The sequence below is a fragment of the Suncus etruscus genome, chromosome 2, assembly GCF_024139225.1.
Source record: "Suncus etruscus isolate mSunEtr1 chromosome 2, mSunEtr1.pri.cur, whole genome shotgun sequence".
NCBI classification, from domain to species: domain Eukaryota; kingdom Metazoa; phylum Chordata; class Mammalia; order Eulipotyphla; family Soricidae; genus Suncus; species Suncus etruscus.
The window spans coordinates 99,379,854-99,433,557 of record NC_064849.1 but is presented as its reverse complement, the minus strand read 5'-3'; the positions used below and the strand labels follow the sequence as shown (position 1 = coordinate 99,433,557).

Sequence of the window (53,704 nt, the reverse complement as noted above, 5' to 3'; positions counted from 1 at the left end):
CAGTCCAGTCTTTCCATTACCTCACACATTCTAAAATGCCTTGATAAGAGAACAATCTCCTTTTTTCCTGTGGTAAGAGATAAACTCTCTAACTTCCTCAACCTTCATTTAGGGCCTTTTACCTTAGAACTATTTTTCTTTACAAATCCCCCTTTTGTCTTCTGCACCCCCCTCAACTCCTAGCAGGATGGGACATCATGGTCACAAATGTGCCTTACTTGGCGGAGGGGGAGGGTCAGATTTAGTCAGTACGATTCTTTTTTTTTTTAGTCAGTATGTTTCTTACCTAAGTGTTCTTTCTCTTTTCCCCTAGGACAGTGGTCGGCAACCTGCGGATCTTGAGCCATATGTGGCTCTTACACTTTTGTAATTTGGCTCTTCTGTGTGCCGGGACTGCCACTCTAGGAGTCAGGACTCTGCTGCTAGCCTCTGTCAGTGCTAGGGCTCATGTGCAGCCCGGGTGGCCGACTCTAAGAGTGAAAGATGATTCGCAGTATCAACCTCAAACAAAGGTGTTCCCACAATGTTGCCATCCTTCCTTAAACCTCTTCCTTTGATATGTAAAAGCCCACTGAAATGTTCTTTTGTCTCTTTCTCTTGACCTGAAGTTTCCTGGTATTGGAATTGGTTTTAATAAAGAAAGAGGTGTTGTAGCTTTTTGGGCTCGAGGCAGAGAGTACAAGGTAAAAGGCCATGGACTCCATGATTATCCTTTCCTGGCTAGCTTGGTTTCTTTCCTGCTACCCTGCTTCTTCAGACCAGGTTGGGTGGGGTTTAGAAATACAGTGCCTGGAGTGATCTTAAAACACATATTTTATTTTGCACAAGAGTGGGCATCTTCCATGAAGGGATTCTCAACCCAGAGTTTTCTTTTCCGTGGATTCTCATGTTCAGAGTACTCATGATTAAAGTTGTGAGCTAATGCCCTTAAATGCTATTTTTCATATTGATTATGACTTTCTGCATAATATAAGTGCCAATCAGAATTTTTTTTGCAAGAGTGGAAATATTTCAATATCTCCTTCTCAGACACAGCTATCCCAGAATCAGATTCTTTTTTGAACACATCCATCTTATGTCTCACTGTAAAAACTACTTGTGAAACTTCCCTGCAGAGAAATATTAAGTTCATAGAGAAAATGAACAATGTCTGCCAAATACACAAGCTTAGCTACCATTCCTTGTCTAACTGAGGCTGTACAAAGTCAGAGTTCTGCTCGCACAGGAACTGCACTACTTCTTTCCTCTTGTCAACAACGCAAGAGAGCGTCCTTCCCTTTAACAGCCACTTCACTTCCACATGGAAAAGATGCTAGTAGTGGGCATCCATACTCTCACCCAGGGTGGCGAATAGCCTGGATTTGATCACAATTGTGAATTTCACAAATTATCTTTACTGTGTCATCTGTCACAGGGTTTAGTTCAGCAGGGAGTTTTTTTTTAATCCAGTCTATCATACAATGAGTAGATACAATGTACGGGTGTGCGACTTCTGTTTCTTTTGACTACACAAAAACACTGAACCATACACAGTGCATCATCTGTACATACATATCAGATTATTATTCTGAGTGAAATGAGTCAGAAGGAGAGGTATAGGCACAGAATAATCATTTGTGGTATATAAGAATAATGAATGGCAATATGGTAATAATATCTAGAGAAAATAGGGATGAGGGACAGGAGGACTAGTCCATGATAGGAAGCTTGCCATAAAAAGTGATGAAATCAGTTAGAATAGAGAAAGGTACATTATGACATTGATAGTTGGAACTTATCACTCTGGACAAGAACTGGATGCTGAAAATAGATAAGTGACATGCATGGTACCCTTTAATTAACAATATTGCAAACTACGGTGTCATAAAGGAAATTTTGCAAACCTCAGTGTCATAAAGGAAAAGAGAAAGAGAGAGAGAAAAAAGCAAAATGCCTGCCCCTGACATAGGCAGAGGAGGGTGAAGGGGAAGGAAACAAGTACATTGGTGGTAGGGAAAGTGCACTGGTGAAGGGTGGTGCACATTCTATGAGTGAAATGCAAGTATGAATAATTTTGTAATAAATATGCTTAAATAAAAATTATTTTAAAAATGTTTCAGGCACTCTATCATAATTCCCTTATGATATGATATTATATGCCTTTAACAAAGTGCCATTTTTGTTTTTGTGTATATTTTAGTTTGGTCTCTTGCAGCACACACTATAAAGTGTCAATAGATTTTTATTTTTCCTTTCAGTGAAATCACTACTTTTCTCTGGAACACTGTTCTTGCTTTTAAAGATTGTTAAAAGGTTTTTCTCTTTTACCTGTTTCATCTCCATATTGTAGGGTTTCAAATTTTCAGCATATTTTGATTATCAAGAGGAAACGTTTTGAAACGTTTTGCTTCCTTACTATCAGAAATCAAAGCATTTTTCCTTGAGAAGGGTGTTCACTATCCAGAATTAACAAACCATCAGTGGATTCAAAAACTGTATTTCATGGTGGATGTTACTTCACATCCAAATCAGCTTAATTATAAACTACAGGGGGAAGGAAACATATTTTTTTCAATGTTAGAAGAAGTTATTTCGTTTGAAAACATATTATCTATTTTTGCTCAAGATTTTGATAGAGAAACTTTGATTCACATTCCAAGCCTGTTGAAACATCGCCAAGAAAATAATTCTAATATTGACATTACCTATTTTAAAACAGCACTTTTTTTTAAAAATATATTTTTTATTTTTTTAATTTTTATTGTGACCAAAGTGCATTACAAATCTTTCACTGCATCATTTATGGTAAAAACAGCACTTTTAAATATGAGGGAAGCTTTTCTCAAGAGGTTTCAGGATTTCAGAAACAGCAAAGCGATGTTGGCCTTTGTTAAAAAACGTCTGGATGCTACTGTAACAGGATTAAATTTTTCTCCCTTTAAAATCGACATTGGCAACTTTGAAATGCAAATTCTGGGTTTAAAAAACAAAGAACTGTGGAGCTCGAAATTTGAACGTCTTTGTGCTAATTTAGAAAGATTGGAGAAACACAAATGTGAACTTAGTTCACAGCACAAGTGGTCTGCTTTGAAAGACCTGGAGAAGGAAGATATGTTGATTTTTAACACTTGGAATAGTATTCCTGACTCAAATAATCAACTAAAAAAGCTAGTGTTTGCTAGCTTTTGTTCTTTCCTTGTTTGGGTCTACATATTTATGCGAACAATCATTTTTTTTTTTTTTTGGTTTTTGGGTCACACCGGCAATGCTCAGGGGTTATTCCTGGCTCTACACTCAGAAATCACCCCCGGCAGGCTTGGGGGACCATATAGAATGCCGGGATTTGAACCAGCGACCTTTCGCATGTAAGGCAAATGCCTTACTGTTGTGCTATTTCTCTGGCCCCCGAGAACAATCTTTTTTTTTTTTTTTTTTTTTTTGGTTTTTGGGCCACACCCTGTGACGCTCAGGGGTTACTCCTGGCTATGCGCTCAGAAGTTGCTCCTGGCTTCTTGGGGGGACCATATGGGATGCCGGGGGATCGAACCGCGGTCCGTCCTAGGCTAGCGCAGGCAAGGCAGGCACCTTACCTCCAGCGCCACCGCCCGGCCCCATGAGAACAATCATTTTTAAGCATGAATCTTATCAAGAGTAAATTGAGAAATCACCTCATCGATGAGAACTTGGAAACGTGCCTAAAATAAAAAACAACAACATACAAACCTGACTTACTCAAACTATCCAAGAAAATGCAAGGCTAATGTTCATATTAGTGTTTGTGACTTGGTCAGTCATTGTTAGGATGTAATTTTTTTTCTACATTGTAAGGCAAATTTTACGGAATTTAACGTTATTGATAAATAATATCGTCCTAAAGTTTTTGTTTTATTAGTTGTGTTATTTGTATCTCCCGACCTATGTGGATACTTGCATGCAGAATATTCTCAATAAAAACTTATTGAAACTAAAACAATGTACCATCCTATGTATTTTCGGTTTTAAAAATGTGGCTCTTGGGGCCGGAGAGATAGCCTGGAGGTAAGGCATTTGCCTGTCATGCAGAAAGTTGGTGGTTCGAACCCCGGCATCCCATATGGTTCCCTGAGCCTGCAAGGAGCGATTTCTGAGCATAGAATCAGCAGTAACCCCTGAGCGCTGCCGGGTGTGACCCAAAAACCAAAAAAAAAAAAAAAAAGAAAAAGAAAAAAAGTGGCTTTCAAAATAAATTTTAATCGTGTTTTGGCGATATTTGGCTCAGTTGAAAAAAAAGGTTGCCGACCACTGCCCTAGGACAAGCTTAATCTTCACTCCTCTTTAAAGCATTCCTGGTCCGTATCAATCCAGGGTCAGCTCTGTATAGGAAATCTAAAGTTCCTTGTGCAGTCTATTCTCCCACCCCCAGCCAATGCAATCCCATTTTTCTGGACAGACTGATGGAGGGAAGCTACTGAAGATTCCTTGGCATTGACGAAGAGAAGATAGTGGTGGATCTTGGGAAAGGAGATCAGAAGTGGGTTCCTGGAGCAAAGCAGAGCAGCACATGGTGGGGTGGGCAGGAGGCCTAGGGAGTTGCTGTGTAGTACCTCACTTGCATGTAGTGATCCACTGCATCCTCAATGATATCTGGTTTCTTAGATCAAGAAAATTTTCACCTTCAGATGCTTTTGGACCTTAAGGTATAAGATGACACCCAGCTATTCACCCAAAACAAAGGTGTTCCCCCATCTTTCTCTTTCCTTTAAACCTCTCCCTTTGATATGTAAAAGTCTACCTGGATCATTCTACCCTCTCCCACCTGGTTGAATTTGTACTGGGAGAATAAAAAAAAGAGGCTGGCTTTGGCCTCAGAGACATCACAAGGTGAGAAGCCACTGACTCCATGACTCTCTCCTGACTGGCTTGTTTTATTAATTCTTTGCGGCTACACATCATCAGATGTGTTTTCCTGGAGTTATTTCACAACATGTGGGAATTTATTTTACATTAGGGCTTAAAAAAATAAAATAACTCCAAACCAAACCCCCTACAAACTAGGCGTGTTTTGCTGTCAAGCTGGGGGCAGGGGTGGTAGTATGGGATGTCCTCTGGGAACATGGGTGGAAAGAGGTTGACACTGGTGGTAGGATTAGTCCTGAAACATTGTATGTTTAAAATTCAACTATGAAGAACTTTGTAAATCACAATGATTTCAATAAAATAATAAAACCAGGGCTAGAGATATAGTTTGGAGTTTAAGGCACTTGCCTTTTATGCAGCTGACCCCAGTTCAACCCCTGGCATCCATTATGATCCCCTAAGATTGGTTAGGAGTGATCCCTAACCATAGAGAGAATAGGCCGGGAGAGAATAGGTTGGCAGTTAAAGGTTTTCCATCAGTGCTCGGACCCTTTTCTTCGTTAGCCAATTTTACAGGAAAAAGAATCTCATCATTGGGTCTCAGGGCCCAGGCAGCTCTGAGACCTTCTGATTACCCAGGATGTAAACTCAGTCTAATTAGACACGCCCAGGATGCCTAAGGACACTGTTGGCTCCAGTCAGCCTGCCTAATTGTTGAAGGGGTTCCCCTAACTACTTCTGGGTGTGCAAAGTTCAGGTTTCCCCAAATGGTGAAATTGTTCAGAGCCACCAATTAATTGAACAATGATAACCAACTCTGTGTTACTTTTTTTTTTTTTTTTTTTTCAGTTCAGGGAGTGATAACACGGAGCTGACTTGTACAAATCCTCTGTACCCTGAGCCCCACCAGGTGTGATTCCTGAGCACAAAGTCAGTAGTAAACCCTTTACACAGACAAGTCTGGCTCCCAAACTACAAAGCATTTTATCTTTCATCTTTTTCCAATTTTTGTGGGAGAGGTGAACTTCAAAGAGGTACACAGCTATCAAGTGATGTTCATCTCTGCATACACCTGGGAACAATCATCTAAAGGGAGTTTTTTTTCAGCATCTTAAGCTCCTTTGCACTCTTTCAGTGGGTAACATGACTTTGATCCCTTTTTAGTCTATTTCCCCCTCTTTTGGAGAGTCATACATAAGGACCTATACAATTTTCAGTTTGTAAAGAGTTGTCATCTAGCCTGGCCCAGCATATAGTAGCATGGGCCACAGCTTTTATACCGCAACTCAATATAAATAGGTACTGTAAGGTGAAATGTGATTTAGTTCTTTCATCAACTCTTGCAACTCATTTAAGCTTGTTCACTGACTCCTGCATGAAATGGAGAGAATAATCACAGGTTGAAAAGTGCTTATTAGGATGTAAAGTGCCAAAGGCACATAGTAGGTGCTTGTGATGTGTGTTGGGCAAACAGAATTTATCCGTTAGTTGGACAATCTTTTAGCTTTGTTTCTCCTTGCTTTATGGGTTTCTCCTGCCATCTGTGAATTTCCTCACTCATCCAAAGACTTCAGTGTAGGGATGAAGATGTGTGTGGTCAAAGGCTATTGAAAAAATCTTGAATTTTCTGGAATTAAATACTCTGACATAGGGCCGGAGTGATAGTACAGCGGTAGGGCGTTTGCCTTTGCATGCTTCCTACCTTGGACAGACCAGGTTCGATCCCTGGCAACCCATAAGGTCCCCAGAGCCTGCCAGGGGCGATTTCTGACAGCAGAAGCTCTAGGAGTAACCTCTGAGCACCGGTGAATATGCCCCCCCCCAAAAAAAAAACCCTAAAAAAAAACCCCTCAAAACCTTTGACTTTGATTTTCTTCCTTTCATTATTATTATTACTACCAAATACTGGAAGGGATACTCATGGAAAATGGGTCATAACTGTTGCTTTTACCAGAACAGGTTTCCCATAATACAAGAAACATGCACTGATGGCCAAGGTCGGCACTGGTCCTTCACATTTTACCGAGACTTTAATTTTTATTTTGGGTCATTTGAGAAAAGCCAGTACTTGATATTGCAAGGATGATGTGGAGAAAATATTTCATATTTTATGGATTAAGAGGGCATTTTGAGTATAGAGAAAATCCAACCACCCCAGTTCGGATTAAAGAAGTGGCTGTCTACCCCTTTGGAAATTTCATAAAGTGTTTCTTTACGCACAGAAAAGTGCTTCATAGATCATTTTATTTTTTTGTTATAAATCTTTATTTAAACACCATGATTACAAGCATGATTGTGACTGGGTTTCAGTCATAAACAGAATACGCTCCCCTTCACCAGTGCAACATTCCCAGACTTTCTTTCATCCCCTCCCAGGGGACGACCCAAAACACAGTGGCTTCCTCTCTTCCCTCCCTTCCTAGACATCTGTGCGGCCTCTTTAAGGACCTGGAAAGGCCCGCGTGGTCGGAGGCCACGCCCCGTCACGTGCCCGAGCACCAAGGGGCGGGGCCAGCGCCTCTAGGCCGCCGTCACTTCCGGTTCCCTGTCATTCGCGAACGAGCGAGCGGGCGAGGTTGCAAGCGGAGCGGCGGAGGCGGCGGCCGGAGAGGAGCGTGAGTGCGCGGGACCCGGGCCCGGCCCGATCCTCATCCCCATCCCGCAGCAACCTGATCTTCCCGCCGTCCGGCCCGGCCCAACCCGCCCCACCCCGCGAGCTTCCCTCGCCTCACACCCCTCAGTCCCGGGAAATGGCTGCCGGACCCGCTCCACCAGCCCGTCCCCGCGCGCCGCAGGCCCCGCCGGGGGGCGACTCGGGCCCGCGGGGTGATAGCCGGGCGGGCGGGCGGGCGTGCGGCCTCGAGACCATGTGGGCTGCGCCGCCCGGCCCGGCCCGGGAGGAAGCGCCTTGCGTTTGCGCGCGCGTGCGGGACTGCTCGGCGCCCCCGGACAGGCCGCTGCCTAGGGGATGGGGCCGGGCCGGGCTTCGGAGGGCGCGGGCGGGGACCCCCGCCTCCGCCCCCGGGGGAAGGGGACGCTTCGAGGGAAGAAAATGGCGCTGGGCGCTGCGTCCTCGCCCTCGCACGCCCCGCGCAGGCCGCCTGCGCCCCCGCCCCGGCACCGGGGGCGCCTCGGCCTTTGCCCGTCGGGGTCGGGCCAGCCCACCCACTCACCCGCCGCCGTCGAGGAGGAGGAGGAGGCCGAGGCGCTGCTTTCTAGGCCTTCCTGGGGCCCTTCCTAACCCTCCCCCCACCTGGTTTCTTTTGGGCCCCTTGGGGGGATCAGGGAGCCAAAGACAAAAATGGATGTAGGTTCCCCCCACACACGTCTTCGTCGCTCTTCCCAACGCCCCCCACTTTTCAGAGAGGCCATTCCTTGCGCCCCGATCCCCCCCCCCCCCATGGGTGGATTCGGATCCGATCCGATCGGAGCCTTTGGTTCCCCAAGGCCCCCCCAGGCGGCTGCTGGAACAGATGGTCCCCTAGATGCCCGGTTCTTCGGAAGGGTGAAATGGATCTCTGTTCCCTTTAATTGCCCTTTAAAAGACGCTTCCTGGTGTTACTAGTGAGCAATAAAGGCCACTAAATGGAGCCCAGAAAGGAAAGCAGGAGGTGGACGGTGCATCCGGCCTTGGGGATCCGGTGTAAAACGCGATGGATATCTAGGAGCCCCGTTTCACGGAGCCCCTTCTGAGATGGGGTCCTGGCTGGGCCCCCTCTTACCTTGACCTCCTTCTTGGGCACCTTCGGAAGCCTGTACCGCAGCTGGCTTTCTGACATTCTAGGTCTTGGGGAGGAAGAAAATGAAGTCTTTGAGGCGGCCACGTTTATTGGGGGTGTGTGGTCTGGGGGAATCCAAAAATGAGGTAGGCCCGAGCCCTAGATGGACAAGCCCAAGAGACTCGGTATTCCTTCCTAACCCGGTTTCAGGAATGCCCTGGATTGAGCTTGCCTTGAAACGTGGGGTTTGGGCTTAAAAAAAAAAACAAAAAACCAACAAGATTGTGTCACGTAAACGCCTGGGCCAGATGCTCAGGACACACTGGCTCAGGACACTCTTGGGATCCACAAAAGCTTTGGGCCCTGGTCCTCTCTTGAGTATTATTCAGACTTTTCACTCTGTTGCCGATTAGAAAGTCAGTGTGAAAATCAGTAATGAATTGAGTCTAACTGTGAACTCTGAGTTATTTTGCTAGCACAGCTAAAAGGCCAAAGAAAATAAAAAGCACAGGGAAGATATATGGTATTATAATGGCAAGATTAGGTAGAATTGGGCCCAGTGGGTGAAGTGAAAGACTGAGGCAAGCAGAAAGTAGTGCTGAGGGCACATAGGCTCTCCCTGGGTTTAACAGTGGTTGCTGACAGCTGCTGTAACCTTCCCTGCCCATGAAGATCTAACTCGCTAAAATGAAGTATAAAAAGATCCATTAGCTTGAGAAGGAGGTGGAGGATGTGAGACATGCGGGACACTTCGTAATTGCGGCTGAGGGGAACATTTCACTCCGCTTGTTATTTTCAATTTGGAAGAGCAAAGACTGAATGTAATTATTGCCAACTCATTGTAACCAGTTATCACACGTAGAGTGAGTGAACCGTGGAACTTGATTTGGGTTGGGGAAGAGTTAAAACTGAAGGGACTAGAGGTCACTTTGTAATTATTTACATAGTGTTTTTTTTTTTTTTTCTTTTTTCAGAATGCCTAAGTCAAAGGAACTTGTTTCTTCAAGCTCTTCTGGCAGTGACTCTGACAGTGAAGTGGACAAAAAGGTGACTATGAACTGCACCACGTCATTGCAGGGATCCCTAAGTCAGCTCTGTGGTTCACACTCACCGCTAAGGGCAGCCAAGCAGATCAGTGTCTTAACGTGAGAGCCAGCGATGCCCCCTGGACCTAGGGTGCTTCCACACTCCTGGGCCCTGCGTCAGACTTGCGCACAACTTCAGACTTTTAATAGTCTTCTGTTGAGGGATTTTTGGATTCCCAAAGCTAACTGCAGAACCATAGCCCTAGGAGAATAGCATTAGAATTAGGCCAAAGCTTAGAAATCTTCCTGTCTCGAGTCATAGTACAGAGCCAAAGGCACTAAGTCTTAGTCCAAGCACTACACGTGGTATCTCTGACAGTGATCCCTGAGCACTGCTTGGGTGTCCATCCCCCAGTCCCCCCAAAAAACCCCTTATAACTAATATGTGTGGCTTTTATTTGTTGTAGTTTGATTGCATTAGTTTAAACTCCTTGAATGCAGAGGTCAGTTTTGATGTCACTGATATTTATCCAGCCTATGGAATTGCTTAAAATATAGGCTTATTACATTTTAAGTTAAAATGTTATTTTCTTTGGGTTACCTCCCCTGATTTAGATTAGTGCTCAGCACATTGCCCATTCTGGGGCAAATAGGCTTTCCCTCTTCGTATTAAATGGCAGCTCTGCTATTAGTGGTACATTGTGCTTAACCAGGCACCTCATTGCACTTGGATTCCTTCTCCAAAGTAATTTCCTTTACCATGTAGAAGTGATGAGTGTCTTTTCCCCTTGGCAGAGTTTCCTGGAGACCGATATAGGGAAATGCAGACTGTTCACATGGATGATTGCATTAAGGCTCCACAGAGCATGCTTGGCAGTGCTCAGGGAATTGTGTGTGGTCCTTAGAGCCCTTAGAGCTGTCTTCCAGCCCCTCTTTAAAATTTTAATTTGCTTCTGCTGTAACATTTAAATAATTTAAACAATCTATTTTTAATTGTGCTAGGCATATATACAGCCTAAAAGGAATAGTTGGCATTGATGTCACAGTTGATTTTTGCTTAGTGATGTGTTATTTTTTGCTATTTTCCCCAGTAAGTATTTTATAAAGTAGTCTGCTTTTCTAGTTTCTGTACATACATACATTATATTTTACCAAACTGGATCTAATATAGTCAAGTAGCATTAAAAACTTAACAGCTTTTAGATGTATGGCAGCCCTCTACTGTTAGGGTTGGGAACTACAGGCTCTCATAGACTGATGGCTCATTTTGAGAATGAGGTCATATGGAAACCTTTTATAAGCTGCTTTTATTTGGTTTGGGATTTGGGGCCATACTGGGTGGTGCTGAGAGGGGAGCCAGGGAAGCAGAGCCTGTACCTTCTGAATGTAGAGCATGTCCTGAAGACCTTTGAGCAATCTTCCAGGTTCCGTAGTGCTTTGTTAAAGTGTTTAGATTTTGAGTGCTAATATCCAGTGATATTTTTTGTAATGAGACAGATCTTGAGTTGATGATCTCTAGCACCCATTACAAAGTAGCCAGCTTCGCTTGCTCATAAACCTTATATAGGCCAACGATTATAAGATAATCATATCCTAGAAGTAGAATGTTGGTATTGTTCTTAATTACTACGTTTCCTTTGTAAAAATAACTAATTAGTTTCAGCAGATCTGTGGTTTCCAAAATTAATTCAGAGGTGCAGTCGTCTTTTTTTTTTTTTTTTTTCCCTCTCCTTCCAAAGAAATCTTAAGTGGGATCCTGGCTTATAAGATAACTTTTAAAATCAGTGGAGTAATTTTTTAGGTTCTTTGGAAACACTAAAAATTGTGTGCGTGCTAGGTTAGTTTTATTGTTCTTTGGCAAGTGAAATGATTATTAATGACTTTCTGATGTAGTAATCTTTAATCTTTTAAAAAAAAAACGATTGATTGATTGATTGGTTTGGGGCCACATCCAGCAATGCTCAGGGGTTACTCCTGTCTCTGCACTTAGAAATTGCTCCTGGCAGGCTGGGGGACCATATGGGATGGAAATCAAACTCTCTCTCCTGGGTCAGCCACATGCAAGGCAAATGCCCTACTGCTTGCTGTGCTATCTCTCCTGCTCCAGTGATCTTTAATCTTAAAAAGTAATGGAATCTTTGAAATCTGACATGTGTTACATTATGTGGAAATTGTAACCAAATTCTTATTTTCCTTTCAAGTTAAAGAGGAAAAAGCAAGTTGCTCCAGAGAAACCTGTAAAAAAGCAAAAGACTGGTGAAACTTCCAGAGCCCTGGCCTCCTCTAAGCAGAGCAGCAGCAGCAGAGATGACAACATGTTTCAGGTACAGTGGGTTTCTGTTTCTGCCAGACAGGATATGAGTCCATCTGAAGAGCATTCAAGGACTGGTAATGTTTAATGATCTTCCATCTATGTTATAACCCTCTTAAGGATATTCATGAAATGTAAGAACAAGTTAGTAGGAAGGAAATTAATTTATATGTTGTTGAAGTGTAAGAAATCTGCTCTATTCAAATATTGTGAATTTACACTCAGGTACATATGTTCCATGGAGTGAGTGTGGGAGAACTGGGTTTCATACCTGGCACCACATAGTCCCCAGGACACCCCGTATGTGTGGAACCAGGAAGAGTCCTTAAACACTGTTTCTTAGTTTTTGATACGATACCAAACTAAAACAAATATAAACAAACTAAAACAAATAAAGCAAGTAAATGTGATGTGAGGTTATATACTTTTTTGTTTTGGGGCCACATTTAGCCTAGCTCATGGGTTACTCCTGATTCTACACTCTGGAATCACTCCTGGTGGTACTTGGATGGTCATAGGATGCCAGAGATCGAACCCACATTGGCTGTGTCGGAGCAAGTGCCCTGCTCACTCTACTCTCTGCAGCTTCAGCAGTGTGAATTGAAAAGATAGAAATAATTAGTTTTAAAAGATACTAAGGGGTGAGAGCCATAGGATAGTGGGTATGCAGCCAACCTGGATTCGAACCCTGACATCTATTTGGTCCCCCCATGAGTAATTCCTGAGCAGTAGCTGCTGGGTCGGGTGCCACCCCCTCACCCCCAGATATTAAGCTGTGGTTAAAAAGCAGTTTGGAGGAAGGGATATGAGATATTAGAGAGGATGTGGCAAGAAGTGGCTCTCTCTTTCTCTCTCTCTGCACTTTTCCTTTCGAGCACGCGGTCTCTCCCCCTCTCCCCCCCTTCTCTGCACTTTTCCTTTCGAGCACGCGCTCTCTCCCCATCTCTCCCCCTCTCCCCCCTCCCCCCTCCCCCCTCCCCCCCTCTCCCTCTCTCCTTCTCTCTCCCCCTCTCTCCCCCTCTCCCCCCCTCTCTCCCCCTCCCCCCCCTCTCCCCCTCTCCCTCCCTCTCCCCCTCTCTCCCCCTCTCCCCCTCTCCCTCTCTCCCCTCCCCCCCTCTCCCCCCTCTCTCCCCTTCTCCCCCCTCTCACTTCTCCCCCTCTTTCTCTCCTTCCCTCTTCCTTCCCTCCCTCCCTCCCTCCCTCCCTCCTCCCTCCCTCCCTCCCTCCCTCTTTTTTCTCATCCGAACTTGATAGTTTTTTTGTTTGTTTGTTTGTTTGTTTGTTTTTGGGTCACACCCAGCAGCGATCAGGGGCTACTCCTGGCTCTATGCTCAGAAATCACTCCTGGCAGGCTCTGGGGACCATATGGAATGCTGGGGTTCGAACCACCGACCTGCATTGCAAGGCAAACACCTTACCTCCATGCTATGTCTCTGGCCCTGAACTTGATAGTTTTAAAAGACAGGCCAGGATTAAGGTGAGAATGGAAAGAAATTGGATATTTTTACCCCTCCCCCATACTCCTGGCAGTGCTCACTCATGCAAGGCCAGCTATAAATCTGAGCTGGCTCCATGCAAGGCAAGTACCTTAAGCCCTCTGGATTATCTACCCCAGAAGGAATTTTTTTGTGACTGTAGTAATCTTCATTGAATATATTTTTTTTTAAAAATGCATGAAGAAAGGAAACTGACCCCAAGTCTTTCTGTTTAGGATTTTAATTCTCAGATTTGTTTAACTTAGGGAACTAGGGAAATAGAGTAATAGAAAACATAAATTGTAAGGAACTATTATAATTGTAAGGAACTATCTTTTCTTTGGATAGTAAATAGTTTATTGTATTTCCTGGTGGACTTGCTCTGTTCTAGATATGAATTGATGAGCCAGGTAAACATGGTTTGTGGTTTATGGAATTTACAGGTAGAAGATTGTACATTGAGAAAAATATTGTACATAGATAAAAAGATATATGAACACTTAAAGGCAGGGTAAGGGCTAGGAGGTGGAAGGTCAGGTACTATGAGAGGGATGCCTGGGAATCTTAAGGATGAGCTAGTTGAAGCTTACCAAGGAAGCCAGCTGCAGAAGATGTCTGAGGGGATATCTTCACAGTAGGGGCATTGTGCAGGAGATAAAGGCTCTTGTGATTAGAGCCTAAAAAGCATGTTAGGGTCTTCCTGTTGGGAGAATATTTTGGAGGAACTCTGAAGTTTAAGGTTCAGAGGGAACATTTTTAAGAGTCAAATGAAATGTCGAATATGCGAGAGGGGCTGGGAGATGACTCAGGATTGGGGCAAATATTTTGTATTTGGGACCTTGGGTTTGCTTCTGATACCTCATGGTTCCTACGTGCCTGCTGGTGAGACCCCGTGTCTGCCAGAGAGCATCTTTCCCTCTGGTGCCTTGTCTCCTGTGTAGGGAGAAAGTGTGCTTGGCAAACTTTTGTGGGAGGACTATCCCAGTGGTGATCAGGACTTACTCCTATTTCTGTGCTCCAGGATCACTCCTGGTAGGCTTTGGGAACCATATGTAATATGAACTCAGGTTGGTTGCAGCATAGCAAGTTCCCTCCCTATCTGCTTTGCTATCACACAGGTTCCTACTTTGAAATACTTGAGTGTTTAATAGAGACAGTGAAAGTGCATTTACTGTCTGCTCACATTGACCTGTTGCTGATAGAGTATCTGTAACATATCTTGCCCATCCTACTCTTAATTTTGCAGGATCCTTATAGAGAGAGCTGTTTGGTAATTGTTAAGGGCAATTTAGGCCTATATTTAGGGGATTGCTCTCCTATCAAGTCAAGTAGGCTCAGAGCGGGAGATAGCTGGGTAGACTTGGAATGAGCGCCTGTTACTCCGACCATAACCATCCCAGCACCTCCTGCTGAGCAGAGCAGCACTCACTGAACTACCAGGAATGACCCCCTCACCCCCAAGCCTCAAGAACACTGATTTTCAGCCCTTCAGAAGGAGTGTTTTTATTTTGTTAATTTTTGTTGGCTTGTTTTTGGATCATCAGGAGTCACTTCTAGCTCCGCACTCAGGAATTACACTCCTGGCCATGTTCAGGAAAATTAGTCCTTCATAAAGTTTTTTTTTTTTTTTTTTTTAAATATAAACAGGGCTGTATTTTCTGTGCTAGTCATCTACCAAGCAAGTGCCTTGGAGATTGTTTCCCATGGAATGAAGCTCTTTTTTTTTTTCTCTCCAGATAATGCTATAGTCCTTTAGGATGCAGTTTATTTGGTTTATTTTTTTATTTTTTATTTTGGGGGGGGGGGTTTGGGTCACACCCGGCAGCACTCATGGGTTACTCCTGGCTCTATGCTCAGAAATCGCTCCTGGCAGGCTCTGGGGACTATGGGATGCCAGGATTCAAACCACCGACCTTCTGCATGAAAGGCAAACGCCTTACCTCCAAGCTATTTCTCCGGCCCCCTATTTATTTTATTTTATCTATTTAATTTAAATTTTTTTTTTTGGTTTTTGGGTCACACCTGGTGACGCTCAGGGGTTACTCCTGACTGCGCTCAGTAATCGCTCCTGGTTTGGGGGACCATATGGGGCTCCGGGGGGATTGAACAATGGTCTGTCCTGGGGCAGCTGTGTGCAAGGCAAATGCCCTACTGCTGAGCCACTGCTCCCATCCCTGTTTGGTTTATTTTACCGAGGAGCACCCAGGGCTGGGGTGGTGGCTCAGACAGTGCCCCATTCTGGCACTGTCACATCCCACATAGTGCTTAGAAAAACAAGAACTCTGAAAGCTGCTAGACCAAAAGCAGTAAATCTGAAATATAAATTGAACTTCTTTGAGGATTGGCAAAACTGGATTTATTTTCCCTTTAAGTCTATAAATATCTATAGAGTGGAACTAGAGGAAGTAAGGAAGCAGTGTTACTTGAAATCTTTCTGATGGAAATAAGTGTTCTTTTTTGTGGAGAGTGGTGAGTGTACTTTACCAAGTAAAGTACCAAGTCCATGAAATTATTTTGAATTTAAAGGGAATAATTTGGTTTATTCATATCCTTTTAAACAGTTTTTTTTTGTGGAGAGTGGTGAGTGTACTTTACCAAGTAAAGTACAAGTCCATGAAATTATTTTGAATTTAAAGGGAATAATTTGGTTTATTCATATCCTTTTAAACAGTTTTCTGGGGAGCTGAAGAGGCAGTGCAGTGGGCAGGGTCCTTACCTGGGGCTTGCTGCTGAGCCAGATTTGATTCCTGGCACCCCATTTGTTTCTCTACCAGGAGAGAACCCTGAGTGCAGAGCCATGAGTACCTGAGCACTGCAGGGTGTGGCCCAGAAATAAAATAAAATGGGCCCGGAGAGATAGCACAGCGGTGTTTGCCTTGCAAGCAGCCGATCCAGGACCAAAGGTGGTTGGTTCGAATCCCGGTGTCCCATATGGTCCCCTGAGCCTGCCAGGAGCTATTTCTGAGCAGACAGCCAGGAGTAACCCCTGAGCACTGCCGGGTGTGGCCCAAAAACCAAAAAAAAAAAAAAAAAAAAAAAAAAAAAGAAATAAAATAAAATAATTTAAAAAAAGCTGATTTACTGGGAACTTAGTGTCATAGGAACAAGGCGATGTTAAGAAGATGATAAGAAAAGTTAACTTGAGTGTAGGTGGTGGGAATGTAGTAGCTACGACTATTCTTCACAGGTTAATAAAACAGGGGGCCAGAGTGATAGCACAGTGGGGAGGGTGTTTGGCATGCACAGGGCCAACATCTGTTTGATCTCTGGCATCTCTTGTGGTCCTTTGAGCCTGCTAGGAGTGATTCCTGAGTGCAGAGCCAGGAGTAACCCCTGAGCACTGCCAGGTGTGGCCCCAAAACAAAAAGGGAAACAGGAAAGGTTAAGATGGATGCTTTCTGGAAGAAGACTTAGTGTGGAGGTGGTTGATAAGCACAGGGAAAGGGAAAGAAAACCGGTAGAGGAATGGAAAGAAGAGAGCTTTAGAGACCTAAATATGTAACTGTCTATTAAGTTTGAACATGTCCTGGAAATAGGCCACGTTTCAGAAAAGCAACAAACTTATTTTAGAATGAAAAAGTAATGGAAATAAGACCTTAGATCAGAGAAAGCAGTTGAAGCAAGATATGAACCCTAATTGTTCACTTGGATGAGCGGGCACAATTGTGATGCTACTGTAGCAAAGTAATACCCAGTAAATGGGAAAGATGCTTGCTCAATAAATGAGGAGTCAGATTGTTAGAGAAATGGAGGCTGAGATGATATGTTCTAAACACAAGAATCAGCTAGTTTTGTTTGGAAGGAGAGCGCCTGCCTTACACATGTGAGCTGTAAACAAAAGCCATCACTAATGAGTTACAACGAGTTTTAAGTTGGAAAGGTTGGAGAGGAGGCAAATAAGAAAAGAGAGAGGTGTAGAGGTAGAGTATATTGAGGTATTAGATCAGTTACTTTTTTTTTTCTTTTGCCTCCTGCATTGCCCAGCAGGCCTAGAATAGATTTTGATCAGAAAGCACAGGTTCTTTTATAAGTTCTGGATAGCAGCATGAAACATCCTGCAAAGTGCTTGCAGCTGCTGTCCAGTAAAATCTTTTCAATTATGGTTTATATTGAGCAATGGTCTAAGATTATTGAATGGCAGTTTCAGTAGACCGTTTTAAGCTCTTTGCAGCTATGAAATGCATTAAAAAATCTTACTTGAATACTAGAACGGAAAAATCTTTCATTTTTGACTGGAATGCTGACCCTTGTGTTCTGAATGGTTACTGGATGGTGTTCAAATATCACTGAGAAAAGGAACCAGCTTAAAGAACTAGCAAAGTGCATGTCACATCTCCAATCAATTTTACATTAAAAGTATTTGTAGGGGCTGGAGAGATAACTCAGCGGCAGGGCGTCTGTCTTGCATGCAGCTGATCAAGGATGAGTGGTGGTTTGAATTCCCATATGGTCCCCCGAGTCTGCCAGGACCGATGCCTGAATGTAGAGCCAGGAGTAACCCTGAGTGTTACCAGGTGTGACCCAAAAAAAAACAAAGTATTTGTAGGACCAGCGAGATAGTACAGCAGGTAGGGCACTTGCTGTACATGCAACAGACTGACATCCTATCTTCAGCTCCCCATATGGTACCCTGAGCCTTCCAGGAGTGATCCCTGAACTTTTCTGGGTGTGGCCCCAAAACAAAATGATGTGTAAAATAGCTTAACCAATTTTGAACAGCATGTTGGTTTCTTTTTTTGGGGGGGGGGTGTCACACCCGGCTCAGGGTCTACTCCTGGCTCTACACTCAGAAATTACCTCCGGCAGGCTCGGGGGACCATATGGGATGTCGTGATTCGAACCACTGTCCTTCTGCATGCAAGGCAAACGCCTTACCTCCATGCTATCTCTCCAGCCCCCTCTTAAAATATTTTAAAATAGGGGCTAAGGATGTAATTCAGAGGTAGCCTTGAATGTGCGAGGCCCTGGTTTCATTTCCAGAGTCACCCCCCCCCCCCCAATATTAAATAGAACTATTGACTTGGTGTAGCCAACTGAGTCTGGAGCCCTCCCATTTGTAGTTTGGACTGCAAGATTTTACTTTGGAATGATATTTATTGAAAAGACTTGTGGGGAATTGATCATCTTTACCTTCTCTTCACGGTCTGCAAGCATACAGTAGTGGTGTTCACATTATTGTGGAATAGATCTGATTGTCTCTTAGAACTGTAAAGAACAACTTTTCTTTTTTTTTTAATTTTTTATTTTTAATTATGAGAAAAATGATGCAAAGAGGACAGGTATAGTTACAGTGAAAGGACAATCGCCCATAAACAGAGTTCTCAGAAGAAATCCCCTTGCTGATGCCTAAATATTGAACTTACAGTCAAAGAACATTAAGAAAAATAAGGCAGAACCCATGTACAATTCCTTTGTCCATAAGTCCCCAGGTTGTAGTACATTATAACAAAAGAACAACTTTTCTTTCCGTTCCCACCTACTCTCTGACTGATCCACTGTTTTTTGTTTCTGTGGAATCAATCACAGTTCATATATTTCTGTGGTTGGCTGGTTTTAATGAGCACAGTATTCTACAGTTTCAGGTTGTAATGTGTTTGGAATTTTCTTGTGTGTGTGTGTGTGTGTTTGGTTTTTGGGTTACACTCGGTGGCGGCTCGGGACCATATGAAATACTGGGAATTGAACCCGGATTCATCCTGAGTTGGCTGCGTGCAAGGCAAACGCTCTATTGCTGTGCTATTTCTTTGGCCCTGGCTTTTTTTTTTTGGGGGGGGGGGTCACACCCGGTGCCACTCAGGGGTTACTCCTGGCTATGCGCTCAGAAGTTGCTCCTGGCTTGGGGGACCATATGGGACACCGGGAGGTCGAACCGTGGTCCATCCAAGGCTAGCGCAGGCAAGGCAGGCACCTTACCTCTAGCGCCACTGCCCGGCCCTGGATTTTTTTTTTTTTTTTTTTTTTTTTTTGGTTTTTGGGCCACACCGGTTTGACGCTCAGGGGTTACTCCTGGCTACGCGCTCAGAAATTGCCCCTGGCTTGGGAGGACCATATGGGACACCGGGGGATCGAACCACGGTCCGTCCTACCATAGCGCTTGCAAGGCAGACACCTTACCTCTAGCGCCACCTTCCCGGCCCCGGATTTTTTTTTTTTTTAAATGAGGTTCTAGAGAGATCAGACAGCAAGTGCTTGCCCTGTACATGGCCTACCTGGGTTCACTCCCAGCATACTCTAACCACCAACCAGGAATGAGCCCTGAGCATCACTGGGTATGACTCTTCCCCCCGAGAGAAGGAACTGGAGGGAGGTAGTTCATAGGGCTGGGAGACATGTGCATGACACCAAGTTCACTTCCTGCTGTCTCAGCTTTGTTGGGCCTGAGCATTGAACTCTTTGGCCCTGTAGCCCCTGAGCATTGCTTGGGAGTCCCCCCAACATTCTGTGAAGACAAAATGAGAGACAGGATGGAATTTTTTTTAAGCTGTGCAGTATTCCACTGTGTTTGAACAATTTTTTTTTTGTTTGTTTTTGGACCGTACCTAGTTACTACTGACTTGTACACTCATAAATTCCTTCTGGCAGTATTTGGGGGAACCGTAGGAGATGATGGGGATCGAATCTGGGTCAGCCCCCTGCAAGGCTAATAACCTACCCACTGTGCTATTGCTATGGCCCCAGTATTCACTGTATATACCTCATTTATTTGTTCATCCACTGATGGACATTTGGGTTACTTCAGCTCTTGTTAATGGAGCAATGCTGTTCTAGTGCAAGTCCTCTTAAACCTTGCCTACACCTCTTTTCTCAAGATCTCCTAAGCTAAGCCAGCAGATTACACACAGCCTACTGGGGCTGGTATAATGCAGCTTGTGTCTGTCTAGCAGTGTTGGGGTTCATGGGCCAGCCACATGGTTCTTGGGAGGGGGGGTCGCATCCATGCTGTGAATGAAACTTGGACCTTTCTCACATATTCTCCAGCTCCTTGAGCTCTCTCCCTGCTCCCAAACTTTCCTTTCTTCCAGTGATCTTTGTAGAAGTGGTATTGCTGGGTTATAGTAGTTCTTTTTAAAGGTTGTTTTCTCTTGGATGGTTCTGGGAGATGGACCCAGGGCCCCACACAGGAGGTTTTATAGCTGAGCTGGCCCTTATTTTAAAATATTTTAAACAATCACCATAACTTAATATTGGTTAAGCTACTATTACAAAATATCTCAATGTAAAGATGAAAGGAGATGTGATGTACACTTTGATCTTTTCAGATAATTTATTTCTCTGACATTTCTCTCTTTCTTTCCACTTGAGAATAATAATTTTCCTTGCCCGAGTATAGTGAGCATGCAGCAGTTGTGAATCAAAAGCCTGTGCTCCATTGTTGAAATGCAGAATTTCTGCTTCTTTTGCAGATTGGGAAGATGCGGTACGTGAGTGTCCGGGACTTTAAAGGGAAAGTCTTAATTGATATTAGAGAATACTGGATGGATACGGAAGGAGAAATGAAACCAGGAAGAAAAGGTGAGCTTTGCCTTCTTGGATTTGTTCTTCACTTTGGGACTAAATTAAAAGTGATCTACTTAGTCTATATTCCTTGGAGTCATAATAATGTTTGTAGTACATTGGCGTGGAAGGACCCTGGTTTTATTCATTTGGTTGTCCTCTACTTTCTTTTTTGACCTGACACTTATTTCAGCCTGGTTTAAATACAGCTATTGGACTAAAACTCAGAAAAAAAGAAACAAACAAAAAAGTTACCTGCTAATTCACTTCAATTTAATCTTTATTTTTTTATAACTGAAACCCAGCTATAACCACACTTGTAATCATGTTGCTTAAAGATATTTAAAAAAAAAATGGGGGCTAGAGGGATAATATGGAGGTAGGGAGTTTGCCTTGCATGCAGAAGAATGGCAGTTCGAATTCCGGCATCTCATATGGTCCCCCGAGCCTGCCAGGAGCGATTTCTGAGCATAGAGCCAGGAGTAACCCCTGAATGCTGCCGGGTGTGACCCAAAAACCAAAACCAAGACAAAACAAACAAAAAAAATATTTAAATAGATGTAACCTTCAAAAAAATCCCCATCAGTTCTGAAATAAGAGACACTACATGAAAAATTGGGAAATCTTGTACTTAGTGTTTACTTGATCTCAAGGAATTTTCTTTTGGTGGAGGGTGGTGATGGTTTGTCCCTTTCTGGCAGTGCTCAGGCTCTGTGCTGGCGGTGTCAGGGTGGGGTGGGGGTTGAGGACAGTGTTGGACCATGCTGGGAAATGGTCCTGGGACCTTGTGTGCTTTAAGGAAGTTTCTTCAGGTTGTTTTTTTTTTCAAATGGGTCTTTGTCCTTTATTCACCCATTTATGTTCATATAGACTTTCGGTACCTGTTAACTAGAGAAATGAACTTTATTTGGTCACAAAATTGCTAAAAGACCTAAGATTATACACAGACACAACTCAGATAGCTGGTTTCAGGACACTGCTATATAATCAACATGTCAGTAAAGCGAGGAATATAACTTTTTTTGTTTCTTGGTACATATCATAGTTGTGTTTATACTATATTGTGATGTTACATGACAATATTGTTATATCTAAAACCATGTACCTGTTTAAGTATAAGATGGCATGAACACATACTCTTGGAAATATGGCCCCAATGGATTTGTTCAGTTGTGTGCAGAAACCTTCAGTTTGCTATAAAAAAGGGAAGCACTATAAAATGAGAGAATACCTGTGTTTGGGTGTTAACTGTTAGGCTACTCCTTCACTAGAGAAGATATTGCCTCCGCATGTCACTTTTTGAAGTCTCTGCTTGCTCATTTCAAGCTGTTTTCTGATTTATTAAATTTAATCTGTCTCCTCATAATCTTGGACGCTTTTTTTGCTAAGGCTTGGTCATTCAGGTTGTTCCAGTGTGTCCAGTGTCAGATGTTCTCTTTCTGCAAACATTGACTGAAACAATTTGATTAAGACCTTTCTATATATTGTTATGTTCTCTTTACATTTTCATGCCCTACCAGCAGTTCACTAAAACAAACAAACATTCTTCTAATTCTAGCATATTTTGCTAAATTGTTCAAATGTTAGAACATTCAAAATTTTATACTACTGCATACATTTCTCTTCATACTTAAGTAGAAAAGTAATGTGTCTGGTGATTGCCAAGTTTTAAAAATCAAATCAGCTAATTTAATCACTGACAACGCTTTGAAAAGAAAAAAGGCACCATTTTACTGATACATAATCAGTTTTAGAGGAAAGGCCTTTTGTGACCCACAAGTATTTAACAGTGAGTGTGAAGCTGGTGGAACTGGAACTTTATAATAGTTTGGCTCCAGAATGTACTTTTCACTAGAGGGCCAGTATATAGTATAAAGCAGGGGTCTCAAACTCAATTTACCTGGGGGCCGCAGGAGGCAAAGTCGGGGTGATCCTTGAGTGCAGAGTCAGTAGTAAGCCTTGAACATTGGGGTGTGTGACCCAAACAACTAAAACAAAATGAAACAAAAAAAGATTCCTCTAGGGCAGGGCCACAAAATGTTGTATGGAGGACCGCAAACGGCCCGCGGGCCGCAAGTTTGAGACCCCTGGAGTGACCAAGTCATGGTGATTTTTTTTTTTTATAACAAAATGAATGCTCTTAGAAAAAATGTCATTCACCTAGAATTCTTGTGGAAAATTTGAGCAAACATTAGAGCTGCCTGTCACTGGGCCTGGCCTCTTTGCTATCTGTTATTTTTGGGGGGGGGGTCATTTCCGGCAGAGCTCAGGGGTTTCTCCTGGCTCTGTACTCACAAATTGCTCCTGGCAGGCATGAGGGACCATATGGGATGCCGGGATTCGAACCAATGTTGGTCCTGGATCAGCCGCTTACAAGGCAAATGCCCTACCGCTGTGCTATCTCTCCGGCCCCTCTTTGCTATTTTAATTAGTAAACATTTGTCAGATAGTTTTGTAATCATTAAATTTTATTAGTAGGTATTATATACATATAATAAATATATAGGTATTATAATATATAAGTAGGTATTATACAGTATAAAGTGGATATAATCGGATTTCAGTAATTATGATCACTTACTGTACCATTAGGTAATTCAGCATAATAATTTTGATAAACTTTGTTATGTAGTTAAAAGTGTACAGATCTCAAAACAAAAATAGGCTTTTAACTTTTGATTTTAAACCTTTTCTAGGTATTTCTTTAAATCCTGAGCAATGGAGCCAGCTGAAGGAACAGATTTCTGACATTGATGATGCAGTAAGAAAACTGTAAAATCAGAGCCATATACGCCTGTCCTGTTCTAGTTGTTTTAATCTGTCTTTTTACATTGGCTTATGTTTTCTAAATGTTGTTTTCCAAGCTATTGTATATTTGGATTGCAGAATAATTTGTAAGATGAAGACTTTTTTTTACGTGCATTATTAAAAATGTTCTGAGTGAAGCTAATTGTCACCTTTATTAAGGAGGATTGCTTTGTGTCTACCACGTGTAGTGTAAAATAAAAATCACATAACACAATCTTAACTGTTGTGACCTTTTTTGATCAGAATTGGTAACTGCCTAATGCCCAGAGTCTAGTATGCTGATCTTTCCATTTCAGTTTTCATGTTTAAAGGGGTTTGCATTGTATTTCTTTAGAAAACATTTGTGAAATTTATAGCTGATTAATTTCTTCAAAGCAAATGTCTAGACTTTATTTTCTCCAGTAATCCTTCTTTTCCCCATTTTTCTTGATTTCATTTTTCATAATTTCTGTAGGTTTTGTTTCCAGTTGACATTTTCCTGTTTTCTTCAGTCTCATTAATTTGGAAAGCCTTTATAAAACTGTCAAGATGTTATCCTAAGTACTTGTGACTAAAATACTACATGAGGGTGGTCTCTGTACTCAGTAAAAATTGCGCTCTGGCATTAGCACGAAAAAAAAAATACTACATGAGAACTTCAATCACTGGTCTACTGTTTAAATGTTCGGAGATCCAGATTGATAAAACACCATTAGTTCGTATGGCAGTGGGGCCAGTCAGTGTTTGTCATTCACTAGTGGTCTCTGTGTACTTAATTTAATGCTTAGTGTTGGAAAAATAACTTGGGTTATTTGCTTTCTGATTTCTGATCAAATATTTCTGATTTGCTTTCTTTTCCTAAACATGTTCACCATGGAATGATGTCTGTGAATCCAGATCCTGTAAAGTAGATTAGGTTGTAATAAAGATTGTGAAAACTTAGCAGTCTAACATGTTACTTTATAACACCGAGTATGGGAGACATTCTATGCTTTACTGGCAGGTAGGTGATGTGGTCAGTGTTGAGGGCAAATGTGTGTTTTGGCTTGAGTAGACTTGAATAGTTTGTCTTCACTGACTGGACTTGAAATGTTCCTGAGTTTCAGCAGGCATTCTGAGATGATTTTTACTGAACCTTAGGAGATGCAGATGCAGATTGAGGCTCAGATTTCAGGAGCTTTGAAGCAGTGAACACAGTGTGCTCGAGGAAAAGAATCTAAAAGAAACGAATGAAATGAATGATTTAAAGCAGAAATGAATGATTGTGACATCAAAGGGGAAGAGCTGTCTTCAGAGTAGATGATGACATGCTTCCTTTGATCATACTAATTGGACACAATTTTTGGTAGGATAGTTAAAAATGTTTAAAGATGTGAAGTTCCAGAGAACGAGGGACATCAGATTTTTCGTCAAATTATTTTTGGTAGCTAATCTTAGATGCTTACTGCCATATCAGAATTGTACTTTTATACCAAGTTTGATTACTATTATACTAAATTTTCATTTGAATTTCTAAACTTATGCCAGTGTCAAGGATTTGATTTCTAAACTTACCCTGCCAGGCTATCAATGGTTAGTGGTTTTTCCCTTGATTTTTTCTGGCGGGGTGTTGGGCCCTGGTGATACTCAGGGTGATACCTGGTTCTTCACTCCAGATCACTACTGGCAGGGCTTGGGACCATGTTGATGCCGAGGATCAAACCTGATCTGCTGCATGCAATGTAAATACTCTTCCTACTGTACCATTGCTCCGGTCCCACCTCTTGCTTACATTTCTAAGGAAAACATACATAGATCATAGATGATCCACTGAAATTAGCTTTACCCAGTGAACTGTAACTTGGCTTTGTGTAAAATATATACTCAAAACTTTAATGAAAAAGGAAAAAAATATAGTTGGAATTTATACTATTAATTACTGCCTTTTTGATTTTGCAGTGTGACTCAAAGATATGGGATTAAAGAAGGCTTGTAAAGCACAAAATACTTAAATTACATAGTTATTTATAACTAATCAAGACTGTCCTCCTGAATTATCTGGGTACACAGAACCCCCTTACCCACCTACCACTTACTTGGTCTAAGTCCATTACAAAGTTTAGAATGCCCCAAATCTGTTTCTGTGGTTGTTTGATCATTGGGTTAATAGAGCCTTCTGTTTCTGGCAGAAAATGAAGTAACTTATTTTGTTGATGCCTGAGATTGAACCCAGGGCCTGATTTTTGCAAAGCAATTTTATTCTTAGGTTCATAAGAGCAGATTTAGATAGCTTATCTTTCTGCTAGGTGACTGTCTTACCTTGGAAATGATCTAGGTGATTGCTGTCAGGGAAAAAATGCTTACCTGTATTTTAGGTGTTGGGCGTGGAAACCATATTTGCTAACAAAATCACCACATACAACTTAAAGCATAAAAATATTATGTACAATTAGACCATAGAAACACCATTTATAACTTAGACCAGTGGTGGGCAACCTTTTTTTTTCAACTGAGCGAAATCTCGCCCAAACCACGATTGAAATTTATTTTGAGAGCCACATTTTTTGTTTTTGTTTTTTTGTTTTTTGTTTTTGGGTCATATTGGGCGATGCTCGGGTTACTCCTGGCTGTCTGCTCAGAAATAGCTCCTGGCAGACATGGGGGACCATATGGGACACCGGGATTCAAACCAACCACCTTTGGTCCTGGATCGGCTGCTTGCAAGGCAAACGCCTCTGTGCTACCTCTCCGGGCCCGAGAGCCACATTTTTAAAACCAAAATACATAGGATGGTACACTGTTTTTAGTTTCAATAATTTTTTTTTTTTTTTTTTTTCTTCCGGTTTTTTGGGCCACACCCGTTTGACGCTCAGGGGTTACTCCTGGCTATGTGCTCAGAAATCGCCCCTGGCTTGGGGGGACCATATGGGACGCCGGGGGATCGAACCATGGTCCATCCTACGCTAGCGCTTGCAAGGCAGACACCTTGCCTCTAGCGCCACCTTCCCGGCCCCTAGTTTCAATAAGTTTTTATTGAGAATATTCTGCATGCAAGTATCCACATAGGTCGGGAGGATACAAATAACACAACTAATAAAAATCTTTAAAACAATATGATTCATTGATAACGTTAAATTCCATAAAATTTGCCTTACAATGTAGAGAAAATTACATCCTGACAATGACAAAACCACAAACACTAATGTGAACATTGGCCTTGCATTTCCTTGGATAGTTTGAGTAAGTCAGGTTTGTACGTTGTTTTTAATTTTAGGCACTATTCCAGGTTCTCATCGATTAGATGATTTCTCAATCTACTCTTGATAAGATTTATGCTTGAAAATGATTGTTCATGGGGCCAGCGAGGTGGTGCTAGAGGTAAGGTGTCTGCCTTGCAAGTGCTAGCCAAGGAAAGATCCGTGACCGATCCCCCGGCGTCCCATATGGTCCCCCCAAGCCAGGGGCAATTTGTGAGCGCTTAGCGAGGAGTAACCCCTGAGCATCAAACGGGTGTAGCCCGAAAAACAAAAAACAAATGAAAATGATTGTTCACATAAATATGTAGACCCGAACAAGGAAAGAACAGCAAACACTAGCTTTTTTAGTTAATTATGAGTCAGGAATACTATTCCAGGTGTTAAAAACAACAGCTTCCTTCTCCAGGTCTTTCAAAGCAGACCACTTGTGCTGTGAACTAAGTTCACATTTGTGTTTCTCCTATTTTTCTAAATTAGCACAAAAACATTCAAATTTCGAGCTCCACAGTTCTTTGTTTTTTAAACCCAGCAATTGCATTTCAAAGTTGCCAATGTCGACTTTAAAGGGAGAAAAATTTAATCCCGTTACAGTGGCATCCAGAGGCTTTTTTTTTAAACAAAGGCCAACATCACTTTGCTGTTTCTGAAATTCTGAAACCTCTTGAGAAAAGCTTCCCTCATATTTAAAAGTGCTGTTTTAAAATAGGTAATGTCAATATCAGTATTATTTACTTGGCGATGTTTCAACAGACTTGTAAAGTGAATCAAAGTTTCTCTGTCAAAATCTTGAACAAAAACAGATAATTTGTTTTCAAACAAAATAATTTCTTCTAACATTGAAAAAGTTGTGTTTCCTTTCCCCTGTAGTTTATGATTAAGCTGATGTAGATGTGAAATAACATCCACCATGAAATACAGTTTTTGAATCCACTGATGGTTTGGTAATTCTGGATAGTGAACACCCTTCTCAAGGAAAAATGCTTTGATTTCTGATAGTAAGGAAGCAAAACGTTTCAAAACGTTTCCTCTTGATAACCAAAATATGCTGAAAATTTGAAACCCTACAATATGGAGATAAAACAGGTGAAAGAGAAAAATATTTTAAGAATCTTTAAAATCAAGAACTGTGTTCCAGAGAAAAGTAGTGATTTCACTGAAAGGAAAAAAAATCTATTGACATTTTAGTGTGTGCTGCAAGAAACCAAACTAAAATACAAAAACAAAAATGGCACTTTGTTAAAGGCATATGATATCATATGATAAAGGAATTATGAAACATTTTTAAAATAATTTTTATTTAAGCATATTTGTTACAAAATTATTTATACTTGCGTTTCAATCATAGAATGTGCACTTTTCCCACCACCAGTGTCCCTTGTTTCCTTCCCCTTCACCCTCTGCCTATGTCAGGGGCAGGCATTTTGCTTTTTTCTCTCTATCTCTCTTTTCCTTATGACACTGAGTTTTGCAAAATTTCCTTTATGACACTGTGGTTTGCAATATTGTTAACTAAAAGGTACCATGCATGTCACATCCATTTTCAGCATCCAGTTCTTGTCCAGAGTGATAAGTTCCAATTATCAATGTCATAATGTACCTTTCTCTATTCTAACTGAACTCACCACTTTTTATGGCAAGTTTCCTATCATGGACTAATCCTCCTGTCCCTCATCCCTATTTTCTCTAGATAATATTACCATACTGCCATTTATTATTCTTATATGCCACAAATGATTATTCTGTGTCTATACCTCTCCTTCTGACTCATTTCACTCAGAATAATAATCTGATGTGTTGATGTATGTACAGATGTTGCACTGTGCATGGCTCAGTGTTTTTGTGTAGTCAAAAGAAACAAGTTGCACACCTGTACATTGTATCCACTCATTGTATGATAGACTGGATTAAAAAAAACTCTGCAGAACTAAACTCTATGACAGATGACACAGTAAAGATAATTTGTGAAATTCACAATTGTGATCAAATCCAGGCTATTCACCACCCTGGATGAGAGTATGGATGCCCACTACTAGCATCTTCTTCATGAGGCTGTTCAGGGAAAGGGTGCTCTCTCGCCTTGTTGGCAAGAGGGAAGAAGTAATGCAGTTCCTGTGCGAGCAGAACTCTGACTTTGTACAGTCTTGGTTAGACAAGGAATGGGTAGCTAAGCTTGTGTATGTGGCAGACGTTCATTTTCTCTGAACTTAATATTTCTCTGCAGGGGAGTTTCACAAGTAGTTTTTACAGTGAGACATAAGATGGATGTGTTCAAAAAGAATCTGATTCTGGGATAACTGTCTGAGGAGATATTGAAATGTTTCCACTCTTGCAAAAAATTTCTGATTGGCACTTTATGCAGAAAGTCATAATCAATATGAAAAAGAGCATTAAGGGCATTAGCTCACAACTTTCATCATGAGTACTCTGTTTTTTTTTTTTTTTTTTTTTTGGGCCACACCTGGCGATGCTCAGGGGTTACTCCTGGCTGTCTGCTCAGAAATAGCTCCTGGCAGGCACTGGGGACCATATGGGACACTGGGATTCGAACCAACCACCTTTGGTCCTGGATCGGCTGCTTGCAAGGCAAATGCCACTGTGCTATCTCTCCGGGCCCCATCATGAGTACTCTGAACATGAGAATCCGCGGAAAAGAAAACTCTGGGTTGAGAATCTCTTCATGGAAGATGTCCACTCTTGTGCAAAATAAAAAACACGTATTTTAAGATCACTCCAGGCACTGCATTTCTAAACTCCACTCAACCTGGTCTGAAGAAGCAGGGTAGCAGGAAAGACATAATAAACCAAGCTAGCCAGGAAAGGATAATCATGGAGTCCATGGCCTTTTACCTTGTATTCTCTGCCTCGAGCCCAAAAAGCTAGAACACCTCTTTCTTTATTAAAACCAATTCCCAATACCAGGAGGCTTCAGGTCAAGAGAGAAAAAAGTACTGCACAGTGCTGCACACAGAGCGAGCACTGGCAGAGGCTAGGAGCAGAGTCCTGACTCCTGGAGCAGCTGTCCGGCACACAGAAGAGCCACATTAAAAGTGTAAAGAGCTGCATGTGGCTCACGAGCCACGGCTTGCCGAGCACTGACTTAGATAATAAAAATAGCCTATACAACTAGGACCATTTAAGCAAGTGCTTCACCAAAACTCTAGTAGCTTCTAGATCTTGGCCTCTTATTAAATAAATAAGCCGTAATTTTTGCTCTTGCCTTTTAAAAATGTAGTTGGGAGAAGAGAGAGCCTGAGAGATTTGCACAGTGCAGTGGGTGTTTGCCTTGCATGTAGCTAAATGGTTTGATTCCTGGCACTGCCTACTACCTGTAGTCTGGCCTAAGCACTGCCAGGTATGAACACACCCTCAAAAAAAAAAAAAAGTACAGAGAGCTTTCAAGTTCCACTCACCTATTCCTATTTTTGCCAATGGTTCTTTTGTTTATAGCAGAAACTTCCCACCACTTGGTATCTCTCCAGTCTTCACAAGTTGTCCCGTTTCTTTTTGTTTTACAACTGTACACCTAGTTATAGGTGGTTTCCAGTGACTAGGAGTGAGGTTTGGAGAGGGCAGAGGTTGGCTGAATGCGGAGTGAGAACAAGCACTATTTATTTATATATAAATAAGATATAAATAAATATATAATATATATAAATATATAAATAAAAAAATATATAAATAAGATATAAATAAATATATATAAATAAGGGCTAGGAAATGGGAGTTGGGGTTGGAGCCATTCTATCGCAGGTAGAGTCACTTGCTTTGCAAGTAGCCAACCCATATTTGATCCTGGCATCCCCTGAGTATCACCAGGAGTAATCCCTAAGGTGACTGGTGTGACCCAAAAACAAAACAAAAGTATGGGGGGAGGGTGGTGGAGAAAGGAGGAGTGTAGGAAGCAGAGAGATCTCTTAAGGGCCTATTTGACCTTTAGAGAGCTTGTTTGATCTTGGGGGAGGGTGATGGAGGAAGGAGGACCGTGGGAACCAGCAATCTCTTAAGTTCCTATTTGACCTATTTGCCTATTGGACTTCTAGAATGCCTCTTGGACTTGGTCAGAAAAAGTCGTTGAGACCTTTTCCTACAAAATGTGGAGACAGTCTGTAACCCCGAGGACTGAACCTCTCACCTTTGATTCTCAACCAGGTTTCCTCCCACAGCAAACCCTGGGCCATCGTCTTCTCTGCCAGTGCTATTGGCAGCTGTGCAGTTGTAGTGTTGCTTCAGCCTCATTGCTTTTAAGGTCTCTGTTGCCTTTATTCGTTGGAGCAATGTAAAGGAGAGAGAACAGTTACATTTATTGACTTGCATGACACAAAAAGATGAAAGATTAAGATGGGTGGGGAGAGAGCTCAACAGCTTGAGTCCCAAGCCTATTAGGGTCCATCACAAGCCTATTAGGGTCCATCACACTTCCCCACTCCCCATCCCATCCAGATCTGGGAATAGGTCCTGAGCATCACTGAGTGCTGTACCAAAAAAAAAAAAGGCAAGAAAGTAACTGGAAATCTGAAGATTTGGAGAACCAATGGATTTTAGCTCTTACTTCAGGCTCAAATTTTTTCACTCGAAATAAGAGCACAGGGTTAAGGCTCTTCTTGCATTGCATGTGGCCAACCCTATTTCAAATTCCTTAGCATCACATACAGTTCTCTGAGCAGTGCCAGGAGTAAACCCTGAGTACCACCAGGTGTGGCCCAACACACCCTCTTTCTGCTTTCTCCTAATGCACACATCTGAAGACTAATACTTTATTATAATTTTGGAAGTCCTATGATTTTTCTTAAAGTCCTTGATTCAGAAACTTGGTATCAAGTTTTTGGTTCAGTGCTTGGTATCCAAACACTCAAGAATTAAACTTTTGATCAATGGCTTTTCATTTTTTTAGACCATGAGACAATGCTTCTTGCTCAGTAGAGCCACTGATTTGATGGGCAGAGGAAACTATTAGCAACCATTCAAAACGTTTTCAATATGATATTCTTGTCACAATGGCTTTTGTACTTTCTGGGTAAAAAAGAAGCTATTCAATGGAGAGATCATCAAAGCAGGATGTAAATCACATTTATTAGAAAATGACTGCCAGGAAGAAGGCATTGAAGATGATTTCGCAATGTTTTCTTAGAGACCGTGGACAATGGCAAATGATGCCTCATCCTTTCCAACATTATCATTAGCATCACTAGGTATCATTAGCTTCTCACCCAGTGGATCTTGTTCAGGTTTTCTCAAAGTCATGTTTCAGGGTGAGCAGCTATTTAGCACAGTTGTCCACATAAGCATCCAGTCCCAGTTTGCTTATACAGTACTCAAGTGACTTTGCTAGCTAAATGAACCCTACGATCAAGGCTAAACTCTTAGTGTGTTTGCACCGGTTATGTTCTGCCTTGGGCCAGAAGCCAGGAAAGAGCTAGGCTAAGGCTGTGATTTATAAAGTTGCTCATAATATGGTCATTTCAGGTATCCACCAACACCACCAACAGTGTGACCTTCCCTCTACCAGTATCCCAAGTCACCCCCCTCCCAAGATTACCCCCTTAGCAGGCACAAAATAATTGGTTTTATATTGCTGGTTACAACAAGTATCTCATAAAGATGTTGCTGAAGTTAGCTACTGAGGACTGGCTGAGTTGTGAGGTACTAGTTGAGCTTTCTGTGCTACGTTCCCATCTAATTTTCTATGATCCTACTAGACTTTCAGGACTGAGGACTATCAGGATTATGAACTTTGGAGATATCATTCAGCCTCATATGTGGCCGCTTGCTCCCACAGCTGTATCACTGGGATGGATAACCACTATGGCATCTTGGGCCTACCATGCTTGGTACTCAAGAGGGTACTTATTGCTTGGGGGACTTTATATGGCGCTGGGGATTTGAACCAGTTTGGCCCCATGCAAGGCCAATACCTTAGTCTCAGTACTCTCTCTAGCCCACAAGTGGTTTCTTTGCATTAGGTACTTTTTTCTTTTATAAAGATTTCTTTTCTTTTTTTTCTTTTTTTTTCCTTTTTGGTTTTTGGGCCATACCTGGCGGTGCTCAGGGGTTACTCCTGGCTATCTGCTCAGAAATTGCTCCTGGCAGGCACGGGGGACCATATGGGACGCCGGGATTCGAACTAACCACCTTAGGTCCTGGATCAGTTGCTTGCAAGGCAAACACCGCTGTGCTATCTCTCTGGCCCCTATAAAGATATTTTTATATATTTAAATTTTAGGCAGTATGATTTACAATACTGGATTTTTTTCTTTGAGGGACACACCCAGGAGCACTCTCAGGGGTTACTCCTGGCAGGATGGAATGATGGGGATTGAACCTGGGTCAGCTGCATGCAAGGCAAATGCCCTACCTGCTGTGCTATTGTTCCAGCTCCGATTTACAATACTATTAGTTATGTATTGTACTATCGCTATATACTACTCATGCATACAATGTTCCAACACTATACCCTCTACCAGAGTGTTTACTAGCCCATAACCTCAAAGTAAATTTTTTTTGGTTTTGTTTTTGGGTCATACCTTGCAGTGCTCAGGTGTTACTCCTGACTTTGCACTCAGAAATAGCTTCTTGCAGGCTCGGGGACCATATAGGATGCTGAGATTGAACCCAGATTGATCCCTACTTGGTCACGAGCAGTGCAAATGTCCTGCTGCTGTGCTATCATTCTGGCCCATGACTTTGGCCCCTCAAAGTAATTTTTTGGGGGGAGGGCACACATGGCCATACTCAGGTTACTCCAGGCTCTGCATTCAGTAATTACAACTGGCAGTGCTTGGCAAACCATGGGAGGCTGAGGCATGGAACCTGGGTCAGTTTTGTGCAGATCAAATGCTTTACCTTCTATACTATCATTTCAACTCCCAAAATAATTATTTTTCTTGAAAGTTTGATTTTCACCTTTGGCAAAAATTGCTGTCATTTGTTTTCTTAAAACAAACGAATCAGTTTGTTTTTGAGAAATACTTGCTGGATCTGTAAGTCTGAGTAATTTTTTGTTAATCATTCTAGCAGATAAAAATGGGAAAACAAGGGCTGGCTCAGTTCACATTCACCATCCAAACAATTGCTTTTCTCTCTTTAAATTGAATTACCAGAATGACAGAGTTACAAAGTTACTCAATATTAAATTTCAGGTTTACAGTGTTCCAACATCAGTTCCTTCACCAGTGTCCACTTCCTTCCACCCAAGTCCTCAGTTTACCTTCTTCTCTTCAGCCAGCCTGAGCAAAGCAAAGAGAGAAGGGGAAAGCGTGTTTTTCTCTTTGCTTTGAGACAAAACTGAATTTCAGTACACATTTATTCAGACTAAAGATGTTCTTTTACCTAACCTCACTATTATCACAATGTTGAAAAATTCAGTAACTGTAACACTCAGTTAAAATTTTTTCCAAATGTTCTTATCCACCCCTGCCATCTTGATTAAAGTTCAAGCACTTCATTTAGTTATGACTCACTTTTATTTGTACTTATTTTGGTCACTCCTAGACATATCCTGGTTCTTGTATGTACTTCCAGCTCCTCAAGTAATCTCCCTGGCTCTGTTATTTTAATCTACTTCACCTTTTTTTGTAGGGGAGGGGTAATGCAGATTGAGCTGAGCTCAAGGCTGACTCCTAGCTCTGTGCTCAGGGATCACTCCTGGCTGGGCTTTGAACTTCACTGGACCTCATGTAAGGCAAATGCTCTGCAGAACTCTCTCTGGTTCCTATTATAATCATTTAAAATCTGGTTTAATTGCTATTTTTATTTATTTTCTATAACACTGACCTTTTGTTTGAGTTTAAGCAGAGTGCCCTGAACTCTTTCCCACAAATTCAGGAATTGTCTAGTGGTTTGACCTGTGGCTCAATTTTAGGTGAAAAGTCTTTTGCAATTATGTGATTGAGGTACGGTTCTGCTATTGCTTCACACCTGTGGGTCGGTCTCTTCAGGTTAGGAGGATTGCTAAACCTACTTATTCCAAAGACATCCCACAACCCTTTAAATCCTTTCACACATACATATATTTGGGGGTCCCCTAAGGAGGGGAGGACACAGCAATGAGCCTCCTCTGGAGACTGCCTCTGTGGGCTTTGGCTTCCTAGATCACAGCAGTCAGAGAAAGTAAGATTGTACTATGGTGGTTTATTTATTTATTTTTTGGTTTTTGGTTTTGGGCTATACCCGGCAGTATTCTGGGGTTACTCCTGGCTCTGTGCTCAGAAATCACTCCTGGCAGGCTCAGGGACCCTATAAGATGCTGGGGATTGAACCCGGGTCCATCCCTGCTGATCTGCATACAAGGCCCAAGTGCTGTGCTATCGCTCTGGCCCTGTACTATGGTATTGATGCCTTTTGATTTAGAGAAACAGGGTTATGGGGGAACTCTGGATACTCACAGTCTTATTACTGGTTCCTTTCATCCCCTGGATCAGCTGTCCTGGTTGGGAAAACTCTGCAACCACCCATCTGGGAAGCTCTTTTGAGCACTGGCACTATGGTGACTCTGATCTAGCCAAGGTGCTGGGAGAGGTTTCAGGGCACAGATAATGGACAAGACAGCTACTGTGCCCTGTGAAACAGGAACCCCAGGAGTCAGGAGTGACATAGCCATGTCTCCCCCACTACCCTCACCTTCCTGTAAAATAAGGAGCAGCAGTGCTGCCTACATCAATGTGCTGGGATACGGTTGTTGATGGGGTTTTTCAGGCACCCTGTGATGAGGCTCCATCTTTCCAGCAGATGCAGGATCAGGGAGGTGGGCAGTGTGGCTGTGGTGGAGGTGGACATAAGGCCCAGGTGGTGCTCCAGGCCCTCTGACCTTCAAACAGTCAGGTGATGCTGAGAGCTGGGAATCTCATCAGCGAAGCCATGCTGGCTGCTTCTGGCTGAGTTTGGTCCAGGGTGAAAGGAGGCAGGGTGTAGTGGGCTCCATCCAGTTTCTTGTTTCCTTTTCTTCTTCCCTATCCTGGTAACCTCTATGAGTTTCTTCCTGGGTTCCAGTGACTGCTTCCTTTCCTTGCCCTTGGCTGGGAGATGGCAGTAGTTTGTTCATATTACTAGCCCCATGCTCTTGCATAGTGACCCTTTGGCTTTGTGAAGCCTTTCCTCGCACATCTTGTAAAAATCTATTTTAGGGGATGAAGTGAGAGCATAGAGGTTAAGATGCTTCTCTTGGGCCAGAGGGGTGGCGCAGGCAGGAGGGTGTTGCCTTGCCCCCACTAACCTAGGACGGACCACGGTTCAATCCCGCTGAGTCTCATATGGTCCCCCAAGCCAGGGGCAATTTTTGAGCACATAGCCAGAGTAACCCCTGAACATCTCTGGGTGTGGCCCCCCAAACAAACAAACAAAAAGAGATGCTTCTCTTGTATCTTATGGATCCTGACACCACACAGGGTCCCCTATGCACTCTTCCAAATTATTTCTGAACACAGAGCTTAGAATAGCCTCTGAGCACCCCCACTAGAACCCAGTAACCCTCCTCCTCCAGAAACAATCTATTTGAATATATGTTCTCCTTGACTTAGCTTAGTTTGAGCATCTTAATTTGGAAACCCTGACTGGTAACAGGGTAATCAGATTAGCAGAGAGAGCTATTATCAGAATGAAAACTGACCTTTCTGGTGAATAAAATCAAGGAGAGACCAAGGGAATGTTCTCCAGACTCCAGTCTGGAGAAGTGTTTTCTTGGGTTACTGTTTTCTTCAGGGGCTATGTGGCCTCTTCTTTCAGACATAGCAATGACCAGACACACCCGTGAAAGCCATCAGAGGTAGAGACCTCATCAGTTCAGGAGACAAGAGTTGCAGGCTGGGTGCAGCTGTCTGAGTAGGAGAGAGGCAGCTCTGCTCCCAGCCCAAGCTACATGTTCTCTGCTCCATCTCAGTACCTGCACACATCAGGTCTTTGTGGGGAACAGGAGATCACAGTGTGTAGATGATTACCAGTCACTGTTGTTGAACTGCTCACTTGGCAGGGATGAGGGTGCCAGCACATCCAGCCTCCAGTATCATTTGCCATGCAGTCGGGTCAGCGTTAGGTAGGAAGATGAGGAGGTTTCTGCACCTTAGGAGGTAGTGGGAGATATTGGCAGTTTTGAAGAGTGGACATGATAAATTCCTGAGGCAGGTTGTAAATCTGATTCCCCAGTTCCAGCCACAGATGGCAGGCTTGGGTTCTTAGGGGATGGGAAGCTTTGGCATATTTTATTTGCATCTTTCACCTTTTAAACAATGAAAAAAAAGTTTTGAGGGAGAGTTTAAGCCTTACCTGGAGGTGCTCAGAGCTTACTCCTGGCTCTGTGCTCAGGGATCACTCGTGACAGTGAACATATATGATGCTGAGGCTTGAACTGCTGTTCTATTGCTCTGGCCTCAAGGGGATTCCTAAGCTACAATTCTTTTCCAGGATAGTCTGGCAGAGCTATCAGATATTTCCTACTTGTTAAACACATAGAAAAGAGCAATTCCAGAGTGATAGCACATTTACTTTGCACGTGGCTGACTCAGGTTCAATTTCTGGCACTTCTGATAGTCCCCAAGCACTGCAGGAATGATTCCTCAGCGCAGAGCCAGGATTAACCTCTGAGTGCCGCTGGGTATGGCCCAGAAACAAAAAAGGGCAAGTAAGTCCATCTCCCTTGTAGGGAACACTTCTGAATGTTGCAGTTGACATACACATAAAGGTCCATTCTTTCATAACTATTGTTGCTAGGCAGCCCATGTAAGTAACTACGGCCATACACCAGAGTTGTTAAAACTATATTCCTCAAGATTATTATTTGAAATCTTCTTATCTAATGTGACAGGAGCCAAGTACAATCAGGGCAAACCACCCAGGAGATCTGGAAAATGTTTCCAGATTCAGCAATGAAAGGGCAGGACAGAATTCTGAAAGAACTGCTTGAAATCAGTCTGCAGAATAGACTCAGGAGGCCTTTTGCACTGAGTTGTGAGATCTAAGCAAGCAGGTGTTCAACTGGGTCATATCCTTAGTCATTTGGTTGTGACATTGGTGAGAAAAAGGATAATTCCTTCAATATTGAAGGAAATGATAATTTTCAAGCACTCTCATTGATATCATTTTACTTAAAATCCATTTCCAAGAACCTATCTAGGATTGAAGTAATATTTACTGTATTTAAAGATAGTATATTTATTGTTATTAAAAGCTGCAAATGAGGGGGGCTGAAAAGAGTTCAGGGGGCTTGGCTTGCATGAGGTGGATCCAAGTTTGACTCCTGGTATCCCTGAGCCTGCAAGAAATGATCCTTGGACACAGAAACAGAGTAATCCCTGAGCACTGCCCAATGTGGCTCCCAAACGACGACAATAAAACAAAACAAACAACACCCCAAAACAAAATCCAAAACAAATACAATATAAAACCCAAAGAAGTTCCTTATTTCCGGTTGGAACTTCCAAGTCCATGTAAGCAACCAGAAAAGAGATTCTTGGCTGCCACCTAGTGGCCATTTCAGGAGAGTCGAGGTACAGCGATAGAAAAGCTGCTGGAAATGTGATGGTGTTTTCTAAAGATCCTTCCACAAGGTTGTGGACTCATGTAAAACACACGCAATCATTAGAATAAAAAGACACGTATGTGCAGAGCACAAGTCTCAATTATTATTATTACCAGTGTCAACGGAGAATAGAATTTTTATAAATATAGTCAAAACATTGGGAAAAGAAAAAACGTACACAATTCATTGCGGTGTACATAAATCTAAACAGAAAGCAAAATAGCCCTTTCTTCATAATTAGTGCCCAGATGTAGATTTTCCTTTGTTTTTGCTTTTGGGCCACTGCAGCAGTGCTCGAGGCCATTTTGGGCAGAGCTGGACGAATCATTGGGCCATCAAGTTCTAGAGCCTGAAACACACAGTACTCCGCCTCGGGGCTCTCTTCTGACCATGGGTGCAGTTTTGAAGGAACTCCCACATGAACCAAGTATCAGAAAAGATCAATATATTAAGCATATACCAATTTATAAAGTAGATTAAAATTGATATATATATCAAGTTTTGTATAAATTTAGAGAATTTTTGGTTTGCTTCTGACTTGTTTTTTGGTTTGTTTTGGCTCACACAGAACTTTGCTCAGGCCTATTTCTGGTTCTGTACTCAGGGATCAGTCTTGGTTCTTAGGGGACCGTATGCAAGATGCTCAGGGGTTACTCCTGGGTATGTGCTCAAAATCGCTCCTGGCTTGGGGGACCATATGGGATGCCAGGGGATTGAACTGCAGTTCATCCTAAACGAGCGCTGGCAAGGCAGATGCCTTACTGCTTGTGCCACTGCTCCAGCCCCTACAAGCTGCTCATTTTCATTTCTCTGCATATTGTCTATTTTCAGTGTAGGTCCTTTTTGCTCAAACCCATTTCCTCTTACATGATAGAAGTGGGTGAAATTTGGTGTTTTCTTATTTTGTCTAGGACCATGAGTCTTTGAGTGACAGTTTGATGACTTGAGTATTACTTCTCTTTAATTTTTTTATTTTGTTTTTATGCGTGTATTTGGGCCACACCTAGCAGGGCTCAGGGCCATTCTTGGCTCTGTGCTCTGGAGTGACCTCTCCCCTTGTTTAGGGGGACCATATGAAGTTAAGGTTGGAAGTTTAGGTCAGGGTAGGGGTCCCCAGAAGCCAGTTGCAAGGCCAGTGCCTTACCTCCTGCACTTTCTCTCCTGCCCTGTTTCTTTCATTTCTGCTTAGTCTCGATTTTACTTAACCATGGGAATACGTTCTGCAAAATGTATTGTTTGATGATTTCTTCACAGTGCAAATATAACATGGGTATGTTTACACTAACCTGGGTGGCTAGTCTACCACAAACTGAAGCTGTACATAGGGAACATTGTTTTGTTTCTAGTGCGAATGATCTAACCCAGGCCTTTACATACTCAATACAATTGCTCTGCCTCTGAGCCTAATGTCTGGCCTTGATTCCTGTCTTACATGTTGTCAATCCACTGAAATCTCATTCAGAGAACAGTATGTGTTCCTGGAGGGGAACATATAGAGCTGGCCTGTTGGCCAGCTCTTTGGGGACCACATCAGCAATACTGGTGAGGATCCTGGACTTTATTCTCTTCTGAGAAATCCAATGACCTCCCAGGGTTTACTGCACACAGCCTTTGGGGTGACCATGCTGATGAGTTTTCAGCCCATTCCCTGTGCTCCTTTCTCAGTGTGGCAATCCCTTCTGCCTCTGCTTGGTGAGTGGGGGAAGTCTTCCCCGAAACTGTTTCCTTCAGGATTTTATTGGATGCTCATTTGTTCTATGGTTGAATGTTGGGTGTAATGAATACTGAAAAAAAAATAGTTGGTTTGGGGTTTTTGTAGGGGGTGGCCCACACCTGTTGGTGCTCAACAGTTTACTCCTGGCTCTGTGCTCTGGATCACTCTAGCGGAACTGAGCAGGACTATGTAGACCAGGAGTGAACCAGGGTCAATGCATACAAAAGTTCTGACCAGTTGTATGGTCTTTCTGACCCATGAAAGGTTTAATTTTTAGCCTGGAGAGAATCAGGTGAAATAAATGTAAAAACAAAACTGTAGCAGCTCATTCTAGTCAAAGATCATAAGCACTTCACGTTTGTACCAGAAGGTGGTAGCAAAGTTACAATTAGACCTTGAGTGAACTTTTCAGTGCCAACGCTCAATGAAACTAGACCCCTCCAAACAAAATAAAAAGCAAGAAAACTGTAGGAAGACAATGAGATGTTGCCTGCTTACTTAATATTTTATTTTTATCATAGCCCAGTTTTTACCGGTCATTAATCATAAAAGAGAAAAACCTTGGGGGAGAGAGACAGAGAAACAGAGAAAGAGACAGAGAAAGAGACCGAGAAAGAAACAGAGACAGAAACAGAGACACAGAGTGAAAGAGATATAGAGTGATAGAGAGACAGAGACAGAGAGACAGAGAGACAGTGACAGCGAGAAAGAGATATAGAGTGATAGAGAGAGACAGAGACAGAGAGACAGAGAGACAGTGACAGCGAGAAAGAGATATAGAGTGATAGAGAGACAGACAGAGACAGAGAGACAGATGAACTAGTAAAGTTTGGGAACAACATATCTGGAAGGATTACGCACTCAGACCTGCTTTCATGATTCCTGAAACCCCTAAAAGCCCGCAGTTCACAGTGGAAGAGCATCTCTGTAAGTCCCTAACGTTCTGCTACTGTGAGTGCTAAGAAGGACAGCTCTGCAAGTCTCTGCTGGACACCCTGAGCAGCAGCTCCCTGGGCACAGACAGGCCCCTCCGTGCTCAGGAGGGTTGGAGGCTTCTCCCTAGAGGAGCAACCAAGGGCCACTAGAGGGCGCGCCCCACTTCTCAGGGGCCAAGTCCTCCAGAACTTGACGGTTCTACCCTGGCCTTCTTGGCATAAACAGTAGGGTCCACAGGTCTTTGCCACACTCCACACCTTCCTGGTAAGCAGCCACTTTCTGCACCGTCCCAGAGCTTTGCCCCTTCTGGCCTTTTTCATCTCACAGCTGGGCACTAAGCCTGGGATGGGCCCACAATTCATTGTTGCCTCCAAGGCTCCCAGGGAATAACAATATATATCTAGGGTTCCAGGAGTTGGTGTGTAAGGTGTGGCAGGCAGGGGACAGGTCGGTCTCATCTGCTGTCCCCCACCCCGAACCCCCTTCTTGGCCATAGTATTGTTTTCATGGGTAGTTTCTCAGGAGAGAAAAATGAAACTCTCATAAGGCTAATGGCTGTTTTTTACAGAGGTGAAATAATGGAACAGGAAGAAGAAACTGGAGCCAGGGGGAAAGGCTGGCACATGTCCCATTCTGTGTCTGGGGAGCACAGCTTTAGGGTGTCTCTGCCCGGCAATGGTGACATCCAACTGGGAAGGCTGTTTCTCAACCTTAAAACTTTGTGAGTCTATTTTCACTGAGCACGAACAAAGTTCATGCCACTGATTCCTCCGGTAAACAGAGCCTCGATTTTCAATGGTTTTCAAGTATTGAAGCAGGGGGGATTTTTTTGGGGTGGGAGAGAGGTTGTGGTTACACCCAGAAGTGTTCTGGAAACCATACGCAGTGCTGGGGATTGAACCTAGGTCTTCAGTGTGCAAGGCAAGCACCTTGCCTGTTGTGCTATCTCTCCAGTTAGATTTTTTTTTTTTATGGGTCAAACCCAGCAGTGTTCAGGGGTTACTCCTGACTGTGTTCTTAGGAATTCACTCCTGGCAGGCTTGGGGGGACCATAAGAGAAACCAGGGATGGAACCTAGGTTGGTCCTGGGTTGGCCACATGTAAGGCAAACTTCCTATCTGCTGTGCTATCACTCTGGCCCCTGAAGTTAAAGGATCAAGTTAAAGTTAAAGAATTTTTGTGGATTTTTATAGGTTGCTTTGCATGAGGCCAATCCAGGACTGACCAAGGTTCCATCCCCAGCACCCCATGAGGTCCCCCGAGCCTGCCAGGAGTAATTTCTGAGCGTAGAGCAGGAGTAATCTCTAACTGCCACTGGGTGTGGCCCCCCAAAAAAGATTTTATGGAAATTCTGAGAACATGAGTCACAGTTTCTGGCACCCTTCCAAGCATGTGCCCAGGGCATGATTTGAGTGATATTTGTGAGACTGTGGGCTGAGAGGAGAACCAAGAATGAAAGGAAGCTTTGCTGTATCTCATTAGGGGCAAATTCTCAGCTCAGCAGTGGGGTTGTTTAAAGGGGATAGAAACACCCTCTAAAATGCAGCTCAAGAGCAGGAGCGATAGCAGGTAGGGCATTTTCCTTGCATGCGGCCTACCTAGGTTCGATGCCCACTTCCCCTTCCTAGCATTCCATATGGTCCCCCAAACCTGCCAGGAACAACTTATGAGTGCTGCTGGATGTGGCCCCAAAACAAAAACAACAAACTAAAATGCAGCATAAAGTGTAACACATATTTCCAAGGGCCCCTTTGCAGCCTGCTGAGGGAGATGGAGACCCTTGGTGGCTTAGAGACAAGGTCTAAAGGCCAGTGCCTTCTATTGATCTCAGTGAATCACAGGGGCCTGACCCACCTTCCAAAACAAATATTAACTGGAGCAGGACAGATAGAGCAAAGCAACCTTTGAGTGCAGCTTTGCATATAGGAGGGCTAGTTTAGATTCTTTCCACTTCTCAGATCCCTGAGAACCACCAGGAGTGAACCCTGAGCATTCAGCTAGGAGTAGCCTTCATTGCAACACTGGTGTGGGCCCAAAAACCAAAAGGAAAAAACAGTCAAGTAAAGACATCTCAATAAAGCATATTGTGGAAGGCCTTGGGCCAATGTTTTGCAACTCTCTTTAATACCTGTGGTCTGGTGAACAGAGGAAAAATATTTTACAGACTCCTAACCCAGAAACAAGTGCTATTAATTATAATAAAATATTTATAATCGGGGCCAGTGAGGTGGCGCTAGAGGTAAGGTGTCTGCCTTGCAAGTGCTAGCCAAGGAAGGACTGCGGTTCGATCCCCCGGCGTCCCATATGGTCCCCCCAAGGGCAATTTCTGAGCGCTTAGCCCTCAGTAACCCCTGAGCATCAAATGGGTGTGACCCAAAAAAACCCCCCAAAATATTTATAATCAAGTCTTATTGTAGCACCATTACTTGATTGAGATGTACCACATTTTAGGGGCAATAATTATTTCTTGGAGTGGTGACAAGTCTTTAGACCATCCAAGACCTCCAGTTAGAGCTTACCTGAGTGGCCTGATGAAATCTGACTCCAGAAACAGCTTGTTCCACCCCTTTCCTTTAACTTTGTTGTGATGATTTGTCAAACACACATAGTTGTGGTGCTTGCTGCAGGGTGAAATTTTGTAGTGGGCCTGGCACATACAATTTGGTTGTGGTGCATCAGGGTTGTATATACACTTCGTTTTGGTATTGAGGATCCCTAATGGCTGGGCTGCTGGGGATCCTGCTTAGCTTGTGGGTTGGTCTTGAGAATCAATCTTAGCCTCCTGCCTGCAAGGCAGGTGCTCCACCTCTGAGTCTTATCCCCAGGCCCAGGACTTTGTGTTACTATTTTATTTGGGGGTAGGGAGACACATTGGCAGTGCTCAGGAGTTACCCCTGGCTTTGAACTCAGGAAATTCTTCTGGTGGTGCCCAAGGGACCATATGGGATGTTGGAGATCAGACCTAGGTTGACTGCTGCAAGGCAGGTACCTTACTTGCTGTACTTTAACCCTGTCTCTCTATTTTTAGAAGAGAGTAATTTTGCTTGCCTATTGCTGTCTTCTTTATAAGTCCTCACCATAACATAAACTAGGCTTTGGAGTAGGGAGAATTGGCTTTTATTTCCTATCTGAGGTATCATGATGCCATTCATGATAGGGTTTCTTGCATGCAGTATTTCAATACCATGTCCCTAGCCAGTGTTAGCTTCTCTCCACCACGTTTTCACTGTCCTCCTGCTCTTCTTAGCTCTCACCCTTACTAAGTTCAGTTCTGTAGACTAATTTTCAGGTTCTGTTGCCTTTGACCATTTGCTATTCTCTTACTATGTTTCTTTATATACGAGAGAGATAATTTTATAGCTGTCCCTCTCTTTTCTTCGCTCATTGTGATAATCTGGTTTCATTTAGGTATCAGCAAACTGAATGATTTGTCTTTTTTTGATTGATTGTTTTTGGGCTACACCTGTGGTGCTCAGGGGTAACTTCTGACTGTGCACTCAGGAATCACTCCTGGAGAGCTCAGGGGACAATATGGAATGCTGAGGATTGAACCCAACTTGGTGCAAAGCAAGTGCCCTACCTGCTGTACTATCTCTCTGGCCTGATTTGTCTTTTCTATCTGTTCTTGGACACTTGGTCATATCCAGATCTTGGCTATTATGAATAGTGATGCAATAAACATTGGAGCACAAATAATTTTTTGAAATAGTGTTTTTGATAGATGCTGAGAAATGAATTTGTTGGGTTGTATGCAAGCTTACTCTTAGTTTTTGGAGGAATGTCCATATTGTTTTCCAAAGAGGCTTAATCAATCTACATTCATACCAGCAGTGGGCGAGGGCTTCCTTTCTCCCATATCCATGCTATGTTTCAGACACTTCAATAGAATAGGAAGTACCAGTGTACGTCAAGAGACCAGAGAAGCCTGTTCAGATTGATTAATAGCTTGTCTGCCTTGGCTCTCCTCTCTACTCTAGGGACCCTTCCATGACTGTGGGAAATCTCTCCCTCGCCCACTGCCATTGTTTCTTGAGGATCCCTGTCTTCCTGGCCTCTTGATTAGAAACTAGACTCAGGAAAAGCTCCAAGATCAGTCCATCCCCTTCAGAGGAATATCTTTGTCTTTGTTTCTTGACAGTTCATCTCTTTCTCTTGAGTTTATGGACTTTTCTGTAGAGTACAGTTTAGCTAAGCATGGGGGTGGCAATGGATTATGTCTCCTCATTACCTACTTACTCACTGCCATCTCACGTATTTCAGGCCACTTGGAGAAAAGATAGTATGTACACAGAGATGGAAGAGTTTGAATATGGACCACCTTCATCACATCTTACATTTCAGCATGTAAACCACAAACTAGAGTTTTCTGTGCACATGTCAGTTGGAGTAGGAGTGAAGATGGATATTATTGATAGACTCCTAAGTTATCTGCTCAGAAGGAAATGAATTACAGTAATCAGTGGTGGTTCCTATAGGCTATTCCTCATACCCTTGGTGTGTTAGACTATACCATATAGATTATATAGTTCATCTAATCTGGGGTAATTACTCCCTGCCATTTGCACAACCACCATGTTGTCCAAGGAGGCATTTCTCAGAATATCTCCAACATTAAGCATTGCAGGACTAGTCGTACTTGCGGCAGAGAGAGATGCTAATGAGTGAGCACATAAAATGAAGAAGCCAGTTCTAATCCCAAGGAAAATAAGAACAGAACAATGTTTCCAGATGGGTGACAAAACCTTTCAGTTTTTCATCTCTCTTGTTCTTGACTGTCACTGTCCAATAAAATGTTAGATTATTATTTTAATTATTAAAATTCAATTAAAATTTTTTTTCATCACATTAGTCACTTTTCAAGTATCTTACATTTAGATATGGCAGGAGGGTACTGTTTTGAAAGACAAAAGTGTAGATTAGCAAACTAGTGAATGTGGGAGGACATTGTTGTGCTCATCTGGACTACTAATCCATGTCGAATCAAGAAAGAGGCCACAGGGGCCGGAGAGATAGCATGGAGGTAAGGCATTTGCCTTTCATGCAGAAGGTCATCAGTTCAAATCCCGGCATTCCATATGGTCCCCTGTGCCTGCCAGGAGCAATTTCTGAGCATGGAGCCAGGAATAACCCCTGAGCACTGCCGGGTGGACCCAAAAACAAAAACAAAAACAAAAACAAAAAAAAAAAAAAAAAGAAAGAGGCCACAGATTCTAAGATACATAGGTAAAGAAAATGAATGTTGTTGTCTCAGGGGTTGTGTGATGGTGGTGACTGAGATCAAACTGCAGCATGGAGGCATTGTGCAAAGTCAGCATTTCCCAGTACTAACAGCCTAACAAAGACTAGAAGTATAGCAAATTTGATGGGAAAGTTACACAGAAGCTCACCAAACTCAGTAGGTAAAAACAAAACAAAACAAAACACATGAAGTTCAATTAGCACCAACCAGCTAAGAGGATCTTCAGACAGTGACTTTAGTAACACAATTATGAGATATAATAATGATCACAAATGAACTTTTATTGATCTATTTTCTGTTAATTCCATTAGCCATTTAGTTGTAACAAATAATCTGAAGTAAATTTGTGCCTACTAGAATACAGGCTTAAGGAATAGGTGGAAACTGGGGACTTTGGTTAAGGGAAGGTCACACTGGTGGTGGGATTGGTGCGGTAACACTGAATTCCTGACACAACTGTATTATGAACAATTTAGTAAATGATGGTATTAAAAAAAACAGATATTGTGTGTAGAGTGTTCGCTATTGAAGGCTGGAAAGTAGATATGAACTTTTAGAAATGGTCGAACAAACTAAAGGAAAATAGGGTCAAAAGATATAGCCTCAAATCAGGAACCAACTCAATTCCTTTTTAAAAGTCAGAGAGGTTTCCAGTAGGTGCTTGGTTTGATAGGGAATCTTAGGGATTGATTTTCAAAGTGGAAGACTCCTTAATTAAAGGGAATGACTTCCTTCAGTGGTCATAGGTCTTACCCTTGCTAACATTTCATCAAAGGCAGGAAAGAGAAAGGTTTCTCTACCCAATTCACAGAGATGCCCCAAATCTATTGAATTACTCTAACCTAAAACCAGAGCACATGAAAAACTCAAAATAACAATTCAAACACTTGGTTTAGTGATAGAAATGCCAGTTTTTTATAGTTTAGGTAGGATGGTTATAACTAGTGTTAATATTTATGATTTTGATGTATAGTTATTGCACTTCTAAAAGTGCCACCTCTAAAGTGCCCACTGAGCTCGAGGCTTACTTTTTTTTTAGGAGGGTGTTCGGGGTATTTCTGGAAATGCTTAGGGCATTTTCTTGGCTCTATATCAGGAACCACTCCTGGTGGGCTTGGGGACCATGCCAGAATTGAGTCCAGGTCAATTGTGTGCAAGGCAACTGCCCTACCTGCTCTACTGTTGCTCATGCCCTCTATTCTTACTTCAAAAATATCTCTATTAAGTTTACATAGAAACTGAGTAAGAAAACATTTCTATCAAAAGTAGATAAAATTTCTTTTTTCACTTTTCTAGTTCATATGATACATACCATTCTCACTACTATAGATGATATTTTATTGTTGTTTTGATTTGCTTTTCCATAACAATAATAAGTGATGTTGGACACTTCTTTTGCTTACTGGCTGTTGATATATTCCCTTTATGGAAGAACATATGGTTTTATGGTCTGCTCATCTCCTGTTGACATTTTTCCAATGGGGTTATTTATTTGTTTTAGCTTTGTGACTGCTTTATATATTTCGTCGAGTGTGCAGGCATTTTCTCTCATTCAGTAGGGTGTCTCAACTTTTTGTTTATTTTGGGGGATACTATACCCAGTGGCATTCAGGGGCCATTTCTGGCTCTGTGATCAGTGGTCACTCCAGGTCATGCTCAAAAGTCTATGTCATGTTGGAAATTGTATCCAGATAGGTTGCAGGCAGAGCAAATGCCTTAACCCTTTTATTTATTATCTCTTCAGTCCTGAGTGATTTTACTTCAGTCTAGTAAGCTAAAAATATCAATTTCTTAATAAATAATCATCCTACTATTTTGTGATGAAAGTTATTGCGCATATAATTCAATATATTTATTGCTGTGATTTTGAGGATTAGAAAAAGCATTCATAATATTGAAAAAGCGACTTGTTAAAATATCTGTTATACTAATTACTACAAAATTGCTCTTAAAGTTACAATCTCTTTCACCATCTGTATCACCAGATTCTATTGACGACTGGTTTTTAGTTCAGATACTTCAAGAAAAAAAAATAGTTATTTGTGTTTCAAATTCCTGGGTTATGTCTTTGTTATGACTCAGATGTTCTGCTGATTGTCTTAAGACTGCTGTTTTTTTTTTTTTTTGTGGTTTTTGGGTCACACCCGGCAGTGCTCAGGGGTTATTCCTGGCTCCAGGCTCAGAAATTGCTCCTGGCAGGCACGGGGGACCATATGGGATGCTGGGATTTGAACCGATGACCTCCTGCATGAAAGGCAAACGTCTTACCTCCATGCTATCTCTCCAGCCCCAAGACTGCTGTTTTATAATGTTCTTTTGACAGGACACCAGGAATGTTGCAAAAAAAAAAAAAAAAAAAAAAAAAAAAAACAAAAAAACCAGATTGAGAAACCTGAAGCAAACTGAGGCAAAATTGAGCAAAATTCATCCAAATGAGACAAGAATGTCTTTTTCAGCAGATATTTCATGATTGCTTTTTTTTCTTTCTTTATTGAATTGTACTTTATTGAATTGTATTGAATTGTACTGTATTGAGTGACTGTTGCATAACAAGTGCCTCAGGGTGGGGATATTGGATCAGGCCCCCACACTCTCATTCTCTCCCTTCACAAGACTGACACTCAGAAGTACAGTCTCTGATCATTTCTTGGGCGAGCCATGGAGCTGACAGTGACTGAGGGCCAGGAACCTTCCAGGCAGCCCACGAAGCATTTGCAAGTCATCACAGGACACTGACAGCAGTGCAAGCTTTACTGAGCTGCACAGTAAAATAGAGCCAAGGTGTTCACAGAGACAATTAAATTCTTCTCAGAAGGAGAATGTTTTCTGTAAAAGGAAAGGCTGTTAAACCACAAACATGCTATCAGCTTTTGATCACAGAGCCTTGGGGCATGTACCATGCTCTGCACAGACCATAAGCCAATGTGTTGCTGCAAGCTGGTGTGTCCAGACACCTCTTTCCCCAGGTGGTCACTCCACGAAGAATGTGGGTTAGCTCATGAGTACCTTTAGCCTGGACTGGCACCTCAGCAGAGTGCAAGAATGTTTCAGAAGCCGGGACCTTTGCCTTTTGTGTGAGTCTGTTTGGACTGTTAACAAAGCACAGACTGGGTGGCTTAAACAAGCAGAGGCATATTTATTTTCTCAGGGTCATGGAGGGGAGAAGTCAGAGGTCAAGGTGTCTTCAAGATTAGAGTTGGGGGAGGCTTCCTACCTGGCCTGTAGGGTCAGAGGTTACTCTCTTGAAATTCTTCAAAGTGAAGCATCGAGTCACACCAGGCACCCCTTGGTTTTAGGAAGAAATTGCTCACAGATCATGTTCTGTCTGGGCCCTTGATCATTTTCTTTTTTTCTCTTTTAATGGTTTCAGATTTTATTTATTTTATTATTTTTTAATTGAAGTACCGGGATTTGTAATATGGTCAATTATACTTTTTATGGATACAGCATTCCAACACCAGACCAGGGTGCCCAAAGGTTCCTCCCAGCCACACACATACAACTCTCTCTGGCTCTCCACTATTTAATTTCAGTTCCATGAGACAAAATCTCCAGTTTCAATGACTCTGGCCATTTGTTATTTCTTTACTATATATCTATATATATATATATATATTTTTTTTTATATACCACATGTGAGAGAGATCTTTAAAAATTTTTATTGTGGAGGTAGTGACCAACACATATAGATAAATAAAGCTAATCCTAACATTCCACAATATTCTGTCAATGATAAAGTTGATACATTAAAAAACATTGTTTTTTTCTTTTTATAGGTAAATAAAATTTAGAAATTAATTGTATAATTAATAATGTATAATAATACATTTTAAAATGAAGACAGAGGAAATCAATCCTACAAATATATAATTTAGTAAGAGTGAAGAGAATGCTTAAGGGAAAATAAAAATAGCTCTATAAAAGTCTGTTGGCTTAAGTATGTGCAATGACAAGCAAAAGATTATAGTGAAAACATCTACAGGTGTAACAAAATCATCTGAAGACATACATTTGCTATAAATGAAATGTTAATTAATTATTGAAAGATATAAAATTCTTTCACAAGCTTTAAATAAACAGAAGTTTCATAATGTAGTAGAGGGAGCCATGAGCACTATGAGTGAATGCCACACTCAACGACAAAGCACTGAGAAGTTTGTTCCTTTTTTTTTTTTTTAAAAGAAGTTTCTTTCATACTTCTTACAAAACTGGTTTCATGGCTATGAATTCCCTAATCTATTGAGTGTCCATTCAACTTTGTATCATTCCTTCAAATCTGAATAATCTAGCTGGCTGCAGTATTCTTAGTGAGGTGTCTACTTTATTGACTTTCCATGATTAGCCACACCCAGCAGCGCTCAGGAGTTACCTCTGGCTCTGCACTCAGAAATCGCTCCTGGCTAGGGGACCCATATGGGATGCTGGAATCGAAACAGTATCCGTCCTGGGTCAGCCACTTGCAAGGCAAATGCCCTACTACTGTGCTACCACCTTGGCCCCTCCATTATTATTATTTTTTAATATCCCACATTGGTTTTCTGTCACAGCATCTCATTTGATAGATGAGAATTTACTGTGAATCTTCTGGGTTTTCCTTTGTATAAAAGTTCTTTCTTGCTATTTTCTGTCTCTGTCTTTTGTTGTTCTAATTATAATGTTTACTTTTATTTGGGACTATTTTTTGCAGGGGCCTTTTGGATCTCTTGGATCTGGGACACCTGCACTTTACGAGTTTGGGGAATTCTTATCTATGATATCTTTAACTAGTGTTTCATTGAATTTGCCTTTCTTTGCTTTTTGAGACTCCAGTGACTCATATAGTCTCTAACTTATCCCATAGTTCTCTGATGTACAGCTCGTTGTATTTTTAGACCCTTCCCACTTTGGTTGTTTTCTAGAGTTTTCCTGCATCTTATCTTGAATCTCCTCAATTTTTTCCTCATCTTCTTTTATTCTGCTGCTCAAAACATCTATTGAGTTTTTACACCTACCATATTCTTCTTTTCTCTCATTTCTAACTGTAGTTCTCTCATTTCTCAGACTTTCTTATTCTTTGGGGACTACCTGTGCTTGCATTTCTTGGAACTCATTAAATATTTTCAAGATGTTGTTACTAAAGTCATTCTCAGAGAGTTTGCAGAGTTGGTTGGTCCTGGTAGAGAGAGTCTCTGGCGTTGTTCTTTACACCGACAGAACTTGGTAAACTTCTAAATCTTCCCCATTGTGTTTCAATATTCCTGTTGTGCCGGGGCTCTGTAATTCAGAGTCTCTAAGGGATTATCCTGGTGTTGCTTTTTTTCCCTTTCCTATCTGTTTTTACCCAGAGACAGGAATAAAAAGTGGCTTGTGTGAGGTTTGATAAAAAGAACTGTTTCAAAATGGTCAGCAATCTGGCAGTTAACCTCACCTAAGGGCTTAGAGGAACAAACAGAGGACCAGGAGACATGCAGGTGGGCCTCCCTTGATGAAATATCTATAAACTTTAATCTACGTTTACTCTTGCTTTTATTCAGAGCTCTTGTCACAGATCTTTTTATTTTTCCTTCGAAAAACAGAGCACCAGTGCTCCAGCAAAAAGAAGTAAAAAAGATGAAGGCAAATGTTAGATTTTACTTGAATAACTTATTTTCCATGATTATGATGTGACACCAGGACAAACGAGAGCCCATCCTAAAATTCCCATAGTTTTTCCTTTAGAAAGGAAAAACTGTAGGGTAGATGCATCAGAGTGATCTATTAATATGGAAATATTTTAATATTGGATTTGAAAAATGAGAGTCTTCCCTAGAGGAATTTGGGCGCTCAAGGGCTATATATCTGGCATTGTTTGGGAAGGTGGAAGTGGATATGCAGTTCTAGGAATCGAACTCCTTGTGTATGTTAGACATATTGTACTTTAATTTTTTGGGCTATAATCATTTTCTAATATTGTTCTCTCAGTGATGTATAGACACATGTTGACTTCTAATGCACATCTACAAAGCACATACTGTTATAGAGCATCATGAGTTACATTAACCAAGGAATAAAGGCTCTCCTATGGTACCTAATAATTTTAGGCACCTCTCTGGAGAAGGCACAAAGCGCTGTGACATTTCTTTTTTGTTTGTTTGTTTGTTTTGGGGTTACACCTGACAGCTCTCAGGGGTTACTCCTGGCTCTACACTCAGAAATCACTACTGGCAGGCTCAGGGGACCATATGGGACACTGGGATTCGAACCACCGACCGTCTGCATATGAGGCAAATGCCTCACCTCCATGCTATCTCTCCGGCCCGCCCTGCTGTGACATTTCTTAATTCACTACTATAAGTTAATCACATGCCAAACTCTACAGTTTCCTTACTTTGATATTGCCTCTGAGGATTCTGTATTTTCTCCCATTGAACTTTCTGTCTGTTAAGCCTGTATAATCTTTTATCTGTAGGTGGCAGTCTCTCGCTTTGTATGCAGATGTCATCAAGGACTAGTCTGGCCTTCCAATGCCATCAGATGGATGGGTTATTCCCTCCTTGGCTGGCTCTGTATGGCCGTGCATCATATTTTCTTAAGACCATGGTGTAGCCACTGCTCCATTTTAGCAATGACGTCTGAGGCGTGATTTGTCTCGGGGTCTCTGATGACCATTTTTCACCAGTCTCCAGCTGCAGCACATTGCCTCATGCCCTAAGAAGACACAGTTGCCCTTCAAGGCTGATACCATGGCATTTAATGGTATCTAACTCTGGCCCAATGCCCTCTGGACTTAGATCTTGAAGTTGGGGCCAAAATCTTCACTCTGAAGATGGAGACAGGATCAGGTCCCACATGGTCCTGAGCGCAGGAGCCAGTCTGCATGTGTGCTGTCACTTGATAGCAGACAGACACTCTTCATCAGCTACTCAGGACTCTAGGCGCCAGGAAGTAAGTTGAGGTCAGGGAGTTTGTTTTATCTACTGATTTGGAAAAATATTTAGCCTCCCTGGAACAGGGATGTGCATTCCGTGTGCCTGAAGCCATGAAATTTGGCAAGACCCATATCTGATGCCTAAAGCTGTTATACAACTCAGTCTAATTTAGAGTATAAGGCTGCCAGAGGGGATGAGGTCTCTGCCTTGGTTCCTCTAACAACAGCAATAACAATAATAATAATATATACTGTCTAGATTTGACCTACAGTTCAAGAAGCATAACTACAACTACTCAGAAGCTAGAATTTGACCCAGAGGGACATATTAATGGTTTATGCAATAGTTTGGCCATCTTACAAATCAAGACAAAGATATCTGACAGTGTGAATTAGAATAAAAACATCTCTGCTGTCTAGTATTTCTTCCACAATTGACTCTGACAACCAGAGGGGGAAAGTCATCATTCTTATAATTTTTTCACCCAAAAGGCTGTTGTGTGTCTCAGATAAGCTGTGTTCTAAATTGTTTTAAAAAGTGAAAATTTGACTTAATTCTGC

At 42.2% G+C, this 53,704-nt stretch overlaps 1 protein-coding gene across 1 annotated transcript; it reads left to right on the top strand.

Moving 5' to 3' along the window:
* Positions 1–7,374: 7,374 nt before the first annotated feature.
* On the top strand, positions 7,375–23,848 carry SUB1 (SUB1 regulator of transcription). Its single transcript, XM_049767704.1, has 5 exons — positions 7,375–7,430; positions 9,509–9,581; positions 11,761–11,883; positions 20,749–20,857; positions 23,536–23,848. Exons 2-5 carry the CDS (start codon positions 9,510–9,512, stop codon positions 23,613–23,615), a joined length of 384 nt encoding a protein of 127 aa, XP_049623661.1. The 5' UTR covers positions 7,375–7,430; position 9,509; the 3' UTR covers positions 23,616–23,848.
* The last annotated feature ends 29,856 nt before the right edge of the window (positions 23,849–53,704 follow it).

Bases quoted from the DNA above. Each gene is read 5' to 3' on its own strand.
- SUB1 (XM_049767704.1), top strand. From the start codon at position 9,510: ATGCCTAAGTCAAAGGAACTTGTTTCTTCAAGCTCTTCTGGCAGTGAC. The intron at 9,582-11,760 runs GTGACTATGAAC...TTTCCTTTCAAG, and splicing joins ACAGTGAAGTGGACAAAAAG to TTAAAGAGGAAAAAGCAAGT. The intron at 20,858-23,535 runs GTGAGCTTTGCC...AACCTTTTCTAG, and splicing joins AATGAAACCAGGAAGAAAAG to GTATTTCTTTAAATCCTGAG.